The sequence below is a fragment of the Bufo bufo genome, chromosome 1 (genome assembly GCF_905171765.1).
Source record: "Bufo bufo chromosome 1, aBufBuf1.1, whole genome shotgun sequence".
Lineage (NCBI taxonomy): Eukaryota > Metazoa > Chordata > Amphibia > Anura > Bufonidae > Bufo > Bufo bufo.
Genome location: NC_053389.1, coordinates 198,824,693 through 198,896,781, shown reverse-complemented (window position 1 = coordinate 198,896,781; position 72,089 = coordinate 198,824,693). Strand labels below are relative to the sequence as shown.

The window sequence follows — 72,089 nt, the reverse complement described above, 5'->3', positions numbered from 1 at the left end:
CAGGTATAGGTTTAATCACAGAATCAGACTTCTATCTGCACGGTAGCGTGTGTCTTAGTTTTTTCTGAATGACACTATCAGCACCTTCAATGTAAGATATCCTTTTTGGGATAGATTTCAAGTAGGCCTCATATACCAGAAACTAGTCATTTTGAGAATGGCAAATTTGGGAATAGTTTTTCAACTCAGAACAAAAAGTGTGCTTTTATGGTCACTACAAATAACTTGACCAGCTAAAACAGTACAGATTTGGTTGAATAGAAATGTCAGGCCTGGTTTTTTTTTTGCGCTATGTGACAGGTATAGGTTTAATCACAGAATTAGACTTCTATCTGCACGGTAGCGTGTGTCTTAGGTTTTTCTGAATGACACTATCAGCACCTTCAATGTAAGATATCCTTTTTGGGATAGATTTCAAGTAGGCCTCATATACCAGAAACTAGTTATTTTGAGAATGGCAAATTTGGGAATAGTTTTTCAACCCAGAACAAAAAGTGTGCTTTTACGGTCACTACAAATAACTTGTCAGGTCTATTTTTTAGGCGCTGGGTGACAGGCTCAACTTGCCCCTGATGTAGTATATGGCCAAAAAATAACCACACTGTTGATGGTTAAATGCACTTGGGTGACACAGGCTCAGCCTGCACCAGATGTAGTATATGGCCAAAAAATAACCAGACTGTTGATGGTTAAACACACTTCGGTGACACAGGCTCAGCCTGCGGCTGATGTAGGATATCGCACAAAATAACCACACTATTGATGGTTAAATACACTTGGTGATAGCTTGTGCTGGCGCACCACAAGTCACAAAATGGCCGCCGATCACCCCAGAAAAAAAGTGATCTAAAAACGCTCTGGGCAGCCTCAAAAAAGTGAGCAAGTTAATATTAGCACTTCAATGATCCACAGCTGCAGATCGATCACAGAATGAAGTCTTTTGGAGGAGTTAATCTGCCTAATCTCGCCCTAACGTCGCAGCTGCAACCTCTCCCTATGCTTGAATAGGCAGAGTGACGTGCAGCGCAACGTGACCCAAGCTTATATAGAGGCTGGGTCACATGCTGCACTGGCCAATCACAGCCATGCCAATAGTAGGCAAGGCAGTGATGGCCTCTTGGGGCAAGTAGTATGACGCTTGTTGATTGGCTGCTTTGCAGCCTTTCAAAAAGCGCCAAGAAAGCGCCGAACACCGAACCCGAACCCGGACTTTTACGAAAATGTTCGGGTTTGGGTCCGTGTCACGGACACCCCAAAATTCGGTACGAACCCGAACTATACAGTTCGGGTTCGCTCATCCCTAGATAGGTATCTTCACCGGAAATTGGGTGGGGTGAACATGCACCATTTTGCAGCAAAACTACGCCACAATTATGGTGTCAAACTCTGTCTCAAAGTAAGCCAACAAATAGTTGGTATAGAGTAAGATAAAAGTTTCTATTCGCGCAACCCTCTCTTGTTTTTTCTTTTACATTTTTCAGTGTAAAAAGTAAGATGCTGAGTAAAAAATTACAAATATTTTAAAGTCTGTAAATTTTCTCCCCGTAGCTCAAACCCTCAACTTTTGCTATAATCTTTGGCTAGGTGTGAGCAGTGTTCCTTTCAGAATGGTATGCAGCCTATTCTCTCATGGCAAAGGTAGAAGTTTTTAAACCTTTCCAATGCTCAATCTTCATCATTTTCGTACTTTAGATAGAAAGCTCACATATGAAGAGTTTTGTATCCTGGTAAGGCCTCATGCACACGGCCGTTGTTTAGGTCCGCATCCGAGCTTCCGTTTTGGCGGCTCGAATGCGGACCCATTCACTCCAATGGGGCCGCAAAAGATGCGGACAGCACTTTGTGTACTGTCCGCATCCCTTGCTCCGTTCCGTGCCCCCCGCTAAAAAAATATAACATGTCCTATTCTTGTCCGTGCTTTGCGGACAAGAATAGGCATTTATATTGAAGGCTGTCCGGTCCATTCTGCAAATTGCGGAACGCGCAGGGAGGCCATCCATGTTTAGTGGATCCGCTATTTGCGGACCGCTAAACACACAACGGCTGTGTGCATTAAGGCCTAACGATGCAGAATATCACTTATGTTCTTATGCTTTTCAGAGACTGACTCAGAAACTTGAAATTGCAAGTTTAGATTTATGCGGACGTATGGTTCAGCAGCATTTTTTAGAGTCCTGGTGACAGTTTAAAATTGAGCAACCCAGGTGGGAATTAAACCCACAATCCCCAGCTCCGGATGTTGATGCATTAGGCCACTGGGCCTACACGGTATGGGACAGAAAGAGCATTCTTAATGCTGGCTATTTAAGTTGTGTGTTTTTAACTCATGTTTGCAAATTGAAGGTAAAGTTTCTTGTTTTGTCATTTTTATTTTTCAGTGTAAAAAAAAAGAAGACTCTCGGACATATTTCACTATTCATACGTTAAAGTCTGCCAGTTTTCACACCTGAGCTTAAACTCTTAACTTAACCTTTAGCTACATGAGAGTGGCGTGTTCCTTTTGGAATGATGCACAGCCTTACTTATACCATCCTACTTTTCAGAAGGAATTGAATTTATAGAGAAATGTTCACAAAGGGCATGCTGGGACTAATGAGGTTTGCTTATATTTGACTTGGATCAAAATCTCTTGTCAATGAAACAGAATTTCTGGAATCAAGATCATAACAATTACGCAAAGACTTTTAACCATCCAGTAGACACCTTTTGAAGTTCAGAGGGATTGGAACCCACAAGCCATAGCCCAAGGTCGTACCCAATAAGGCATCACAAACGAGGTTTCCAAAATGGGACACCGCATTCATATTCTTGTCAGTCTAAAGCAATTGTGTATGCAAGGGCTTTTAAAAATCCTGCAGATAGTTTAAAAATGAGTTACAAAGGGTTGACTGTAACACTCCGTCTCGTGCTCAAATGGTTGAAACCTTCTCTATTTGGCCTAACTCAAATGTATATGTCAGGTCTTTGTAAATACGGTTTATGTTTTATTCATGACGCTTTCTATGAAACTTATGTTTTTTGGTCCGTGGATCTGAAGTTTTCAAACTGTACAGCATCTGTGGTACATGGACCTGTCAAGACACAGAATTGTATCTGATCTTTTAAAATCATATTCATAAAAGGTATGTGAGAACTTTTAAAAATCTCCCAGATAACTTAAAATTAAGCAACACAAATTGCTTATAGAGGTTTTAAAAACATATGAAGATATTTTCCTCCACAGCATACAGTAAAGTCCTGTCTACATTCTCGAGGTTTTGGAACTTGATGCTCCAGCTAGAGTTTACTTTTAAAAATCATATTTATAAAAAGTATGCAAGGTCTTTTTAAGCATGAAGCAGATGATTTAAAATAGAGCAAGACAGGCAAGACCATAATACACTGGCCCAGATCTACTAATGTACCTACACCAAAAATATGCTAGAAAAGGGGAGGGACTCAATGGGATAGGGGTCTTCACAGGAAATTGGGTGGGATGAACATGCACCATTTTGCAGCAAATCTACGCCACAATTATGGCATCAAACTTAAGCCAACCAAGCAACAGAAATGGCTTATAGAGATTTTAAAAACATATGAAGATATTTTCCTCCACAACATACAGTAAAGTCCTGTCTACATTCTCATGATTTTGGAACTTGATGCTCCAGCTGGAGTTTACTTTTAAAAATCATATTTATAAAAAGTATGCGAGGTCTTTTTAAGCATGAAGCAGATGATTTAAACACTGGCCCAGATCTACTAATGTACCTACACCAAAAACATGCTAGAAAAGGGGAGTGACTCAATGGGATAGGTGTCTTCACAGGAAATTGCGTGGGGTGAACATGCACCATTTTGTAGCAAAACGACGCCACAATTATGGCGTCAAACTTAAGCCAACCAATAGTTGGTATAGAGTCAGAGAAAAGTGTCTATCCGAGCAACCCTCTTTTGTTTTGTTTTTTATACTTCTTAGTGTAAAAAGTAAGATGCTGAGGAAAAAATTCTAACCATTCATATTCCAAATATTTAAAAGTTTGTCAATTTTCTCCCCGAAGCTCAAACTCGACTTTTGCCATAATCTTTGGCTAGGTGTGAGCAGTGTTTTCCTTTCAGAATGGTATGCAGCCTATTCTCTCATGGCAAAAGTAGAAGTTTTTACACTTTTTCATTGGTCAATCCTCCATCATTCTCATACGTCAGTAATAGAAATCTCACTTGACAAACATTCTATGGATACATATGAAGAGCTTTCTTTGCTGGTAACAATGCACAATGAACTTGATCTTCTTATTCTTTTCAGAAACTTGAAATTGCGAGTTTAGATGTATGTGGACGAATGGTGCAGCAACATTTTTCAGAGTCCCACTGACGTTTAAAATTGAACAACCCAGATGGGACTTGAACACACAATCCCCAGCTCTGGAGGCTGATGCCTTATCCATTAGGCCACTGGGCCTACACACCATGGAACAGACAGAACATTCTTAATGCCGGCTATGTAAGTCGTGTGTTTTTAACTCATGTATGCAAATTGAAGGTAAAGTTTCTTGTTTTGTAATTTATATTTTTCAGTGTAAAAAAAATGAAGAAACTCGGGACATATTTTACTATTCATACGTTAAAGTCAGCCAGTTTTCACACCGGAACTTAAACTCTTAGCTTAACCTTTAGCTACATGAGTGCAGCGTGTTCCTTTTGGAATGATGCACAGCCTTGCCTATACCCTCCTACTTTTCAGAAGGAATTTAATTTTTAGAGAAATCTTCACAAAGGGCATGCTGGGACTCATGAGATTTGCTTATATTCGACTTGGATCGAAATCTCTTGTCAATGAAAAGGAATTTCTGGAATCAAGATCATAACAATTACGCAAACACTTTTAACCATATAGTAGACACCTTTAAAGTTCAGAAAAACTGGTGGGATTGGAACCCACAAGTCACAGCCCAAGGTCTTGCCCACTAAGCATCACAAACGAGGTTTCCAAAATGGGACACCGCATTCATATTCTTGTCAGTCCAAGGCAATTGTGTATGCAAGGGCTTTTAAAAATCCTGCAGATAGTTTAAAAAGGAGTTACAAAGGGTTGACTGGAACATGCCGTCTTGTGCTCAAATGGTTGAAATCTTCTCCATTAGGCCAAACTCAGATTTATATGTCAGGTCTGTGGAAATACGGTTCATGTTTTATTCATGACTAGAGTTGAGCAGACACCTGGATGTTCGGGTTCGGCAGGTTCGGCCAAACTTGAAAAAAAAGTTCGGGTTCGGGACCCGAACTTGAACCCGAACCCCATTGAAGTCAATGGGGACCCGAACTTTTGGCCACTAAAATGGCTCTAAAATAGCCCTGGAAAGAGCTAGAGGTCTACAAAAGGCATCAAAATGTGCTTAAGAGCATGTCAAATGCTCTGCAAACAAATGTGGATAGGGAAATGAATTTAAAAAAATAAAAGACCTTAAAAAAAAAATTTTGAATTATGTAGGAGGAAGAGGTTGAGGAGGCGGTGAATGGGTGGATTGTGGCCGTGTAGGCTGACGTGGCAGTCTAGGTGGAAGCGGCAGCGAAGGAGGAATAGGTAGCCAACACAGATGTGTGTTATTTTTAAATTTTTACATAGGGGTATCCCCCAAAATATTGGGACATATAAAAATAAATAAAAGGAATAAGTGCACTTGAGTACAAGGATGGATGGTTGAGGCTGTTAGAACTGTCTATTCTGCACAAGGTACAGACAAGTCTTGTGGGATCCAGGCCTGGTTCATTTTAATGGACAGACAGCTGCGTCTGTCTGTAATGACGCCTCCTGCCGTGCTAAATACACGTTCAGAGAGTACACTGGCTGCAGGGCAGGCCAGCACCTCCAAGGCATACAGGGCAAGCTCTGGCTATGTGGACAATTTGGAGACCCAGAAGTTGAATGGGGCAGAACCATCAGTCAGTACATGTAGGCGTGTGCACAGGTACTGTTCCACCATGTTGTTCAAATGCTGCCTCCTGCTAACACGCTCCATATCAGCAGTTGGGGCCGGTTGTTGCGGCGAGGTGACAAAGCTTTTCCAAATGTTTGCCATGCTAACCCTGTCTTCTGAGGTGCTGGCGCTGACACAGCTGCGTTGGTGACCTCTTCCTCCTCCCCTGCCTTCGCCTTGTGCTTCCACTTGTCCCCCGGCGTCAGTCAGGAGCGTGTCTACCAGCGTGCACCTGTAGTCGCTCAACTTCCGATCACGCTCCAGTGAGGGAATTAAGGACAGCACATTGTCTTTGTAACGGGGATCCAGCAGGGTGGCCACCCAGTAGTCAGCACAGGTTAAAATGTGGGCAACTCTGCAGTCGATGCGCAGGCACTGCAGCATGTAGTCGCTCATGTGTGCTAGGCTGCCCAGAGGTAAGGACAAGCTGTCCTCTGTGGGAGGCGTATCGTCTGCGTCCTCCGTATCCCCCCGAGCCACGCACCAGTGATGGACCCGAGCTGCGTTGGGGGCACCCCGCTGTGAACATGCTTCATCCCCATCCTCCTCCTCCTCATCCTCCTCATCCTCCTCGTCCTCCAGTAGTTGTCCCTGGCTGGCCAAATTTGTACATGGCCTCTGCTGTTGCAAAAAACCTCCCTCTGAGCCACTTCTAAAAATCTGTCCTGATAGTGTTAGAGATGACCCCTCTTCCTCCTCCTCGGCCTGGGCCAAATCCTCTTCCATCATCGCCCTAAGTGTTTTCTCAAGGAGACATAGAAGTGGTATTGTAACGCTGATAACGGCGTCATCGCCACTGGCCATGTTGGTGGAGTACTCGAAACAGCGCAACAGGGCACACAGGTCTCGCATGGAGGCCCAGTCATTTGTGGTGAAGTGGTGCTGTTCCGCAGTGCGATTCACCCGTGCGTGCTGCAGCTGAAACTCCACTATGGCCTGATGCTGCTCGCACAGTCTCGCATGTGCAAGGTGGAGTTCCACCTGTTGGCCACGTCGCATATGAGATGGTGATCGGGAAGGCCGAAGTTACGCTGTAGAGCAGACAGCCGAGCGGCGGCAGGATGAGAACGCCGGAAGCGCGCACAGACGGCCCGCACTTTATGCAGCAGCTCTGACATGTCGGGGTAGTTGTGAATGAATTTCTGCACCACCAAATTCAGCACATGCGCCAGGCAAGGGATGTGCGTCAAACCGGCTAGTCCCAGAACTGCAACGAGATTTCACCCATTATCGCACACCACCAGGCCATCCTGCGCAGTGTGGGGCCTGTCCCCCAAACACATCAGTTTCAGAACGGCCTGCTGACGTTTACCCCTGGCTGTGCTGAAGTTGGTGGTGAAGGTCTGTCACTGACCGGATGAGGAGGTGGTAGAAGAGGAGGAGGAAGCCGAGTAGGAAGAGGAGGCAACAGGAGGCAAAGAATGATGCCCTGCGATCCTTGGCGGCGGAAGGACGTGTGCCACTACATTTACCCAGTGTGCAGTTAGGGAGATATAGCGTCCCTTGCCGTGCTTACTGGTCCACGTATCTGTGGTTAGGTGGACCTTGCCACAGATGGTGTTGCGCAGTGCACACTTGATTTTATCCGATACTTGGTTGTGCAGGGAGGGCACGGATATCCTGGAGAAGTAGTGGCGGCTGGGAACGACGTACTGTGGGACAGCAAGCGACATGAGCTGTTTGAAGCTGTCCGTCTCCACCAGTCTGAATGACAGCATTTCAAAGGCCAGTAGTTTAGAAATGCTGGCAATTAGGGCCAGGGATTGAGGGTGCCTAGGTGGGAATTTATGCTTTCTCTGCAAGGTTTGTGAGATGGAGAGCTGAACGTTTCCGTGTGGCATGGTTGAGATGCTTGCTGACGGAGGTGGTGGTGTTGGAGGCACATCCTCTGTTTGCTGGGCGGCAGGTGCCAACGTTCCTCCAGAGGTGGAGGAAGAGGCCGAGGCAGCAGCAGAAGAGGGAGCAGAAATTCTTGGTTTTGAAGGTGCTTACTCCACTGCAGCCCATGTCTCGCATGTAGATGCCTGGTCATGCAGGTTGTGCTAAGGTTCAGAATGTTAATGCCTCACTTCAGGCTCTGATGGCACAGCGTGCAAACCACTCGGGTCTTGTTGTCAGCACATTGTGTGAAGAAGTGCCATGCCAGGGAACTCCTTGAAGCTGCCTTTGGTGTGCTCGGTCCCTGGTGACGGTGGCTAGTAGCAGGCGAACTGTTTTGGCGATGGCTGCTCTGCTTTTGCACTCTGCTCCCTCTTTTGCTACGCTGTTGGCTCGGTCTCACCACTTCCTGTTCCTCCGAACTCTGAAAGTCAGTGGCACGACCTTCATTCCATGTGGGGTCTAGGACCTCATCGTCCCCTGCATCGTCTTCCACACAGTCTTCCTCCCTGACCTCCTTTTCAGTCTGCACACTGCAGAAAGATGCAGCAGTTGGCACCTGTTTCGTCATCATCAGACGAGCTGAGGTGGTATTCCCATGTCCTCATCAGGAAACATAAGTGGTTGTGCGTCAGTGGATTCTATGTCTTCCACCCCTGGGGAAGGGCTAGGTGGATGCCCTTGGGAAACCCTGCCAGCAGAGTCTTCAAACAGCATAAGAGACTGCTGCATGACTTGAGGCTCAGACAGGTTCCCCAATATGCACGGGCATGGGTTTCAGGCCTCACCTGTGCGCTTTCTGCAGAAGACTGGGTGGGAGATAATGTGAACCTGCTGGATCCACGGTCGGCCACTCATTCGACTAGCGCCTGTACTTGCTCAGGCCTTACCATCCTTAGAACGGCATTAGGCCCGACCAAATATCGCTGTAGATTCTGGCGGCTACTGGGACCTGTGGTAGTAGGTTCAGTAGGACGTGTAGCTGTGGCAGAACGGCCACGTCCTCTCCCTGCACCAGAGGCTCCACCAACACCACCACCACGACCATGACCGCGTCCCTTATTAGATGTTTGCCTCATTAGCGTTCACCAAGCAAAGTAAAAATTGGTTAAGACTGTTAAAAATAATTAACCGTCAATAAATCCCTGATGTAGGGTATTGCACAAATTTTTTTTTTATTTAACTCTATGACAGCGGTATTTGTGGCCTAAATTTCACAGTAACTTATGCACCTCTAATCCCAGATATGCAGTATATCAGAGTTTGTTTTTTAACCCCAGTAAGCAAAAGTTGTATTTGTCCCCTAAATTTCACAGGCACTTATGCACCTCTAATCCCAGATGTGCAGTATATCAGAGGGTTTTTTAACCCCAGTAAGCAAAAGCCATATTTCTGGCCTAAATTTCACAGTAACTTATGCACCTCTAATCCCAAATGTGCAGTATATCAGAGGTTTTTTTAACCCCAGTAAGCAAAAGCCGTATTTGTGGCCTACATTTCACAGTAACTTAGGCACCTCTTGTGACGGTAACGTACACTACACACAGGATAGTGTGGATAGTGACCAGTGCGCTCCACCCTCAGCCCTGGCCCTGCCTACTTGCCTCGCAAGTCCTAATGACAGGGGACAACTAGATGGCAGTCCCTAACTTAGGATACGTGCTGGGAAGACAGACAAGACAAATAACGGAACGTGAACGGACCGGGTCAATACCTAGAGAGCTACACAGTACTAAGGAATGAGCAGAGAATAGTCAGGAAAAGCCGAGGTCAAATACCAGGAGAGAAACGAAGTACAACAGGAGTCCGCAAAGAATTGTCAGGTGGAAGCCGGGGTCAGGATACCAGGAGAGATGCGCAGTACAGGAGGAGCAGGCAGAGAATCGTCAGGGAACACAGGATCATGTAAGTATGCAGGAACAAAACAATCACCGGATACCTAAAATTAACAGGCAACCTGTGGCCAGCAGGCTGCCTGTATTTATAGTGGGGCGTGAGGGTCATGTGACGTGGCCAGCATCACATGACCGACAGACCGACCAGTCGAGCACCGAGTGATCAGCTCGGTGCTCAAGGCAGACCTACGAGCAGGGAGCCTCCCAGCTAGCAAAGCTGCCCTGGGAACTAGGTCAAACACAGATCCTCGCTCCCGAAGCTAAGCAGCAGGTCTGCGGCAGATGGGAGACCGAGTGCGCCTTCGGCACCCCGTTACACCTCTAATCCCAGATGTGCAGTATATCAGAGTTTTTTTAATCCCAGTAAGCAAAAGCCGTATTTTTGGCCTAAAATGAACAGTCCCTTATGCACCTATAATCCTTGATGTGCACTATATGATACAGAGGGGTTGGTTTCACCCAGTATGCCCCAGTATGCCAAAGCCGTATTTCTGGCCTAACTGTGACACTCACTTATGCACCTCTAATCCCAGATGTGCAGTATATCAGTGTTTTTTTTTTAACCCCAGTAAGCAAAAGCCGTATTTGTGGTCTAAATTTGACAGTAATTTATGCACCTCTAATCCCAGATATGCAGTATATCAGAGGGGTTTTTTTTAACCCCAGTAAGCAAAAGCTGAATTTGTGGCCTAAATTTCACATTAATTTATGCACCTCTAATCCCAGATATGCAGTATTTTAGAGGGTTTTTTTTTAACCCCAGTAAGCAAAAGTTGTATTTGTGGCCTAAATTTCACAGTAATTCATGCACCTCTAATCCCAGATATGCAGTATATCACAGTTTTTTTTTAACCTCAGTAAGCAAAAGCTGTATTTGTGGCCTAAATTTCACAGTAATTTATGCACCTCTAATCCCAGATGTGCAGTATATCAGAGGGTTTTTTAACCCCAGTAAGCAAAAGCCGTATTTCTGGCCTAAAATGAAGTCCCTTATGCACCTATAATCCTAGATGTGCACCATATGAAACAGATGGTTTTTTTTCACCCCAGTATGCCCCAGTATTACGAAAGCCGTATTTGTGGCCTAAATTTCACAGGAATTTATGCACCTCTAATCCCAGATGTGCAGTATATCAGAGTTTTTTTTAACCCCAGTAAGCAAAAGCCGTATTTGTGGCCTAAATTTCACAGTAATTTATACACCTATAATCCCAGATGTGCAGTATATCAGAGGTTTTTTTTTAACCCCAGTAAGCAAAAGCTGTATTTGTGGCCTAAATTTCACAGTAATTTATAAACCTCTAATCCCAGATATGCAGTATATCAAAGTTTTTTTTTTTTTAACCCCAGTAAGCAAAAGCTGTATTTGTGGCCTGAATTGCACAGTAATTTATACACCTCTAATCCCAGATGTGCAGTATATCAGAGTTTTTTTTTTAACCCCAGTAAGCAAAAACTGTATTTGTGGCCTAAATTTCACAGTAATTTATGCACCTCTAATCCCAGATGTGCAGTATATCAGAGGATTTTTTAACCCCAGTAAGCAAAAGCCGTATTTGTGGCCTAAATTTCACAGTAACTTATGCACCTCAAATCTCAGATGTGCAGTATATCACAGTTTTTTTTTAACCCCAGTAAGAAAAAGCTGTATTTGTGGCCTAAATTTCACAGTTATTTATGCACCTCTAATCCCAGATGTGCACTATATCAGAGGGGTTTTTAACCCTAGTCAGCAAAAGCTGTATTTCTGGCCTAAAATGAAGTCCCTTATGCACCTATAATCCTAGATGTGCACTATATGAAACAGAGGGGTTTGTTTCACCCAGTATGCCCCAATATGCCAAAGCCGTATTTGTGGCCTAAATGTGACATTCACTTACGCACCTATAATCCTAGATGTGCACTATATGAAACAGATGGTTTTTTTTCACCCCAGTATGCCCCAGTATGAGAAAGCAGTATTTGTGGCCTAAATTTCACAGAAATTTATGCACCTCTAATCCCAGAGGTGTAGTATATCAGAGGTTTTTTTAACCCCAGTGTTAAAGGGGATATTAATTATTGGTGTTTATGCAAATCCCAGTAATTAATATTCATAAATAGGCGTGAGTCGTCTTATGATAGCTCCGCCTATTTATGCCTTACTTAACAACAAATCGCTACTGATTGCCCTACGCTACTCACTAAACTAGCTGCATGCGCCTTACTAACTCGCTACTGCTAACAAGTACACGCTACACAAAAGGGTATAAATAATACCGTATTTATTAATCCTTACAGAACATAACACATGTAATACACTGATAATACAGTACAACAATACACTACAATTATTGCTGAGGCAACTTCCATAAACAAGGAATCTAAAGGTTTATATAACTATATATTTCTATATCAAGGGTATAGACTTATATAGTTACAGCGGCCCACAGCAATATGAATACACACACTATTACAACACACTAATACGGTTCTGACTACACTAACGCGGCCCCAAGTCCTCCCCAAAATCTAACTACAACTGCACTAATACACATACATACACTTTATCAGCAACCCACCCAATTCTGACAATATACTATATTATTACGGACAAGGAGGGATGTCCTAGGGGAACACAGGGGATAGAAAGGGGGGGACCCAGGGCAGGAGAAGGTAAGGGTGACCAAGGGATCAGGGGGTGTATCAAGGGTATAGAGGTGGGTATGTTGTAAGGGTAGACAGGAAGGGTTCGTTGGTGGTAGAGGGAATATTGTATGGGGGGAAATAGGGAGTAACAGGGGGGTATATATAGTAGGGGGGTATTAGAGGGGTATATAGCAAGGATGTATATACCAAGAGAGTAGGGGGGTATCAGGGGGGTATATAGCAGTGGGGTAACAGGGGGATATAGTGTAGGGGGTATATAGATGGAGTGCAAGGGGGGTATATAGCAGTGGGGTAACAGGGGGATATATATATAGTGCAGGGGGTATATAGATGGAGTGCAGGGGGGTTATATAGGATACTTAGGGTTAAATGCGCGTTGTCCAGGGGTTGCTCGTTCGTCTAGGGATGATCCTCTCTGGCTGGGGCTCCGTTCAGCAGTGCCTCAGCGTAGCGCCGCCTGACTATTTAAGTTTGGCGGCGCTCGCTCCCGAGGCAGCACGTCCGGACGTGCACGTGCGCGCCGCCGGCCAGAACACGTGGGCCGGCGCGGTGATATGACGTCACCGCGCCGGCCCGCGCATCCCGGAGCGCGCTTCCAGGCGGAGGGTTCCTTTGATCCTCCGCCTGTAGCGCATCTGCATACCATGCGGTGCGATAATTATCGCGCCGGAGGTGTGCAGATAACAGAGGGAGGGACGTTTGTTCCTCTCTCTGTTATGTTAACTATCCCCAACAGTTGGGGATAGTTAAATACCAAAAGGCATCGGATCTCTATTGATCCCATGCCTTTTGAGGTCACCAGAGGCTGAACATAATTGTCCAGCCATCTGGAGACCTTCTCATCCCCTGCAGGGATGCATGAGGGGGGGGGGGCGGCACGTCTTGTTCCTATACTATATGTGTATGGATGCTTGGGGCACATCCATACACATATATATACATATATATATATGCACAGTTATATTATAAGTATATGCCCATTCATGGATGTTTGGGGCACATCCACAAATATGCATACACCCACACGGGACAATAAGCCCATCCATACATATTATACATATACACTGCGTGCAGAATTATTAGGCAAATGAGTATTTTGACCACATCATCCTCTTTATGCATGTTGTCTTACTCCAAGCTGTATAGGCTCGAAAGCCTACTACCAATTAAGCATATTAAGTGATGTGCATCTCTGTAATGAGAAGGGGTGTGGTCTAATGACATCAACACCCTATATTAGGTGTGCATAATTATTAGGCAACTTCCTTTCCTTTGGCAAAATGGGTCAAAAGAAGGACTTGACAGGCTCAGAAAAGTCAAAAATAGTGAGATATCTTGCAGAGGGATGCAGCACTCTTAAAATTGCAAAGCTTCTGAAGCGTGATCATCGAACAATCAAGCGTTTCATTCAAAATAGTCAACAGGGTCGCAAGAAGCGTGTGGAAAAACCATGGCGCAAAATAACTGCCCATGAACTGAGAAAAGTCAAGCGTGCAGCTGCCAAGATGCCACTTGCCACCAGTTTGGCCATATTTCAGAGCTGCAACATCACTGGAGTGTCCAAAAGCACAAGGTGTGCAATACTCAGAGACATGGCCAAGGTAAGAAAGGCTGAAAGACGACCACCACTGAACAAGACACACAAGCTGAAACGTCAAGACTGGGCCAAGAAATATCTCAAGACTGATTTTTCTAAGGTTTTATGGACTGATGAAATGAGAGTGAGTCTTGATGGGCCAGATGGATGGGCCCGTGGCTGGATTGGTAAAGGGCAGAGAGCTCCAGTCCGACTCAGACGCCAGCAAGGTGGAGGTGGAGTACTGGTTTGGGCTGGTATCATCAAAGCTTTTTGGGGCCTTTTCGGGTTGAGGATGGAGTCAAGCTCAACTCCCAGTCCTACTGCCAGTTTCTGGAAGACACCTTCTTCAAGCAGTGGTACAGGAAGAAGTCTGCATCCTTCAAGAAAAACATGATTTTCATGCAGGACAATGCTCCATCACACGCGTCCAAGTACTCCACAGCGTGGCTGGCAAGAAAGGGTATAAAAGAAGAAAATCTAATGACATGGCCTCCTTGTTCACCTGATCTGAACCCCATTGAGAACCTGTGGTCCATCATCAAATGTGAGATTTACAAGGAGGGAAAACAGTACACCTCTCTGAACAGTGTCTGGGAGGCTGTGGTTGCTGCTGCACGCAATGTTGACGGTGAACAGATCAAAACACTGACAGAATCCATGGATGGCAGGCTTTTGAGTGTCCTTGCAAAGAAAGGTGGCTATATTGGTGACTGATTTGTTTTTGTTTTGTTTTTGAATGTCAGAAATGTATATTTGTGAATGTTGAGATGTTATATTGGTTTCACTGGTAAAAATAAATAATTGAAATGGGTATATATTTGTTTTTTGTTAAGTTGCCTAATAATTATGCACAGTAATAGTCACCTGCACACACAGATATCCCCCTAAAATAGCTAAAACTAAAAACAAACTAAAAACTACTTCCAAAAATATTCAGCTTTGATATTAATGAGTTTTTTGGGCTCATTGAGAACATGGTTGTTGTTCAATAATAAAATTAATCCTCAAAAATACAACTTGCCTAATAATTCTGCACTCCCTGTATATATATATATATACATAGAGATGTATGCCTGTCAAGGAGGCCTACATACATCTCCATGTATATCCCCTGGTCCCACCTGGACAGGCCCACAGTCAAGGGCCAATATACATGTATATATGTCAGGGCATATATACATATATATTTAAATATAACACTTCCCTCAACAATCCCCCTGTTGTCGGGAATACGACAATAAACAATTTGGGGGAAGGGTTGGGAGGTATTTACCCCCTCTCAATCGCACTCTAGGTGACAATTCAGGAAGGACTGAAGTAGTATGACCCTTAGGTACCTAGACATCACCTATCATGACTAACATCTCCGACCTGCCCTTCACCAACGCCTCCGTCCACCGAATACACCGTCTTCTCTTTGGATAACTTCCTCGGCATCTTACATTATGTTCCTCAGGTGTCAGCCACTCCCTATGTAGTCTATTTCTGACTCCGGAATGGCTTCACCCTTGCCGTATTTAGGTCACTCCACTCGGTGACCGTGTTCTCTCTCTTGGCCAGTGTTGTTCTTCTGGCGTCCGTTACCCCCAATGTTAGTGCCGGTAATTCATGTAGCACCTCCTTATGGGGTATGGACGGCCGTACCTTTTAACACCAGTATGATTTTCATCTTAATCGAAGACTCAGTTGTTAGAGAGGTTCTCCCATGGACAGATACATAGGTTTTTACAAGGCAGGTCAGATTTTCTGGGGGGGAGGTGATGTCATAGTACCTAAATTCTACCTGCGGGAAAGAACCCCGCACTACCATCATTCAATCCAACCCTTACAAAAAGTCACCCTTGTCGATATTGAAGCGGCAAATACTTTAGTAGATGAGGGGCCTGACCCTAGGGAATCTACTCTACTCCACTCACACAAACATGTCATATCCCTCCCAATACAGCCCAATTCAATTCAGTGTGTACCCATAGAGACTCATGCCACCTGGCCTACTCTCTATACCTCCCAAGACATTGGTCCTTGGGGAAATGACTATAGGATGTAAGTGTGCGTCCAGCCATATTGTAGTATGGCTGTCGCACATATACACCTAGAGTGTCCATGGGTACAGGAGGACACATATATACAAATAATCAATGTAAATCTATACACAATATGATGAGGTCACAGGGTGGCCTATGATTATACTCCTAACCTTCTTACGAAAATCTACTACAATACGTGATATACATGTACATAATTCTATGAGGTCACAGGATGGCTTTGGATGTTCACCCTGAACCCTCATAGAAAAAAACCTACTACAACACAATATTTATATACACCCACCCCCACACACAATACTATGAGGTCACAGGATGGCTTTTGGATTTTCATCCCGACCCTCATAGGAAGCAGTATGTCCATGCGATCTCTGGCTCCCGGACTTTGTTGGCGCTAAGTCCTGAGCCTCCTACGATTAACTTCGTGAAGTTCTGTCTGGTTCTGGTTTAGTTGGTCCGCAAGTCTCTTGACCCTCCTGTAGATTAGACACAGTCCCGTGTACATGATGATTACCAGAACCAGAAGAACTATCACCGGATGAATCAATAGGTTGAAGAAGGATGTTGCCTTTGGACTGTAGCCGAACAGACTTTCCCACCAGGAGATCTTGGAGTCTTTGTCCAACGCAGTTGTGATTGCCGTTATTTTATTCTTGTCGTGCATCAGTTGGATGGTGGCCTGTTTCTCTGTTTCTCGAAGATTCTTAATTATTTCGTCTTCTTGGCTGAAGTCTAGCAGGAGATGTTTGAGTTCTATCCCAAAGCCAAGAGGGATCTTCTGGAGTCTCACGGGTACGTCAGGGCGGATGTCGAGTCTCTTCTCCGGGGTGATTGGTGTCCTTCCTTGTAACTCTGCGACATCTAAACCTAGGACGGGACTAAGGGTGCAATACGCTCCAGGGAGGAGTTCTCCTCTCTCAGTGCAGTTAGTTCCATAGATTGTATAAGACATGTTTTGCCTTTGGTACCAGCACCAATACCCCTGTCCCAAGTATTTAAGGGAGGAGGGTATTGGGCTGGCCTTCATCTCACAGGACCCCTCGGTGCTCCAACATTGGTGTCTTAACACCCGATCCTGACTACCTTGACAGAGGATAGCATCCTCTTTCTTCCAACATCCCTCTGTGTCTAACAGATAAGGATGGCCTCTCTCATAGGTCAGAACGCCCGGGGGGAGCTGTGGATGAAGCACCGTCTGGTTATTTATGACAATCCCTAAGTTAATTGCACTGTAACCCTGTCTAAGATGGCCAGATACAGGAGCCAATGACGAAGCAGTGCAAGTGAGATTCCTACAGCCGTGCCACTGGACTACCCACCAGTTGGTGTGATTGGCTGCAAAAGGAGATATAAGAGGACTTACACGTTGGCGGAGGTTAAATGGGAAGTGGCCGCCGTACAATGATGATACAATATGTTTAAGGTTGCCTGAGAGTTCACTCTGGACTTGCGTACACGCCAGAGCGAGCTGAGCTCTATCCTGTTCTTCCAAGAGACCCACAACTAACCTTCTAAACTTCTCTCGTAAAGCAGACGATAGAGAGGTAGTGGCATCTATGTGCGAATGCTGCAAACCCTCTAAGACGTGGTTTACATCAAGCTGGGTCTCGAATCCTTCTCCGGCGTGTCGCGCAACATCCCCAAGTTTACCTCTCAGGACTTCCATATCCATAGTGTTCAGGGCGCCCACTCCCAATGCACCTCCGCCTAGTCCCATGGCTATCAGATCTCTTCTTCCCCTGTGATTTCTATGTATGAGATCGTCCTTTCTTACCTCTTGCCCTGCCTCTATCCAACCTCTTATCATGTCAATTTGGTTCCTCACAAACTCCCCACATCTGTGATCCCACTGGTCGACTCGGAAGTCATCTATGCAAATTCTCCAAGTAAATAGGACGAATTTTGTCCCCGTGATGATCTTCCATGGGGATGACAGTTGAGGAGCTATAGGATCTGCCAATTAATGGATAGGGGCATTGCAAGAGTCTAAATGCATTTTTACAGGTTGGAGACCTGTCGCTTCATAGGGGATCCTCACCACCGTTACACAAACTTGCCCTCTACCTCTGAACGGATACCATTGGTCACTTTCTCCAACCTGTAGCACTAGTTTTCCTACGGGTTTGGATTTAGACAGATAGGCCCATTGTGTAAATGTCCAGCACCCTTCATCTACTGCCTCGCAAAAAGGCCATCTAAACGAACCATCTATATTGATGTCAAAGTTAATATCCCTGCCACTGGGGTCTTTCCAATCGGAAGACACATACCTACCCCGGTATTCCTCATTCATAGGGGTACCGTCCATCCATACATCCACTGTAGGGGTATCCACCCCATTGCACACTAAATCCCAACTCCAGGGATTAGTGTCCAAGGTTACCATCTGGGTATCTTGTTCCCAGTGGGCATAGGTGACGAAATAATATCCAGTCACCTCCTGAACACAATTGTCTCTCATGATGGTGATCATAAAGGACCGTATGGATGGAGATCCCTTTAACTGAGCATACCTGGGATCCTTGGCATCTGTCCGTACTTTTAAAACGGTGGCTCGGTAAAAGCCTTCCAGTTTTACCGGACCACTCTGGTCATTCCATAGGGCCTGGCCAGAGTTACTGCAATTTAACTTTAGCATCACTATACTGGTTCGTATGTAATCTGTGGACACATGTCCCTGAACATAACTGGATTCCCTAGTGATAATCATCTGGGAATCTCTTAACATACAATAAGCTTTTAGGGTGCCCTTTACCGGAATGGGTCTGTCAAAATATGTCCTTACCCTCAGCCCATCTTGGCTATCCCTCCTTATGAAGGTAGCTTTAAGGATATACCAGCCACTATACTCTGCACCCGTGACATCCTCGGGACTCAGAACCCCCTCCTTGGTACACAACACTGTGGTAGTGTTGGCTTCCACTTGTTTGTAAGGATGTAAGTGAGGGTCCTTAGACACCCATCTTAAGGATCTCATAGGAGTAGGGTCAGAGTCCCGAAAATGTCTGAATTCTTTGAGGCAGAGTGCATGTAAATCATGTTGTATGGCAGACACATTCTCCACAGGGGTATAATGTTGAATTACACCTTGGGCAAAACTCTCCCTCTGGAAACCATACAGATACCACTGTCCTGGTGTGAAGGAAAAGTTCTCGTATGGTTTCAGGATTTTGCCCTCCAAACATTCCACCATTAAAAGGCCGGGTTTATTCATAGATATGTCAGCCATATCATTATTAACTCCCAGGCCCTCCCCCGAAGAGGTTGAGCCTGCCATCATCATGCTTACCACCAGTACCACAAGTTCAGGATATGCCATGTTCAGAGGATTTCTATATCTTTTCAGGCTAGTCGTAACCTTGGTGAGTCTCCCTCCCGTGATCTGTTAATTCAATGTGAATGTAATTAGCTTCATGGATCCACCCTCGACCCCACCAAAACACCCCCCCTCCCCCCGATCACCCAACTCTGTGAGGGTTCATGTTATTGAGTTGGGGAGGCTCGGGTGGCCTTGGCCTGGTCGATATGGATCCATAAAACTCCCTGTCGCCTACGTGACTTTTTCTTGGTCGTCATCGGCCTTTGCACCCTTAGCATGGTGTCACCCATTACTTCAAGGACCTGATAGGGTCCTTCCCAGTTTGCATCCCAGGGGACGGCCCGACGGAAGATTTTCACCATCACTAGCTCTCCTACAGAGGGCATTGGCGTTTCCCCCTGTAGATACGGTCTGTGTAGCCGTATCGCTGCATGAGGCAATAACTCCTTCAGGTTTAGTTGTACCTGTTGGAGAAACAGGTCTCTGGCGATGGCGTTCTTCACTGGTCCTGACACTAGGGGTTCATTGGGTAGGCATAGGGGCATTTTGCGTCCGGTCATTAGTTCAAATGGGGTGATACCGGTACTAGTAGCCTCGGTAGCTCGGATTCCCATTAGCACGGCTGGCAGAGAGGTTACCCATGAGGAACCTTTCTCCAGTAGTGCTTTAGAAAGTCGTGTTTTTATGGTCCGGTTCATCCACTCCACGATGCCCGCAGACTGAGGGTGGTAAGGCACATGAAACCTTTGCTTTATATCTAAAAGACCACAAAGTGCTTTCATTACCTTACCCGTGAAATGGGTCCCTCTGTCCGACTCTATCAATCTGGGGATACCCCATCGTGACAGGACCTGTTCCCAGAGAACACGGGCAGTGGTTGTAGCCGAATCATTAACCGTGGGGATGGCTTCTACCCACTTAGAGAAGACATCCACTACCACCAGTGCGTAACGATAGTTACGACTTCCTGTTGGTAAAGGTCCTATAAAATCTATTTGTAGTGCGGACCATGGACCATCTGCAGGAGGAACTCGCTGCAACACCGGCTTCAGGGCTGACGCCCTTGGGTTAACCTGAGCACAAACCAGGCACTATTGTGTTACTTCCTCTACTGTGTTGGACATTCCCTGCCAGTATAATTTGTCTCTCAGGAGAGACAAGAGTTTATCCCGGCCCAGGTGTCCAAACAGTTGGTGGTTCAATCTGGTTAGCTCTGCTTGCAGATGCTGTGGAACCACGGGAAGAGGAAGTTGCTGTGTACCGGTATCGTAACACAGGATCCCCTGCTGTATTGACCAGGGATGCTGTGGAGATGTGAGGTGTGTCATTAGAAGAGGATCTTTTGCTTGTTCCTCCTCAAATGACACCGGGCCTTTACTCAGGTTGGTACGAACTGCAATCTGGTAAGCCGGTAACGGCTCAGTGTCTGTTTCCTGAAGGATCCCAGACACTGCCGCTAGTTTGGCCAATTCATCCGCCTTGTTGTTACCTAACGTCAAAGGCTCATCCTCTTTCTGATGCGCAGGGATTTTTATGATGGCTGCTTCCGCCGTGTGTGCCATGCCCCATTCCCAAAGTTCTTTCAGGACCGACAAATGAGCCAGAGGTTTGTTTTGGCTATCCACAAATCCTCGTCTTTTCCATGTGTCCAGGTGCAGGGTGAGAGAACGAACTACATATGAACTGTCGCTATATATAGTTTGTTTCCCTGGGGGTTGAAGAAGCAAGGCTTCCTTGACCGCCTCCAGTTCTGCCCACTGTGCCGACATGTGACCTGGTAACTTGACAAGATTCTGGGTACCTGTGGTCTCATCAAAACCTGTGACATAGGTCCCATCCATGAAAAATCGAGAGCCATCCACAAAGATGACTCTGTCTTCTGGATGTTTATCGGTCCTGAAAATTTGTGGCGCGTTGATATGCGCTGGTTGGCCACAGTCATGTTCGGTGCCAGTTAGGTTCAATAACTGGGACAGAACATACTTGGCTTTGTGGTTCACCTGCAGACTCCGGCCACTGAGATCCATAATCCACCTCCCGAATCTCTGTTGGGAGACTCCAGGGAGTGTATCACGGAGCAAGAGGGCCAATGGAGAGTGTGGAGTCTGTAAAGTGAGGGGCCTGAAGCCTACAATATGCTCAGTGGTTTTGACGGCATAGTGTATGGCTGCCAGTTGTTTGGCACACTCATCGAACCCTCGTTCAACAGGCGAAAGTAACCTGGAGAAGTATCCCAGCGGTCTAGTGTCATACCCTATCTGCTGTAGGAGGACCGCTGAGATAGACTCCGTCCCTGCATGCGCCTGTATGGCTATTTCCCCTTCAGGATGGGGAGTGGCCAATACAGGGGCAGAGGAGAGGTCCCTTTTCAAAGTAGAAAAGGCCTCTTCCTGTGCATCAGACCAACCTTTGATTGAGGGGTCTTCTCTTCTGAGGAGTTCATAGAGGGGTTTTGCTTTGGCAGCAAAATCCTCTATGAACTCCCTCATAAAATTAGCAACTCCCAGGAATTTTCTCAAATCCTGTAGAGTGCCCGGTCTAGGTAACTTTACCATGGCTTCCACTCTGGCTGCCACGATTCCTTTGGCTCCAAAAGAAATTTGGACTCCAAGGAAAGTCACCTCTGTTCTGGCCAAATTTGCCTTGTGGGGACTCAGCTTGAGTCCTGACTTGGCCAGGAGTCCCAATAGCTCTTTTAACAGAACCAAGTGTTCTTCTATGGTTTCTGTGTGTAAGAGCAGGTCATCCACGTATTGCAGAAGGCATTCCGGCCGTGAGAATACACTCAGAACGGCTGCCAATGCCTGGTGAAAATACGTGGGACTATTGTGGAACCCCTGGGGGAGTACACCGAACATGTACTGTTTGTCCCCTACTGTAAAGGCAAATTTGTACCTACAGTTTTCAGTGAGTTCAATTGAGAAGAACCCATTGGCAACATCTATGGTTGAGAATATGCGACTTTTGCCGCTTATTCTGGCCATGATGTCAGGAGTCTGTGCCACCACTGGAGCGGACATTGGGGTGTATTTGTTGAGGACCCGGAGGTCTATGGTGAGCCTCCATGCATTGGTGTCCTTTTTCTTTACTGGCCAGAGGGCATTGTTGCATTTAGAATTGCCCTCTATGACCACCCCCCTAGTTTTTAATTCTTGGACGGTGTCCAAAATTGAATGGGTGGCTTCTGGCGGAAAGCGGTATTGGCGTTGAGGTGGAGGGTCGGGACCCTGTATGTCCACTTGAACACCAATCAGTCTGCCACAATCGTTTTTTCCCTGGGCCCACAGATCGGGTACTCATACACAATAGGCTCAAGGTCTGGATTATGCGAGATCTCAGGCCATTTGTGTTCAAGTACTTCAGTAGAGTCATCTATTGTTGGCAATGGTGGTCCCAGAAACTGGCGTTGGATGACAAACACCTTGGATTGTCTGGGACCCTTCCATACAATACTATTTGCCAGATCTAAGATCCACCCATTTTGTGTCATTACGTCGGTTCCAATAATGTTGTCAGAACCGGGGTAATACCACATGGGGATCCTAAGGGTCGTGTGACTGGTAATCTGGACAATTACTTCTTCTATTCTGTGGGCCCTCACCCCCCCTTGTTGGTGATCAAATCCGATCACCACACACTGAGGGCTGTTGGGATGTAAATCATGTTTGACATTGGTAATGGAAATTTCCGCACCAGTGTCAAGCATGATTTCGGCGTCCTGATTTTTGATTTTGGCCTTTATGTGGGGTCTACCTGAAGAATCCAGTATGATGGGACATACTGGCGCCAGATCTTTAGGGATCCCTGATCTTCAATCAATTTCTACCAGACTCCCAGTAGGTACCTGTGAGGTACATACTGCCACTTGTGGGTTCTTGCTATGAACCCTTCGTGTGGATTCCAGGGATTCCACACTCATTACCGAACGCGCTGGGTCATTCACAACAGCCACACGTTTTGGTGTCTGGACCTGTGAATGTCCCAGATATTCCCCCACTGGTTTGGCATAATTAGGTTTCATCTTGAAACCGTTATTATTGCCTGTTCTCTCAGGATTTGTCCGGTTGTTACGTGACCATTGTGGACAATTCCTCTTTATGTGCCCGTATTGTAAACATAGGAAGCATCGAATGCCTCCCATCCTTTCCAATGGCGGGGCTGTGGGGCGAATAGCCGAGTTACCTTTTGTGTGCTGTACCCGTTCATCTTGAGATGTATCGTGTACAGGCGCACGCTCCGTCACTTTGACGGATTTCTTATTGAGCAGTGTATCCTGTCTGCACTGCTCAATAATCATAGCAGCATCCGTGAGGGATGGCTCCCTAGCTGCACTCAACCGGATTGCAGTGTCAAGGTATGGGAATTTTTCCACAAACATACGTATCATACCCTGTGGAATTCCAATACCGTGATCTTTCGTAACCCTTCTGTACATTGCTTCAAACCGACTACACATAGACAGAGGTTCGTCATGTATAGTGGGTTTGAACTTGGACAGGATATCCGGAGTGACGTCCCAATGGCCCGTTGCCAGTCTCATGAGTATGGAGAGACGTTCCTCCTTGTCATAAAACTGTCCATTCATGGGTTGCGTCCTCCCTGTTACCTCTGGTTTAGGTGTGTAGGTAACCATAACTTGAATAACTCCATGCGATATTCGTGAGCCACTGAATACTTGTTACAGTGACCCTCGAAGATATCACATGAAGTAAACGGATCTACACTGGGATCATACTGTATTTTGGGATCTCCTTGCAGATCCGTAACAGGAAGTTTATCCTTTCCATACTGGAATGGTTAGGATAAAAATCTTCCTGTCTTTCCGGACGCGTTGGCGGATTGGAAGTGGTAAATGGCCAACCACTTTCCTCTCTCCAATCGTTGCCCTGTTCCTGGGATCGGTTGCTACCATTCTCCCTGGGTGTGTGGGTGAATTGTAGCGTCCGTTCCACCTGTCCCCTAGTGTCTACTGTATCGGATGTTTGATCCGAGGAAGATCTTGGCGCTGTCGCCACTATCTCCCCCTGTGCCGTTTCCGAAAAACAAACCTGTTTCGTGGGCACCATACTGTTAGCACCAGGCCGTGACAGATTTGAGATGACCTGCTGCAAATCCGCAATGGTTTGTGTTTTTGCAGCCAGGTCCTCTCGACGTTGAACAATCATGTTATCCATAGATACCGTATTGTTCCTGAACTGGTTTATCTCAGTGTACAGTCTGAGCAGTTCCTTATCCATGTCAGAGTAGAAACTCTCCTTGTCCGAGAGTCTAGACTCTAACACGCAAATTTCCCTGCCCCTCTCGACCGTACACTGGGATTTCTCTTGTAGTTGTGTTTGTAATGTGTGTAACTGTTTAATGTTCTTAACACAACAATTGCAGTGGAAGCTTGCAGTGTTGGAAACTTCCTCTGCCTTTGCCGTGCTGTTAAGTGTTTCCAGATGTTCCAGCTTCCAAATGATATCCTCAAAGGTGTGAACCAATTTGGCTAACATTTGGAGCCGTTTTTTGGTTTTTTTAAACATGCTGCGATTAATGCAGAGTTTGTCATGAGCGTATGCCTGGTCCAATAAAGTGGACCATAGCAGCTCAGTGGATTTGTAGGTGGTGGGAATGATGGGGTTGTATGTGCTATGTTTGCTGAGGTGTTGCAGTGTGGCGAAGTTCATACTTACTTTTTGACGAGAGGCCATCTTCATTGGTGTCGTTTGTTGTGCTGTGTTGCTGCGTGGAGGAGGTCCTTCAATATTCGGAACGCCTTCTCCCGACCAGCCAGACGACTTATGTTCGACTTCAATGACGACGGTTCTCTCTTCAGTGGTGTAGGTGATGACTTCTCTCCAGTGGGCGTGTAAGGGAATCAGAAAATATTAATACAGAAAAATCAGAAAAGATTTTAGATTCTCTGCTGTAGAGATTGCTCTGTGTCTGGTTCTGATTGAACAAACCGCTTTACCTATACGAACTATCAGGCAATGGACGCTCAGAATCCACTGACCGCGTCCCTCCCGCCTGACTAGTTCACAGCGTAAGTGATTCTTTTCACCAAAACCAAACACAGAAAGCAAATTCTTAGCAGTGGGCCTGGCTCGCCAATGTTAAAGGGGATATTAATTATTGGTGTTTATGCAAATCCCAGTAATTAATATTCATAAATAGGCGTGAGTCGTCTTATGATAGCTCCGCCTATTTATGCCTTACTTAACAACAAATCGCTACTGATTGCCCTACGCTACTCACTAAACTAGCTGCATGCGCCTTACTAACTCGCTACTGCTAACAAGTACACGCTACACAAAAGGGTATAAATAATACCGTATTTATTAATCCTTACAGAACATAACACATGTAATACACTGATAATACAGTACAACAATACACTACAATTATTGCTGAGGCAACTTCCATAAACAAGGAATCTAAAGGTTTATATAACTATATATTTCTATATCAAGGGTATAGACTTATATAGTTACAGCGGCCCACAGCAATATGAATACACACACTATTACAACACACTAATACGGTTCTGACTACACTAACGCGGCCCCAAGTCCTCCCCAAAATCTAACTACAACTGCACTAATACACATACAGTACATACACTTTATCAGCAACCCACCCAATTCTGACAATTAACTATATTATTACGGACAAGGAGGGATGTCCTAGGGGAACACAGGGGATAGAAAGGGGGGGGACCCAGGGCAGGAGAAGGTAAGGGTGACCAAGGGATCAGGGGGTGTATCAAGGGTATAGAGGTGGGTATGTTGTAAGGGTAGACAGGAAGGGTTCGTTGGTGGTAGAGGGAATATTGTATGGGGGGAAATAGGGAGTAACAGGGGGGTATATATAGTAGGGGGGTATTAGAGGGGTATATAGCAAGGATGTATATACCAAGAGAGTAGGGGGGTATCAGGGGGGTATATAGCAGTGGGGTAACAGAGGGATATAGTGTAGGGGGTATATGGATGGAGTGCAAGGGGGGTATATAGCAGTGGGGTAACAGGGGGATATATATATATATAGTGCAGGGGGTATATAGATGGAGTGCAGGGGGGTTATATAGGATACTTAGGGTTAAATGCGCGTTGTCCAGGGGTTGCTCGTTCGTCTAGGGATGATCCTCTCTGGCTGGGGCTCCGTTCAGCAGTGCCTCAGTGTAGCGCCGCCTGACTATTTAAGTTTGGCGGCGCTCGCTCCCGAGGCAGCACGTCCGGACGTGCACGTGCGCGCCGCCGGCCAGAACACGTGGGCCGGCGCGGTGATATGACGTCACCGCACCGGCCCGCGCATCCCGGAGCGCGCTTCCAGGCGGAGGGTTCCTTTGATCCTCCGCCTGTAGCGCATCTGCATACCATGCGGTGCGATAATTATCGCGCCGGAGGTGTGCAGATAACAGAGGGAGGGACGTTTGTTCCTCTCTCTGTTATGTTAACTATCCCCAACGGTTGGGGATAGTTAAATACCAAAAGGCATCGGATCTCTATTGATCCCATGCCTTTTGAGGTCACCAGAGGCTGAACATAATTGTCCAGCCATCTGGAGACCTTCTCATCCCCTGCAGGGATGCATGAGGGGGGGGGGGCGGCACGTCTTGTTCCTATACTATATGTGTATGGATGCTTGGGGCACATCCATACACATATATATACATATATATATATACACAGTTATATTATAAGTATATGCCCATTCATGGATGTTTGGGGCACATCCACAAATATGCATACACCCACACGGGACAATAAGCCCATCCATACATATTATACATATATATATATATATATATACATAGAGATGTATGCCTGTCAAGGAGGCCTACATACATCTCCATGTATATCCCCTGGTCCCACCTGGACAGGCCCACAGTCAAGGGCCAATATACATGTATATATGTCAGGGCATATATACATATATATTTAAATATAACACTTCCCTCAACACCCAGTAAGCAAAAGCTGTATTTCTGGCCTTAAATGAACAGTCCCTTATGCACCTATAATCCTAGATGTGCACTATATGAAACAGAGGGGTTTGTTTCACCCAGTATGCCCCAGTATGCCAAAGCCGTATTTCTGACCTAAATGTGACATTCACTTATGCACCTATAATCCTAGATGTGCACTATATGAAATAGATGGGGGGTTTTTTCACCCCAGTATGCCCCAGTATGAGAAAGCGGTATTTCCCAGATGTGCAGTATATCAGAGGTTTTTTTTTTAACCCCAGTAAGCAAAAGCTGTATTTGTGGCCTAAATTTCACAGTAACTTATGCACCTCTTATCCCAGATGTGCAGTATATCAGAGGGCTTTCTAACCCTAGTCAGCAAAAGCTGTATTTCTGGCCTAAAATGATGTCCCTTATGCACCTATAATCCATGATGTGCGCTATATGAATCAGAGGGGTTTGTTTCACCCAGTATACCCCAGTATGCCAAAGCCTCATTTCTGGCCTAAATGTGACATTCACTTATGCACCTATAATCCTACATGTGCACTATATGAAATAGATGGGGGGTTTTTTCACCCCAGTATGACCCAGTATGAGAAAGCGGTATTTGTGGCCTAAATTTCACAGAAATTTATGCACCTCTAATACCAGATGTGCAGTATATCACAGTTTTTTTTAACCCCAGTAAGCAAAAGCCGTATTTGTGGCCTAAATTTCACAGTAAATTATGCACCTATAATCCCAGATATGCAGTATATCAGAGTTTTTTTTAACCCCAATAAGCAAAAGCCGTATTTGTGGCCTAAATTTCACAGTAATTTATGCACCTCTAATCCCAGATGTGCAGAATATCAGAGTTTTTTTTAACTCCAGTAAGCAAAAGCCGTATTTGTGGCCTAAATTTCACAGTAAATTATGCACCTCTAATCCCAGATGTGCAGTATATCAGAGGTTTTTTAAACCCCAGTAAGCAAAAGCCGTATTTGTGGATTAAATTTCACAGTAATTTATGCATCTCTAATCCCAGATGTGCAGTATATCTGTTTTTTTTTAACCCCAGTAAGTAAAAGCTGTATTTGTGGCCTAAATTTCACAGTGACTTATGCACCTCTAATCCCAGATATGCAGTATATCAGAGTTTTTTTTAACCCCAGTAAGCAAAAGCTGTATTTGTGGCCTAAATTTCACAGTAATTTATGCACCTCTAATCCCAGATATGCATTATATCAGAGGTTTTTTTTTAACCCCAGTAAGCAAAAGCTGTATTTGTGGGCTAAATTTCACAGTAATTTATGCACCTCAAATCCCAATTGTGCAGTATATCAGAGGTTTTTTTTTAACCCCAGTAAGCAAAAGCTGTATTTGTGGCCTAATTTTCACAGTAACTTTTGCACTTCTAATCCCAGATGAACAGTATATCAGAGGGTTTTTTAACCCCAGTAAGCAAAAGCCGAATTTCTGGCCTAAAATGACCAGTCCCTTATGCACCTATAATCCTAGATGTGCACTATATGAAACAGAGGGGTTTGTTTTACCCAGTATGCTCCAGTATGCCAAAGCCGTATTTCTGGCCTAAATGTGACACTCACTTATGCACATATAATCCTAGATGTGCACTATATGAAACAGATGTGTTTTTTTTTCACCCCAGTATGCCCCAGTATGAGAAAGCCGTATTTCTGGCCAAAATTTCACAGTCACTTAGGCCTCATGCACACGACCGTTGTGTGCATCCGCGTCCGTTCCGTAATTTTTCACAGTTTAGCGGAGGTCCCATTCATTTCTATGGAGCTGTGATAAAAAACCTGATGGTCCTCCGTTTTTTCTCCGCGTCCGTGATCCGTGATTCCAGTCCGTCAAAAAAATATAACCTGTCCTATTCTTGTCAGTATAAAAAACGTAGGACGTACCCATTCAAGTCAATGGGTCAGTCAAAAAAAACGGATGCACAACTGGTATGTCATCCGTGTCTATGTCCGTGTCCGTTTTTTTCTACAAGACCTTAGTGCAATAAAATTACACTTTTTATTAACCTTCCTTTTTTTTCCCCTGTCAGACAAAAAAAAAAGAAGACACAAGGAAACACAACTGTAGCAAAATCGGACACGGACCACTGAAACCAAATCACTGACAGTGAAAAAACACTGTCGTGTGCATGAAGCCTTATGCAGCGATAATCCTAGATGTGCACTATATGAAACAAAGTTTTTTTTTTAACCCCAGTGTCTCAAAGCAGTATTTCTGGACTTGCAGACATGCAAATATCCTGTGCTGGTGCACTATCATTGCATAAAATGGCTGCCGATTATGTATTGATATTGACTAACTGAAGGAGAAAAAATTTGTTTTCAGAAGTAGTAGGCTCAGGGCAGGCTTAAAACAATTGTGCACTGCATCCACAAAACACATTTGCTGTAGATCGCTGAGTAAAGAAGCAGTTCTTCATAAGATTCCTCCCTGATCTCTCCCTCACAGCAGCTGCAGCCTATCCCTACACTAAACCGAGCAGAGTGACGGGCGGAGCTACATGACTCCAGCTTAAATAGAGGCTGGGTCACATGCTGTAGCTGGGCAATCACAGCCATGCCAATAGTAGGCATGGCTGTGATGGCCTTTTGGGGCAAGTAGTATGACGCTTGTTGATTGGCTGCTGTGCATCCTTTCGAAAAGCGCCAAGAAAGCGCCGAACACCGAACCCGAACCCAAACTTTTACGGAAATGTTCTGGTTCGGGTCCGGGGTCCCAAAATCCAAAAGTTTGGTACGAACCCGTTTGGTACGAACCCTAACGTTTTTTGGTCCGTGGATCTGAGGTTTTCACACTGTACAGCATCTGTGGTACACAGCCCTGTCAAAACACAAAATTGTATCTGATCTTTAAAAATCATATTCATAAAAAGTATGTGAGAACTTTTAAAAATATCCCAGATAACTTAAAATTAAGCAACAGAAATGGCTTATAGAGATTTTAAAAACATTCGAAGATATTTTTCTCCACAACATACAGTAAAGTCCTGTCTACAGTCTCATGATTTTGGAACTTGATGCTCCAGCTGGAGTTTACTTTTAAAAATCATATTTATAAAAAGTATGCAAGGTCTTTTTAAGCATGAAGCAGATGATTTAAACACTGGCCCAGATCTACTAATGTACCTACACCAAAAACATGCTTGAAAAGGGGGGTGACTCAATGGGATAGGTGTCTTCACAGGAAATTGGGTGGGAAGAACATGCACCATTTTGTAGCAAAACTAAGCCACAATTATGGCGTCAAACTTAAGCCAACCAATAGTTGGTATAGAGTCAGAGAAAAGTATTTATCCGGGCAACCATCTTTTATATTTCTCAGTGTAAAAAGTAAGATGCTGAGGAAAAAATTCTAGCCATTCATATTTCAAATATTTTAAAGTCTGTCAATTTTCTCCCCAAATCTCAAACTCTCGACTTTTGCCATAATCTTTGGCTAGGTGTGAGCAGTGTTTTCCTTTGAGAATGGTATGCAGCCTATTTTCTCATGGCAAAAGTAGAAGTTTTTACACCTTTCCATTGGACAATCCTCCATCATTCTCATACGTCAGATAGAAATCTCACTGGACAAACATTCTATGGATACATATGAAGAGCTTTCTTTGCTGGTAACAATGCAGAGTAAGTATGTCTTATTTTTTTCAGAAACTGATTAAGAAACTTGAAATTGCGAGTTCAGAATTATGTGGATGAATGGTTCAGCAGCATTTTTCAAAATCCCACTGATGTTTAAAATTGAGCGACCCAGGTGGGACTTGAACCCACAATCCCCAGCTCCGGAGGCTGATGCCTTATCCATTAGGCCACTGGGCCTACACGCTATAGATCAGACGGAACATTCTTAATGCCGTCTATGCAAGTCGTGTGTTTTTAACTCATGTATGCAAATTGAAGTTAAAGTTTCTTGTTTTGTCATTTATATTTTTCAGTGTAAAAAAAATTAAGAGACTCGGGACATATTTTACTATACGTACGTTAAAGTCTGCAAGTTTTCAAACCGGAGCTTAAACTATTAGCTTAATCTTTAGCTTCATGAGAGTTGCGTGTTCCTTTTGGAATGATGCACAGCCTTGCCTATACCCTCCTACTTTTCAGAAGGAATTGAATTTTTAGAGAAATCTTCACAAAGGGGATGCTGGGACTCATGATATTTTCTTATTTTCGACGTGGATCAAAATCTCTTGTCAATGAAACGGAATTTCTGGAATCAAGATCATAACAATTACGCAAAGACTTTAAACCATCCAGTAGACACCTTTAAAGTTCAGAAAAACAGGTGGGATTGGAACCCACAAGCCACAGCCCAAGGTCTTACCCACTAAGGCATCACAAACAAGGTTTCCAAAATGGGACACCGCATTCATATTCTTGTCAGTCCAAAGCAATTGTGTATGCAAGGGCTTTTAAAAATCCTGCAGATAGTTAAAAAATGAGTTACAAAGAGTTGACTTGTGCTCAAATGGTTGAAACATTCTCCATTAGGCCTAACTCAGATTTATATGTCAGGTCTGTGGAAATACGGTTCATGTTTTATTCATGACGCTTTCCATGAAACTTACGTTTTTTGGTCCGTGGATCTGAGGTTTTCACACTGTACAGCATCTGTGGTACACGGCCCTGTCAAGACACAGAATTGCATCTGATCTTTAAAAATCATATTCATAAAAAGTATGTGAGAACTTTTAAAAATCTCCCAGATAACTTAAAATTAAGCAACAGAAATGGCTTATAGAGATTTTAAAAACATATGAAGATATTTTCCTCCACAACATACAGTAAAGTCCTGTCTACATTCTCATGATTTTGGAACTTGATGCTCCAGCTGGAGTTTACTTTTAAAAATCATATTTATAAAAAGTATGCGAGGTCTTTTTAAGCATGAAGCAGATGATTTAAACACTGGCCCAGATCTACTAATGTACCTACACCAAAAACATGCTAGAAAAGGGGAGTGACTCAATGGGATAGGTGTCTTCACAGGAAATTGCGTGGGGTGAACATGCACCATTTTGTAGCAAAACGACGCCATAATTGTGGCGTCAAACTTAAGCCAACCAATAGTTGGTATAGAGTCAGAGAAAAGTATCTATCCGCGCAACCCTCTTTTATATTTCTCAGTGTAAAAAGTAAGATGCTGAGGAAAAAATTCTAACCATTCATATTCCAAATATTTTAAAGTCTGTCAATTTTCTCCCCAAAGCTCAAACTCTCGACTTTTGCCATAATCTTTGGCTAGGTGTGAGCAGTGTTTTCCTTTCAGAATGGTATGCAGCCTATTTTCTCATGGCAAAAGTAGAAGTTTTTACACCTTTTCATTGGTCAATCCTCCATCATTCTCATACGTCAGATAGAAATCTCACTGGACAAACATTCTATGGATACATATGAAGAGCTTTCTTTGCTGGTAACAATGCAGAGTAAGTATGTCTTATTTTTTTCAGAAACTGATTAAGAAACTTGAAATTGCGAGTTCAGAATTATGTGGATGAATGGTTCAGCAGCATTTTTCAAAATCCCACTGATGTTTAAAATTGAGCGACCCAGGTGGGACTTGAACCCACAATCCCCAGCTCCGGAGGCTGATGCCTTATCCATTAGGCCACTGGGCCTACACGCTATAGATCAGACGGAACATTCTTAATGCCGTCTATGCAAGTCGTGTGTTTTTAACTCATGTATGCAAATTGAAGTTAAAGTTTCTTGTTTTGTCATTTATATTTTTCAGTGTAAAAAAAATTAAGAGACTCAGGACATATTTTACTATACGTACGTTAAAGTCTGCAAGTTTTCAAACCGGAGCTTAAACTATTAGCTTAATCTTTAGCTTCATGAGAGTTGCGTGTTCCTTTTGGAATGATGCACAGCCTTGCCTATACCCTCCTACTTTTCAGAAGGAATTGAATTTTTAGAGAAATCTTCACAAAGGGGATGCTGGGACTCATGATATTTTCTTATTTTCGACGTGGATCAAAATCTCTTGTCAATGAAACGGAATTTCTGGAATCAAGATCATAACAATTACGCAAAGACTTTAAACCATCCAGTAGACACCTTTAAAGTTCAGAAAAACAGGTGGGATTGGAACCCACAAGCCACAGCCCAAGGTCTTACCCACTAAGGCATCACAAACAAGGTTTCCAAAATGGGACACCGCATTCATATTCTTGTCAGTCCAAAGCAATTGTGTATGCAAGGGCTTTTAAAAATCCTGCAGATAGTTAAAAAATGAGTTACAAAGAGTTGACTTGTGCTCAAATGGTTGAAACATTCTCCATTAGGCCTAACTCAGATTTATATGTCAGGTCTGTGGAAATACGGTTCATGTTTTATTCATGACGCTTTCCATGAAACTTACGTTTTTTGGTCCGTGGATCTGAGGTTTTCACACTGTACAGCATCTGTGGTACACGGCCCTGTCAAGACACAGAATTGCATCTGATCTTTAAAAATCATATTCATAAAAAGTATGTGAGAACTTTTAAAAATCTCCCAGATAACTTAAAATTAAGCAACAGAAATGGCTTATAGAGATTTTAAAAACATATGAAGATATTTTCCTCCACAACATACAGTAAAGTCCTGTCTACATTCTCATGATTTTGGAACTTGATGCTCCAGCTGGAGTTTACTTTTAAAAATCATATTTATAAAAAGTATGCGAGGTCTTTTTAAGCATGAAGCAGATGATTTAAACACTGGCCCAGATCTACTAATGTACCTACACCAAAAACATGCTAGAAAAGGGGAGTGACTCAATGGGATAGGTGTCTTCACAGGAAATTGCGTGGGGTGAACATGCACCATTTTGTAGCAAAATGACGCCATAATTGTGGCGTCAAACTTAAGCCAACCAATAGTTGGTATAGAGTCAGAGAAAAGTATCTATCCGCGCAACCCTCTTTTATATTTCTCAGTGTAAAAAGTAAGATGCTGAGGAAAAAATTCTAACCATTCATATTCCAAATATTTTAAAGTCTGTCAATTTTCTCCCCAAAGCTCAAACTCTCGACTTTTGCCATAATCTTTGGCTAGGTGTGAGCAGTGTTTTCCTTTCAGAATGGTATGCAGCCTATTTTCTCATGGCAAAAGTAGAAGTTTTTACACCTTTTCATTTATCAATCCTCCATCATTCTCATACGTCAGATAGAAATCTCACTTGACAAACATTCTATGGATACATATGAAGAACTTTCTTTGCTGGTAACAATGCAGAGTAAGTATGTTCTTATTTTTTTCAGAAACTGACTCAGAAACTTGAAATTGCGAGTTCAGAATTATGTGGATGAATAGTTCAGCAGCATTTTTCAAAATCCCACTGATGTTTAAAATTAAGCGACCCAGGTGGGACTTTAACCCACAATCCCCAGCTCCGGAGGATGATGCCTTATCCATTAGGCCACTGGGCCTACACGCTATGGATCAGACAGAACATTCTTAATGCCGGCTATGCAAGTCGTGTGTTTTTAACTCATGTATGCAAATTGAAGTTAAAGTTTCTTGTTTTGTCATTTATATTTTTCAGTGTAAAAAAAATTAAGAGACTCGGGACATATTTTACTATTCGTACGTTAAAGTCTGCAAGTTTTCACACCGGAGCTTAAACTATTAGCTTAATCTTTAGCTTCATGAGAGTGGCGTGTTCCTTTTGGAATGATGCACAGCCTTTCCTATACCCTCCTACTTTTCAGAAGGAATTGAATTTTTAGAGAAATCTTCACAAAGGGGATGCTGGGACTCATGAGATTTTCTTATTTTTGACTTGGATCAAAATCTCTTGTCAATGAAATGGAATTTCTGGAATCAAGATCATAACAATTACGCAAAGACTTTAAACCATCCAGTAGACACCTTTAAAGTTCAGAAAAACAGGTAGGATTGGAACCCACAAGCCACAGCCCAAGGTCTTACCCACTAAGGCATCACAAACGAGGTTTCCAAAATGGGACACCGCATTCATATTCTTGTCAGTCCAAAGCAATTGTGTATGCAAGGGCTTTTAAAAATCCTGCAGATAGTTAAAAAATGAGTTACAAAGAGTTGACTTGTGCTCAAATGGTTGGAACATTCTCCATTAGGCCTAACTCAGATTTATATGTCAGGTCTGTGGAAATACGGTTCATGTTTTATTCATGACGCTTTCCATGAAACTTACGTTTTTTGGTCCGTGGATCTGAGGTTTTCACACTGTACAGCATCTGTGGTACACGGCCCTGTCAAGACACAGAATTGCATCTGATCTTTAAAAATCATATTCATAAAAAGTATGTGAGAACTTTTAAAAATCTCCCAGATAACTTAAAATTAAGCAACAGAAATGGCTTATAGAGATTTTAAAAACATATGAAGATATTTTCCTCCACAACATACAGTAAAGTCCTGTCTACATTCTCATGATTTTGGAACTTGATGCTCCAGCTGGAGTTTACTTTTAAAAATGATATTTATAAAAAGTATGCGAGGTCTTTTTAAGCATGAAGCAGATGATTTAAACACTGGCCCAGATCTACTAATGTACCTACACCAAAAACATGCTAGAAAAGGGGAGTGACTCAATGGGATAGGTGTCTTCACAGGAATTTGCGTGGGGTGAACATGCACCATTTTGTAGCAAAACGACGCCACAATTATGGCGTCAAACTTAAGCCAACCAATAGTTGGTATAGAGTCAGAGAAAAGTATCTATCCGCGCAACCCTCTTTTATATTTCTCAGTGTAAAAAGTAAGATGCTGAGGAAAAAATTCTAACCATTCATATTCCAAATATTTTAAAGTCTGTCAATTTTCTCCCCAAAGCTCAAACTCTCGACTTTTGCCATAATCTTTGGCTAGGTGTGAGCAGTGTTTTCCTTTCAGAATGGTATGCAGCCTATTTTCTCATGGCAAAAGTAGAAGTTTTTACACCTTTTCATTGGTCAATCCTCCATCATTCTCATACGTCAGATAGAAATCTCACTGGACAAACATTCTATGGATACATATGAAGAGCTTTCTTTGCTGGTAACAATGCAGAGTAAGTATGTCTTATTTTTTTCAGAAACTGATTAAGAAACTTGAAATTGCGAGTTCAGAATTATGTGGATGAATGGTTCAGCAGCATTTTTCAAAATCCCACTGATGTTTAAAATTGAGCGACCCAGGTGGGACTTGAACCCACAATCCCCAGCTCCGGAGGCTGATGCCTTATCCATTAGGCCACTGGGCCTACACGCTATAGATCAGACGGAACATTCTTAATGCCGTCTATGCAAGTCGTGTGTTTTTAACTCATGTATGCAAATTGAAGTTAAAGTTTCTTGTTTTGTCATTTATATTTTTCAGTGTAAAAAAAATTAAGAGACTCGGGACATATTTTACTATACGTACGTTAAAGTCTGCAAGTTTTCAAACCGGAGCTTAAACTATTAGCTTAATCTTTAGCTTCATGAGAGTTGCGTGTTCCTTTTGAATGATGCACAGCCTTGCCTATACCCTCCTACTTTTCAGAAGGAATTGAATTTTTAGAGAAATCTTCACAAAGGGGATGCTGGGACTCATGATATTTTCTTATTTTCGACGTGGATCAAAATCTCTTGTCAATGAAACGGAATTTCTGGAATCAAGATCATAACAATTACGCAAAGACTTTAAACCATCCAGTAGACACCTTTAAAGTTCAGAAAAACAGGTGGGATTGGAACCCACAAGCCACAGCCCAAGGTCTTACCCACTAAGGCATCACAAACAAGGTTTCCAAAATGGGACACCGCATTCATATTCTTGTCAGTCCAAAGCAATTGTGTATGCAAGGGCTTTTAAAAATCCTGCAGATAGTTAAAAAATGAGTTACAAAGAGTTGACTTGTGCTCAAATGGTTGAAACATTCTCCATTAGGCCTAACTCAGATTTATATGTCAGGTCTGTGGAAATACGGTTCATGTTTTATTCATGACGCTTTCCATGAAACTTACGTTTTTTGGTCCGTGGATCTGAGGTTTTCACACTGTACAGCATCTGTGGTACACGGCCCTGTCAAGACACAGAATTGCATCTGATCTTTAAAAATCATATTCATAAAAAGTATGTGAGAACTTTTAAAAATCTCCCAGATAACTTAAAATTAAGCAACAGAAATGGCTTATAGAGATTTTAAAAACATATGAAGATATTTTCCTCCACAACATACAGTAAAGTCCTGTCTACATTCTCATGATTTTGGAACTTGATGCTCCAGCTGGAGTTTACTTTTAAAAATCATATTTATAAAAAGTATGCGAGGTCTTTTTAAGCATGAAGCAGATGATTTAAACACTGGCCCAGATCTACTAATGTACCTACACCAAAAACATGCTAGAAAAGGGGAGTGACTCAATGGGATAGGTGTCTTCACAGGAAATTGCGTGGGGTGAACATGCACCATTTTGTAGCAAAACGACGCCACAATTATGGCGTCAAACTTAAGCCAACCAATAGTTGGTATAGAGTCAGAGAAAAGTATCTATCCGCGCAACCCTCTTTTATATTTCTCAGTGTAAAAAGTAAGATGCTGAGGAAAAAATTCTAACCATTCATATTCCAAATATTTTAAAGTCTGTCAATTTTCTCCCCAAAGCTCAAACTCTCGACTTTTGCCATAATCTTTGGCTAGGTGTGAGCAGTGTTTTCCTTTCAGAATGGTATGCAGCCTATTTTCTCATGGCAAAAGTAGAAGTTTTTACACCTTTTCATTTATCAATCCTCCATCATTCTCATACGTCAGATAGAAATCTCACTTGACAAACATTCTATGGATACATATGAAGAACTTTCTTTGCTGGTAACAATGCAGAGTAAGTATGTTCTTATTTTTTTCAGAAACTGACTCAGAAACTTGAAATTGCGAGTTCAGAATTATGTGGATGAATAGTTCAGCAGCATTTTTCAAAATCCCACTGATGTTTAAAATTAAGCGACCCAGGTGGGACTTTAACCCACAATCCCCAGCTCCGGAGGATGATGCCTTATCCATTAGGCCACTGGGCCTACACGCTATGGATCAGACAGAACATTCTTAATGCCGGCTATGCAAGTCGTGTGTTTTTAACTCATGTATGCAAATTGAAGTTAAAGTTTCTTGTTTTGTCATTTATATTTTTCAGTGTAAAAAAAATGAAGAGACTCGGGACATATTTTACTATTCGTACGTTAAAGTCTGCAAGTTTTCACACCGGAGCTTAAACTATTAGCTTAATCTTTAGCTTCATGAGAGTGGCGTGTTCCTTTTGGAATGATGCACAGCCTTTCCTATACCCTCCTACTTTTCAGAAGGAATTGAATTTTTAGAGAAATCTTCACAAAGGGGATGCTGGGACTCATGAGATTTTCTTATTTTTGACTTGGATCAAAATCTCTTGTCAATGAAATGGAATTTCTGGAATCAAGATCATAACAATTACGCAAAGACTTTAAACCATCCAGTAGACACCTTTAAAGTTCAGAAAAACAGGTAGGATTGGAACCCACAAGCCACAGCCCAAGGTCTTACCCACTAAGGCATCACAAACGAGGTTTCCAAAATGGGACACCGCATTCATATTCTTGTCAGTACAAAGCAATTGTGTATACAAGGGTTTTTAAAAATCCTGCAGATAGTTAAAAAATGAGTTACAAAGAGTTGACTTGTGCTCAAATGGTTGAAACATTCTCCATTAGGCCTAACTCAGATTTATATGTCAGGTCTGTGGAAATACGGTTCATGTTTTATTCATGACGCTTTCCATGAAACTTACGTTTTTTTGTCCGTGGATCTGAGGTTTTCACACTGTACAGCATCTGTGGTACACGGCCCTGTCAAGACACAGAATTGCATCTGATCTTTAAAAATCATATTCATAAAAAGTATGTGAGAACTTTTAAAAATCTCCCAGATAACTTAAAATTAAGCAACAGAAATGGCTTATAGAGATTTTAAAAACATATGAAGATATTTTCCTCCACAACATACAGTAAAGTCCTGTCTACATTCTCATGATTTTGGAACTTGATGCTCCATCTGGAGTTTACTTTTAAAAATCATATTTATAAAAAGTATGCGCGGTCTTTTTAAGCATGAAGCAGATGATTTAAACACTGGCCCAGATCTACTAATGTACCTACACCAAAAACATGCTAGAAAAGGGGAGTGACTCAATGGGATAGGTGTCTTCACAGGAAATTGCGTGGGGTGAACATGCACCATTTTGTAGCAAAACGACGCCACAATTATGGCGTCAAACTTAAGCAAACCAATAGTTGGTATAGAGTCAGAGAAAAGTATCTATCCGCGCAACCCTCTTTTATATTTCTCAGTGTAAAAAGTAAGATGCTGAGGAAAAAATTCTAACCATCCATATTCCAAATATTTTAAAGTCTGTCAATTTTCTCCCCAAAGCTCAAACTCTAGACTTTTGCCATAATCTTTGGCTAGGTGTGAGCAGTGTTTTCCTTTCAGAATGGTATGCAGCCTATTTTCTCATGGCAAAAGTTGAAGTTTTTACACCTTTTCATTGGTCAATCCTCCATCATTCTCATACGTCAGATAGAAATCTCACTTGACAAACATTCTATGGATACATATGAAGAGCTTTCTTTGCTGGTAACAATGCAGAGTAAGTATGTTCTTATTTTTTTCAGAAACTGACTCAGAAACTTGAAATTGCGAGTTCAGAATTATGTGGATGAATGGTTCAGCAGCATTTTTCAGAGTCCCACTGATGTTTAAAATTGAGCGACCCAGGTGGGACTTGAACCCACAAACCCCAGCTCCGGAGGCTGATGCCTTATCCATTAGGCCACTGGGCCTACACGCTATGGATCAGACGGAACATTCTTAATGCCGGCTATGCAAGTCGTGTGTTTTTAACTCATGTATGCAAATTGAAGTTAAAGTTTCTTGTTTTGTCATTTATATTTTTCAGTGTAAAAAAAATTAAGAGACTCGGGACATATTTTACTATTCGTACGTTAAAGTCTGCAAGTTTTCACACCGTAGCTTAAACTATTAGCTTAATCTTTAGCTTCATGAGAGTGGCGTGTTCCTTTTGGAATGATGCACAGCCTTGCCTATACCCTCCTACTTTTCAGAAGGAATTGAATTTTTAGAGAAATCTTCACAAAGGGGATGCTGGGAATCATGAGATTTTCTTATTTTTGACTTGGATCAAAATCTCTCTTCAATGAAATGGAATTTCTGGAATCAAGATCATAACAATTACGCAAAGACTTTAAACCATCCAGTAGACACCTTTAAAGTTCAGAAAAACAGGTAGGATTGGAACCCACAAGCCACAGCCCAAGGTCTTACCCACTAAGGCATCACAAACGAGGTTTCCAAAATGGGACACCGCATTCATATTCTTGTCAGTCCAAAGCAATTGTGTATACAAGGGTTTTTAAAAATCCTGCAGATAGTTAAAAAATGAGTTACAAAGAGTCGACTTGTGCTCAAATGGTTGAAACATTCTCCATTAGGCCTAACTCAGATTTATATGTCAGGTCTGTGGAAATACGGTTCATGTTTTATTCATGACGCTTTCCATGAAACTTACGTTTTTTGGTCCGTGGATCTGAGGTTTTCACACTGTACAGCATCTCTGGTACACGGCCCTGTCAAGACACAGAATTGCATCTGATCTTTAAAAATCATATTCATAAAAAGTATGTGAGAACTTTTAAAAATCTCCCAGATAACTTAAAATTAAGCAACAGAAATGGCTTATAGAGATTTTAAAAACATATGAAGATATTTTCCTCCACAACATACAGTAAAGTCCTGTCTATATTCTCATGATTTTGGAACTTGATGCTCCAGCTGGAGTTTACTTTTAAAAATCATATTTATAAAAAGTATGCGAGGTCTTTTTAAGCATGAAGCAGATGATTTAAACACTGGCCCAGATCTACTAATGTACCTACACCAAAAACATGCTAGAAAAGGGGAGTGACTCAATGGGATAGGTGTCTTCACAGGAAATTGCGTGGGGTGAACATGCACCATTTTGTAGCAAAACGACGCCACAATTATGGCGTCAAACTTAAGCCAACCAATAGTTGGTATAGAGTCAGAGAAAAGTATCTATCCGCGCAACCCTCTTTTATATTTCTGAGTGTAAAAAGTAAGATGCTGAGGAAAAAATTCTAACCATTCATATTCCAAATATTTTAAAGTCTGTCAATTTTCTCCCCAAAGCTCAAACTCTCGACTTTTGCCATAATCTTTGGCTAGGTGTGAGCAGTGTTTTCCTTTCAGAATGGTATGCAGCCTATTTTCTCATGGCAAAAGTAGTAGTTTTTACACCTTTTCATTGGTCAATCCTCCATCATTCTCATACGTCAGATAGAAATCTCACTTGACAAACATTCTATGGATACATATGAAGAGCTTTCTTTGCTGGTAACAATGCAGAGTAAGTATGTTCTTATTTTTTTCAGAAACTGACTCAGAAACTTGAAATTGCGAGTTTAGAATTATGTGGATGAATGGTTCAGCAGCATTTTTCAGAGTCCCACTGACGTTTAAAATTGAGCGACCCAGGTGGGACTTGAACCCACAATCCCCAGCTCCGGAGGCTGATGCCTTATCCATTAGGCCACTGGGCCTACACGCTATGGATCAGACAGAACATTCTTAATGCCGGCTATGCAAGTCGTGTGTTTTTAACTCATGTATGCAAATTGAAGTTAAAGTTTCTTGTTTTGTCATTTATATTTTTCAGTGTAAAAAAAATGAAGAGACTCGGGACATATTTTACTATTCGTACGTTAAAGTCTGCAAGTTTTCACACCGGAGCTTAAACTATTAGCTTAATCTTTAGCTTCATGAGAGTGGCGTGTTCCTTTTGGAATGATGCACAGCCTAGCCTATACCCTCCTACTTTTCAGAAGGAATTGAATTTTTAGAGAAATCTTCACAAAGGGGATGCTGGGACTCATGAGATTTTCTTATTTTCGACTTGGATCAAAATCTCTTGTCAATGAAAAGGAATTTCTGGAATCAAGATCATAACAATTACGCAAAGACTTTAACCTCTTAAGGACACATGACGTACCGGTACGTCATGATGTCCTGGTACTTAAGGACACATGACGTACCGGTACGTCATGAATGGTTCCGATCACTGCCGCTCGGCCGGCGGTGATCGGAACCCGGTGCCTGCTCAAATCATCGAGCAGGCACCTGGGGCAAATGCGTCGGGGGGTCCTGTGACCCCCCCATGTCGGCGATCGCAGAAAACCGCAGGTCAATTCAGACCTGCGGTTTTCTGCGTTTCCGGGATATTCGGGTCTCTGAAGACCGGATAACCCGGAACAGGATGGTGATGGTGGTGTGATTTCACTCCACCAATCACCATCCAGTGATCCTGAGTGGTGATGGTGACATCACCACTCAGGATCGCTTTCTGATTGGTCTGTGGGCGGTCCGGCGGCAAATTCAAAAGAGGCAGGCGCTCCTCTCCTCCTCCTTTTGTGTTCCGGAGCCGGAGGAGAGAGGAGCTGCCTGCACGTGTCTCTGCCAGCACCCCAGGACCCGATCTGTGCCCCCAGGACCCGATCTGTGCCCCAGCACCCCCGATCAGGTACATAGGGACAGCACAGGGAAAGTTTGGTTTAGGCAGGGAAAAAAAAGGGAAAGTTAGTTTGTGAACTTTTATTGCATCACCCTAGTTAGGGTGTCTGGGGTCCACAGCACAGCTGTGTGACCCTAGACCCCCCAGGGGTGCTGCCACTTCCCCCCCCCCACTCCCTGCCCCCCCCCCCCCACCTTTTTTGGGGTGCATTTTTTTCTTTTTTTTTTTCTTTTTTGGTGTACGCTGACTGTGGCCGGCACTTAGTGTCCGGCCGCTGTTAGCGCATCGCACACCTCACCGCTGATCAACTTCGGACGGTTGATCAGCGGTTTTGAATTTTTTTTTCCACATTTTTTGGCCTTTTTTTAGTTAGTTGTTTTTTTTTTTTTTTCTGTTAGTTTTAGGGTTAAGTCCGCGAACACCCGTGCCCCCACACACACGCACACAAACCAAAGAGTTACACACACGCACATATACACGCAGACACACACTCCCCTATGGCCCGCCGGACGTTCTCGGCCGAGGAGGCATACGCCCAGCTTGCCTCTGACTCCGAGAGTCCCAGTGAGGATGAGGATGACCCCACATTCCTGTTGTCATCCGCGTCCTCCTCATCATCTAGCGATGATGATGAGCCCCCAAGGCGGCGGAGACGCCGCCAGGCGGAGCAAGGGGACCGCCATGTTAGGGACCCTGTGGCCCAGCCTGGTACGAGCAGCTCTGGGGCTCGTACTGGTTTCCCGGCCCACCAGTTAAATCCACCGGAGCCCCCTGCCGGTGAACTTGTCTGGTGTAGCCCAGAGCGATACGAGCCTGTGATTCCTGATTTTGTAGGCCAATCAGGAATCCAGATTTCCACAGTGGGCTACACTGAATATGACTTTTTTTGTCATTTTTTCAGTGACCCACTGGTAAATCTGATGGTGGAGCAGACGAATCTGTACGCCCAACAGTTCGTCGCTCAACACCCGGGCTCCTTTTTGGCCAGGCCCGGTGGCTGGACGCCGGTCAGTGCAGCCGAAATGAGGACATTTTGGGGCCTCGTGCTGCATATGGGCCTGGTCAAGAAACCCAGTGTCAGGCTGTACTGGAGTGGGGACGTCCTATACCAGACCCCACTTTACAGTACAGCCATGACACGCTCCCGGTTTGAGGCCATCCGGAAATGTCTGCATTATTCCGATAATGCAGCATGTCCACCCCGAGGTGATCCTGCCCATGACCGTCTGTATAAGATACGGCCGGTCATCGATCACTTTGGGGCCAAATTCATGGAGGCCTATGTACCTGGAAGGGAGGTCGCAGTTGATGAGTCTCTCATTGCGTTCAAGGGGAGACTCATTTTCCGCCAGTATGTGCCCTCCAAGCGGGCGAGGTATGGCGTAAAGCTATACAAAATTTGTGAGAGTACCTCAGGGTACACTTACAAATTTCGTATATACGAGGGGCGAGATTCCCGGATTCAACCACCAGAATGTCCCCCCACTCTGGGTGTTACCGGGAAACTTGTGTGGGACCTTATGTACCCACTGCTGGATAAGGGTTACCACCTGTACGTGGATAACTTTTATACCAGTATCCCCTTGTTCCAGTCCCTTGCCGCCAGATCCACGTTCGCTTGTGGGACCGTGCGGAAAAATCAACGCGGCCTCCCTGCCCTCCCCCTCCAGGTACCTATCCCCAGGGGTGAGACCCGTGCCCTTACCACTGGAAACCTGTTGCTGGTCAGGTATAGGGACAAGAGGGATGTCCTTATGCTGTCCACAATTCATGGTAACGGCATCACCCCTGTCCCTGTGCGAGGTACCGCGGCAACGGTCCTCAAGCCCGATTGTATCGTCGCCTACAATCGGTATATGGGAGGAGTTGATCTCTCGGATCAAGTCCTCAAGCCATATAACGCCATGCGCAAAACCCGGACATGGTACAAAAAAGTTGCGGTCTACTTGGTGCAGGTTGCCATGTACAACTCTTTTGTACTATCCCGAAGCGCTGGCAGCACAGGGACATTCCTGCAGTTCTATGAGGCAGTCCTCATGGCCCTGATCTTTTCGGACCGGGAAAGAGCAGGCCGGAGTACCTCGGGAACTGTAGGTGCCCGGATCGTCCCTGGCCAACACTTTCCAGGTGTGGTCCCCCATACTGGAAAGAAGGGACGAACCCAAAAAAGGTGCAGAGTGTGTCACAGGAGGGGGATACGGAAGGACACCACTACTCAATGTGACACGTGCCCCGATCATCCGGGCCTCTGCATTATTGGTTGCTTCAGGGAGTATCACACTTCCATGGAGTACTAAATTTATATCCCAATTTAGCACTGACATCGGAAAAAAAAACTGGTTCTCAGACTTGAGACACCCAAAAAAATGAAAATAATTTATTAAAAGTAGACATGTTAGGTATTGCCGCGTCGGTAATAATCTCCTCTATAAAAATACCCCATGACCTAACCCCCCAGATTAACACGGTCAAGAAAAAAAAAAAATAAAGGTGCAAAAAAAGATTTTTTTTTGTCACCTTACATAACAAAAAGTTTAATAGCAAGCGATCATAAAGTCATATAGCCCCCAAAATAGTGCCAATAAAACCGTCCGCTCGTCCCGCAAAAAATGAGCCCCCACATAAGATAATCAGATAAAAAAAAAAAAAAAAAAATGACACCTAGACTTTAGAGATACAAAAATTTTTTTTTTGTATCAATAAGGATAATATAGTCTAAAACCTAAATAAATGTAAAAAAAGTTGACTTATTAGGTATCGCCGCGTTCGTAAGAATCTCCTCGATAAAAATACCCCATGATCCAACCCCCCAGATTAACACCGTCAAAAAAAAAAAAGTGCAAAAAACGATTATTTTTTGTCACCAAACATAACAAAAAATTTAATAGCAAGCGATAAAAAAGTCATATAGCCCCCAAAATAGTGCCAATAAAACCGTCCGCTCGTCCCGCAAAAAATGAGCCCCCACATAAGATAATCAGATAAAAAAAAAAAAAAAAAATGACACCTAGACTTTAGAGATACAAAAATTTTTTTTTTGTATCAATAAGGATAATATAGTCTAAAACCTAAATAAATGTAAAAAAAGTTGACTTATTAGGTATCGCCGCGTTCGTAAGAATCTCCTCGATAAAAATACCCCATGATCCAACCCCCCAGATTAACACCGTCAAAAAAAAAAAAGTGCAAAAAACGATTATTTTTTGTCACCAAACATAACAAAAAATTTAATAGCAAGCGATAAAAAAGTCATATAGCCCCCAAAATAGTGCCAATAAAACCGTCCGCTCGTCCTGCAAAAAATGAGCCCCCACATAAGATAATCGGATAAAAAATAAATAAAAAAATGACACCTAGACTTTAGAGATCCAAAAATTTTCTTTTTGTATCAAAAAGGATAATATAGTCAAAAACCTAAATAATTGTAAAAAAAAAGTAGACTTATTAGGTATCGCCGCGTCCGTAAGAATCTCCTCTATAAAAATATCCCATGACCTAACCCCCCAGATTAACACGGTTAAAAAAAATAAAAAAAACGGTGCCAAAAACGCAATTTTTGGCACTTTTCCATTTCAATCCGTTTTTTCCGGTAACAAAACGAGGGTTAACAACCAAACAAAAGTTAAAATTTATTACCCTGATACTGCAGTTTACAGAAATGCCACATTTGTGGTCGTAAACTGCTGTATCAGTAAAAGGGAGGCCGCAAAAGGAAAGGACCGACATGGTTTCTGGAAGGCCGATTTTGATGGCCTTTTTTATTGACACCATGTCCCTTTTGAAGACCCCCTGATGCCCCCCTAGAGTAAAAACTCCCTAAAAGTGACCCCATCTAAGAAACTATACCCCTCAAGGTATTCAAAACTGATTATACAAACTTTATTAACCCTTTAGGTGTTTCTCAACAGTTAATGGCAAATGGAGATGAAATTTCAGAATTTCAATTTTTGGTAACCTTGCCTCACAAAAATGTAATATAGAGCAACCAAAAATCATATGTACCCTAAAAATAGTCCCCCAAAAAATGCCACCTTATCCCCTAGTTTCCAAAATGGGGTCACTTTTAGGGAGTTTCTACTCCAGGGGGGCATCAGGGGGGTTGAAACAGGACACGGTGTAAATAAACCGGTCCATAAAAATCAGCCCTCCAAAAACCAAACGGCGCACCTTTCACTCTACGCCCCGCTGTGTGGCCGTACAGTAGTTTACGGCCACATATTGGGTGTTTCTGTAAACGGCAGAGTCAGGGCAATAAAGATACAGTCTTGTTTGGCTGTTAACCCTTGCTTTGTTAGTGGAAAAAATGGGTTAAAATGGAAAATTAGACAAAAAAATGAAATTCTCAAATTTCATCCCCATTTGCCAATAACTCTTGTGCAACACCTAAAGGGTTAACGACGTATGTAAAATCAGTTTTGAATACCTTGAGGGGTGTACTTTCTTAGATGGGGTCACTTTTAGGGAGTTTTTACTCCAGGGGGGCATCAGGGGGTTGAAACAGGACACGGTGTAAATAAACCGGTCCATAAAAATCAGCCCTCCAAAAACCAAACGGCGCACCTTTCACTCTACGCCCCGCTGTGTGGCCGTACAGTAGTTTACGGCCACATATTGGGTGTTTCTGTAAACGGCAGAGTCAGGGCAATAAAGATACAGTCTTGTTTGGCTGTTAACCCTTGCTTTGTTAGTGGAAAAAATGGGTTAAAATAGAAAATTAGACAAAAAAATGAAATTCTCAAATTTCATCCCCATTTGCCAATAACTCTTGTGCAACACCTAAAGGGTTAACGACGTATGTAAAATCAGTTTGGAATACCTTAAAGGGGTGTACTTTCTTAGATGGGGTTACTTTTAGGAAGTTTCTACTCCAGGGGGGCATCAGGGGGGTTGAAACAGGACACGGTGTAAATAAACCGGTCCATAAAAATCAGCCCTCCAAAAACCAAACGGCGCACCTTTCACTCTACGCCCTGCTGTGTGGCCGTACAGTAGTTTACGGCCACATATTGGGTGTTTCTGTAAACGGCAGAGTCAGGGCAATAAAGATACAGTCTTGTTTGGCTGTTAACCCTTGCTTTGTTAGTGGAAAAAATGGGTTAAAATGGAAAATTAGACAAAAAAATGAAATTCTCAAATTTCATCCCCATTTGCCAATAACTCTTGTGCAACACCTAAAGGGTTAACGACGTATGTAAAATCAGTTTTGAATACCTTGAGGGGTGTACTTTCTTAGATGGGGTCACTTTTAGGGAGTTTTTACTCTAGGGGTGCATCAGGGGGCTTCAAATGGGACATGGTGTAAATAAACCAGTCCATAAAAATCAGCCCTCCAAAAACCAAACGGCGCACCTTTCACTCTACGCCCCGCTGTGTGGCCGTACAGTAGTTTACGGCCACATATTGGGTGTTTCTGTAAACGGCAGAGTCAGGGCAATAAAGATACAGTCTTGTTTGGCTGTTAACCCTTGCTTTGTTAGTGGAAAAAATGGGTTAAAATGGAAATTTAGACAAAAAAATGAAATTCTCAAATTTCATCCCCATTTGCCAATAACTCTTGTGCAACACCTAAAGGGTTAACGACGTATGTAAAATCAGTTTTGAATACCTTGAGGGGTGTAGTTTCTTAGATGGGGTCACTTTTAGGGAGTTTCTACTCTAGGGGTGCATCAGGGGGCTTCAAATGGGACATGGTGTAAATAAACCAGTCCATAAAAATCAGCCCTCCAAAAACCAAACGGCGCACCTTTCACTCTACGCCCCGCTGTGTGGCCGTACAGTAGTTTACGGCCACATATTGGGTGTTTCTGTAAACGGCAGAGTAAGGGCAATAAAGATACAGTCTTGTTTGGCTGTTAACCCTTGCTTTGTTAGTGGAAAAAATGGGTTAAAATGGAAAATTAGACAAAAAAATGAAATTCACAAATTTCATCCCCATTTGCCAATAACTCTTGTGCAACACCTAAAGGGTTAACGACGTATGTAAAATCAGTTTTGAATACCTTGAGGGGTGTAGTTTCTTAGATGGGGTCATTTTTGGGTGGTTTCTATTATGTAAGCCTCGCAAAGTGACTTCAGACCTGAACTGGTCCCTAAAAATTTAGTTTTTGTAAATTTCTGAAAAATTTCAAGATTTGCTTCTAAACTTCTAAGCCTTATAACATCCCCAAAAAATAAAATATCATTCCCAAAACAATTCACACATGAAGTAGACATATGGGGAATGTAAAGTCATCACAATTTTTGGGGGTATTACTATGTATTACAGAAGTAGAGAAACTGAAACTTTGAAATTTGCTAAATTTTTCAAAATTTTTGTTAAATTAGGTATTTTTTGGTGCAAAAAAAAATAATTTTTTGACTTCATTTTACCAGTGTCATGAAGTACAATATGTGACGAAAAAACAATCTCAGAACGGCCTGGATAAGTCAAAGCGTTTTAAAGTTATCAGCACTTAAAGGGACTCTGGTCAGATTTGCAAAAAATGGCCTGGTCCTAAGGTGTAAAAAGGCTGTGTCCTTAAGGGGTTAAACCATCCAGTAGACACCTTTAAAGTTCAGAAAAACAGGTGGGATTGGAACCCACAAGCCACAGCCCAAGGTCTTACCAACTAAGGCATCACAAACGAGGTTTCCAAAATGGGACACCGCATTCATATTCTTGTCAGTCCAAAGCAATTGTGTATGCAAGGGCTTTTAAAAATCCTGCAGATAGTTAAAAAATGAGTTACAAAGAGTTGACTTGTGCTCAAATGGTTGAAACATTCTCCATTAGGCCTAACTCAGATTTATATGTCAGGTCTGTGGAAATACGGTTCATGTTTTATTCATGACGCTTTCCATGAAACTTACGTTTTTTGGTCCGTGGATCTGAGGTTTTCACACTGTACAGCATCTCTGGTACACGGCCCTGTCAAGACACAGAATTGCATCTGATCTTTAAAAATCATATTCATAAAAAGTATGTGAGAACTTTTAAAAATCTCCCAGATAACTTAAAATTAAGCAACAGAAATGGCTTATAGAGATTTTAAAAACATATGAAGATATTTTCCTCCACAACATACAGTAAAGTCCTGTCTACATTCTCATGATTTTGGAACTTGATGCTCCAGCTGGAGTTTACTTTTAAAAATCATATTTATAAAAAGTATGCAAGGTCTTTTTAAGCATGAAGCAGATGATTTAAACACTGGCCCAGATCTACTAATGTACCTACACCAAAAACATGCTAGAAAAGGGGAGTGATTCAATGGGATAGGTGTCTTCACAGGAAATTGCGTGGAGTGAACATGCACCATTTTGTAGCAAAACGACGCCACAATTATGGCGTCAAACTTAAGCCAACCAATAGTTGGTGTAGAGTCAGAGAAAAGTATCTATCCGCGCAACCCTCTTTTATATTTCTCAGTGTAAAAAGTAAGATGCTGAGGAAAAAATTCTAACCATTCATATTCCAAATATTTTAAAGTCTGTCAATTTTCTCCCCAAAGCTCAAACTCTCGACTTTTGCCATAATCTTTGGCTAGGTGTGAGCAGTGTTTTCCTTTCAGAATGGTATGCAGCCTATTTTCTCATGGCAAAAGTAGAAGTTTTTACACCTTTTCATTGGTCAATCCTCCATTATTCAGATAGAAATCTCACTTGACAAACATTCTATGGATACATATGAAGAGCTTTCTTTGCTAGTAACAATGCAGAGTAAGTATGTTCTTATTTTTTTCAGAAACTGACTCAGAAACTTGAAATTGCGAGTTTAGAATTATGTGGATGAATGGTTCAGCAGCATTTTTCAGAGTCCCACTGACGTTTAAAATTGAGCGACCCAGGTGGGACTTGAACCCACAATCCCCAGCTCCGGAGGCTGATGCCTTATCCATTAGGCCACTGGGCCTACACACTATGGATCAGACAGAACATTCTTAATGCCGGCTATGCAAGTCGTGTGTTTTTAACTCATGTATGCAAATTGAAGTTAAAGTTTCTTGTTTTGTCATTTATATTTTTCAGTGTAAAAAAAATGAAGAGACTCGGGACATATTTTACTATTCGTACGTTAAAGTCTGCAAGTTTTCACACCGGAGCTTAAACTATTAGCTTAATCTTTAGCTTCATGAGAGTGGCGTGTTCCTTTTGGAATGATGCACAGCCTAGCCTATACCCTCCTACTTTTCAGAAGGAATTGAATTTTTAGAGAAATCTTCACAAAGGGGATGCTGGGACTCATGAGATTTTCTTATTTTCGACTTGGATCAAAATCTCTTGTCAATGAAAAGGAATTTCTGGAATCAAGATCATAACAATTACGCAAAGACTTTAAACCATCCAGTAGACACCTTTAAAGTTCAGAAAAACAGGTGGGATTGGAACCCACAAGCCACAGCCCAAGGTCTTACCAACTAAGGCATCACAAACGAGGTTTCCAAAATGGGACACCGCATTCATATTCTTGTCAGTCCAAAGCAATTGTGTATGCAAGGGCTTTTAAAAATATTTTCCTCCACAACATACAGTAAAGTCCTGTCTACATTCTCATGATTTTGGAACTTGATGCTCCAGCTGGAGTTTACTTTTAAAAATCATATTTATAAAAAGTATGCAAGGTCTTTTTAAGCATGAAGCAGATGATTTAAACACTGGCCCAGATCTACTAATGTACCTACACCAAAAACATGCTAGAAAAGGGGAGTGATTCAATGGGATAGGTGTCTTCACAGGAAATTGCGTGGAGTGAACATGCACCATTTTGTAGCAAAACGACGCCACAATTATGGCGTCAAACTTAAGCCAACCAATAGTTGGTATAGAGTCAGAGAAAAGTATCTATCCACGCAACCCTCTTTTATATTTCTCAGTGTAAAACGTAAGATGCTGAGGAAAAAATTCTAACCATTCATATTCCAAATATTTTAAAGCCTGTCAATTTTCTCCCCAAAGCTCAAACTCTCGACTTTTGCCATAATCTTTGGCTAGGTGTGAGCAGTGTTTTCCTTTCAGAATGGTATGCAGCCTATTTTCTCATGGCAAAAGTAGAAGTTTTTACACCTTTTTATTGGTCAATCCTCCATCATTCAGATAGAAATCTCACTTGACAAACATTCTATGGATACATATGAAGAGCTTTCTTTGCTAGTAACAATGCAGAGTAAGTATGTTCTTATTTTTTTCAGAAACTGACTCAGAAACTTGAAATTGCGAGTTTAGAATTATGTGGATGAATGGTTCAGCAGCATTTTTCAGAGTCCCACTGACGTTTAAAATTGAGCGACCCAGGTGGGACTTGAATCCACAATCCCCAGCTCCGGAGGCTGATGCCTTATCCATTAGGCCACTGGGCCTACACGCTATGGATCAGACAGAACATTCTTAATGCCGGCTATGCAAGTCGTGTGTTTTTAACTCATGTATGCAAATTGAAGTTAAAGTTTCTTGTTTTGTCATTTATATTTTTCAGTGTAAAAAAAATGAAGAGACTCGGGACATATTTTACTATTCGTACGTTAAAGTCTGCAAGTTTTCACACCGGAGCTTAAACTATTAGCTTAATCTTTAGCTTCATGAGAGTGGCGTGTTCCTTTTGGAATGATGCACAGCCTAGCCTATACCCTCCTACTTTTCAGAAGGAATTGAATTTTTAGAGAAATCTTCACAAAGGGGATGCTGGGACTCATGAGATTTTCTTATTTTCGACTTGGATCAAAATCTCTTGTCAATGAAAAGGAATTTCTGGAATCAAGATCATAACAATTACGCAAAGACTTTAAACCATCCAGTAGACACCTTTAAAGTTCAGAAAAACAGGTAGGATTGGACCCCACAAGCCACAGCCCAAGGTCTTACCCACTAAGGCATCACAAACGAGGTTTCCAAAATGGGACACCGCATTCATATTCTTGTCAGTCCAAAGCAATTGTGTATGCAAGGGCTTTTAAAAATCCTGCAGATAGTTAAAAAATGAGTTACAAAGAGTTGACTTGTGCTCAAATGGTTGAAACATTCTCCATTAGGCCTAACTCAGATTTATATGTCAGGTCTGTGGAAATACGGTTCATGTTTTATTCATGACGCTTTCCATGAAACTTACGTTTTTTGGTCCGTGGATCTGAGGTTTTCACACTGTACAGCATCTCTGGTACACGGCCCTGTCAAGACACAGAATTGCATCTGATCTTTAAAAATCATATTCATAAAAAGTATGTGAGAACTTTTAAAAATCTCCCAGATAACTTAAAATTAAGCAACAGAAATGGCTTATAGAGATTTTAAAAACATATGAAGATATTTTCCTCCACAACATACAGTAAAGTCCTGTCTACATTCTCATGATTTTGGAACTTGATGCTCCAGCTGGAGTTTACTTTTAAAAATCATATTTATAAAAAGTATGCAAGGTCTTTTTAAGCATGAAGCAGATGATTTAAACACTGGCCCAGATCTACTAATGTACCTACACCAAAAACATGCTAGAAAAGGGGAGTGATTCAATGGGATAGGTGTCTTCACAGGAAATTGCGTGGAGTGAACATGCACCATTTTGTAGCAAAACGACGCCACAATTATGGCGTCAAACTTAAGCCAACCAATAGTTGGTATAGAGTCAGAGAAAAGTATCTATCCGCGCAACCCTCTTTTATATTTCTCAGTGTAAAAAGTAAGATGCTGAGGAAAAAATTCTAACCATTCATATTCCAAATATTTTAAAGCCTGTCAATTTTCTCCCCAAAGCTCAAACTCTCGACTTTTGCCATAATCTTTGGCTAGGTGTGAGCAGTGTTTTCCTTTCAGAATGGTATGCAGCCTATTTTCTCATGGCAAAAGTAGAAGTTTTTACACCTTTTCATTGGTCAATCCTCCATCATTCAGATAGAAATCTCACTTGACAAACATTCTATGGATACATATGAAGAGCTTTCTTTGCTAGTAACAATGCAGAGTAAGTATGTTCTTATTTTTTTCAGAAACTGACTCAGAAACTTGAAATTGCGAGTTTAGAATTATGTGGATAAATGGTTCAGCAGCATTTTTCAGAGTCCCACTGATGTTTAAAATTGAGCGACCCAGGTGGGACTTGAACCCACAATCCCCAGCTTCGGAGGCTGATGCCTTATCCATTAGGCCACTGGGCCTACACACTATGGATCAGACAGAACATTCTTAATGCCGGCTATGCAAGTCGTGTGTTTTTAACTCATGTATGCAAATTGAAGTTAAAGTTTCTTGTTTTGTCATTTATATTTTTCAGTGTAAAAAAAATGAAGAGACTCGGGACATATTTTACTATTCGTACGTTAAAGTCTGCAAGTTTTCACACCGGAGCTTAAACTATTAGCTTAATCTTTAGCTTCATGAGAGTGGCGTGTTCCTTTTGGAATGATGCACAGCCTAGCCTATACCCTCCTACTTTTCAGAAGGAATTGAATTTTTAGAGAAATCTTCACAAAGGGGATGCTGGGACTCATGAGATTTTCTTATTTTCGACTTGGATCAAAATCTCTTGTCAATGAAAAGGAATTTCTGGAATCAAGATCATAACAATTACGCAAAGACTTTAAACCATCCAGTAGACACCTTTAAAGTTCAGAAAAACAGGTAGGATTGGAACCCACAAGCCACAGCACAAGGTCTTACCCACTAAGGCATCACAAACGAGGTTTCCAAAATGGGACACCGCATTCATATTCTTGTCAGTCCAAAGCAATTGTGTATGCAAGGGCTTTTAAAAATCCTGCAGATAGTTAAAAAATGAGTTACAAAGAGTTGACTTGTGCTCAAATGGTTGAAACATTCTCCATTAGGCCTAACTCAGATTTATATGTCAGGTCTGTGGAAATACGGTTCATGTTTTATTCATGACGCTTTCCATGAAACTTACGTTTTTTGGTCCGTGGATCTGAGGTTTTCACACTGTACAGCATCTCTGGTACACGGCCCTGTCAAGACACAGAATTGCATCTGATCTTTAAAAATCATATTCATAAAAAGTATGTGAGAACTTTTAAAAATCTCCCAGATAACTTAAAATTAAGCAACAGAAATGGCTTATAGAGATTTTAAAAACATATGAAGATATTTTCCTCCACAACATACAGTAAAGTCCTGTCTACATTCTCATGATTTTGGAACTTGATGCTCCAGCTGGAGTTTACTTTTAAAAATCATATTTATAAAAAGTATGCGAGGTCTTTTTAAGCATGAAGCAGATGATTTAAACACTGGCCCAGATCTACTAATGTACCTACACCAAAAACATGCTAGAAAAGGGGAGTGACTCAATGGGATAGGTGTCTTCACAGGAAATTGCGTGGGGTGAACATGCACCATTTTGTAGCAAAACGACGCCACAATTATGGCGTCAAACTTAAGCCAACCAATAGTTGGTATAGAGTCAGAGAAAAGTATCTATCCGCGCAACCCTCTTTTATATTTCTCAGTGTAAAAAGTAAGATGCTGAGGAAAAAATTCTAACCATTCATATTCCAAATATTTTAAAGTCTGTCAATTTTCTCCCCAAAGCTCAAACTCTCGACTTTTGCCATAATCTTTGGCTAGGTGTGAGCAGTGTTTTCCTTTCAGAATGGTATGCAGCCTATTTTCTCATGGCAAAAGTAGAAGTTTTTACACCTTTTCATTGGTAAATCCTCCATCATTCTCATATGTCAGATAGAAATCTCACTTGACAAAAATTCTATGGATACATATGAAGAGCTTTCTTTGCTGCTAACAATGCAGAGTAAGTATCTTCTTATTTTATTCAGAAACTGACTAAGAAACTTGAAATTGCAAGTTTAGAATTATGTGGATGAATGGTTCAGCAGCATTTTTCAGAGTCAGGTGTGACTTGAACCCACAAGCCCCAGCTCCGGAGGCTGATGCCTTATCCATTAGGCCACTGGGCCTACATGCTATGGATCAGACAGAACATTCTTAATGCCGGCTATGCAAGTCGTGTGTTTTTAACTCATGTATGCAAATTGAAGTTAAAGTTTCTTGTTTTGTCATTTATATTTTTCAGTGTAAAAAAAATTAAGAGACTCGGGACATATTTTACTATTCGTACGTTAAAGTCTGCAAGTTTTCACACCGGAGCTTAAACTATTAGCTTAATCTTTAGCTTCATGAGAGTGGCGTGTTCCTTTTGGAATGATGCACAGCCTTGCCTATACCCTCCTACTTTTCAGAAGGAATTGAATTTTTAGAGAAATCTTCACAAAGGGGATGCTGGGACTCATGAGATTTTCTTATTTCGGACTTGGATCAAAATCTCTTGTAAATGAAACGGAATTTCTGGAATCAAGATCATAACAATTACGCAAAGACTTTAAACCATCCAGTAGACACCTTTAAAGTTCAGAAAAACAGGTAGGATTGGAACCCACAAGCCACAGCCCAAGGTCTTACCCACTAAGGCATCACAAACGAGGTTTCCAAAATGGGACACCACATTCATATTCTTGTCAGTCCAAAGAAATTGTGTATGCAAGGGCTTTTAAAAATCCTGCAGATAGTTAAAAAATGAGTTACAAAGAGTTGACTTGTGCTCAAATTGTTGAAACATTCTCCATTAGGCCTAACTCAGATTTATATGTCAGGTCTGTGGAAATACGGTTCATGTTTTATTCATGACGCTTTCCATGAAACTTACGTTTTTTGGTCCGTGGATCTGAGGTTTTCACACTGTACAGCATCTCTGGTACACGGCCCTGTCAAGACACAGAATTGCATCTGATCTTTAAAAATCATATTCATAAAAAGTATGTGAGAACTTTTAAAAATCTCCCAGATAACTTAAAATTAAGCAACAGAAATGGTTTATAGAGATTTTAAAAACATATGAAGATATTTTCCTCCACAACATACAGTAAAGTCCTGTCTACATTCTCATGATTTTGGAACTTGATTCTCCAGCTGGAGTTTACTTTTAAAAATCATATTTATAAAAAGTATGCGAGGTCTTTTTAAGCATGAAGCAGATGATTTAAACACTGGCCCAGATCTACTAATGTACCTACACCAAAAACATGCTAGAAAAGGGGAGTGACTCAATGGGATAGGTATCTTCACAGGAAATTGGGTGGGGTGAACATGCTCCATTTTGTAGCAAAACGATGCCACAATTATGGCGTCAAACTTAAGCCAACCAATAGTTGGTATAGAGTCAGAGAAAAGTATCTATCCGCGCAACCCTCTTTTATATTTCTCAGTGTAAAAAGTAAGATGCTGAGGAAAAAATTCTAACCATTCATATTCCAAATATTTTAAAGTCTGTCAATTTTCTCCCCAAAGCTCAAACTCTCGACTTTTGCCATAATCTTTGGCTAGGTGTGAGCAGTGTTTTCCTTTCAGAATGGTATGCAGCCTATTTTCTCATGGCAAAAGTAGAAGTTTTTACACCTTTTCATTGGTAAATCCTCCATCATTCTCATATGTCAGATAGAAATCTCACTTGACAAACATTCTATGGATACATATGAAGAGCTTTCTTTGCTGGTAACAATGCAGAGTAAGTATCTTCTTATTTTTTTCAGAAACTGACTAAGAAACTTGAAATTGCAAGTTTAGAATTATGTGGATGAATGGTTCAGCAACATTTTTCAGAGTCAGGTGTGACTTGAACCCACAAGCCCCAGCTCTGGAGGCTGATGCCTTATCCATTAGGCCACTGGGCCTACACGCTATGGATCAGACAGAACATTCTTAATGCCGGCTATGCAAGTCGTGTGTTTTTAACTCATGTATGCAAATTGAAGTTAAAGTTTCTTGTTTTGTCATTTATATTTTTCAGTGTAAAAAAAATGAAGAGACTCGGGACATATTTTACTATTCGTACGTTAAAGTCTGCAAGTTTTCACACCGGAGCTTAAACTATTAGCTTAATCTTTAGCTTCATGAGAGTGGCGTGTTCCTTTTGGAATGATGCACAGCCTAGCCTATACCCTCCTACTTTTCAGAAGGAATTGAATTTTTAGAGAAATCTTCACAAAGGGGATGCTGGGACTCATGAGATTTTCTTATTTTCGACTTGGATCAAAATCTCTTGTCAATGAAAAGGAATTTCTGGAATCAAGATCATAACAATTACGCAAAGACTTTAAACCATCCAGTAGACACCTTTAAAGTTCAGAAAAACAGGTGGGATTGGAACCCACAAGCCACAGCCCAAGGTCTTACCAACTAAGGCATCACAAACGAGGTTTCCAAAATGGGACACCGCATTCATATTCTTGTCAGTCCAAAGCAATTGTGTATGCAAGGGCTTTTAAAAATCCTGCAGATGGCTTATAGAGATTTTAAAACATATGAAGATATTTTCCTCCACAACATACAGTAAAGTCCTGTCTACATTCTCATGATTTTGGAACTTGATGCTCCAGCTGGAGTTTACTTTTAAAAATCATATTTATAAAAAGTATGCAAGGTCTTTTTAAGCATGAAGCAGATGATTTAAACACTGGCCCAGATCTACTAATGTACCTACACCAAAAACATGCTAGAAAAGGGGAGTGATTAAATGGGATAGGTGTCTTCACAGGAAATTGCGTGGAGTGAACATGCACCATTTTGTAGCAAAACGACGCCACAATTATGGCGTCAAACTTAAGCCAACCAATAGTTGGTATAGAGTCAGAGAAAAGTATCTATCCGCGCAACCCTCTTTTATATTTCTCAGTGTAAAAAGTAAGATGCTGAGGAAAAAATTCTAACCATTCATATTCCAAATATTTTAAAGTCTGTCAATTTTCTCCCCAAAGCTCAAACTCTCGACTTTTGCCATAATCTTTGGCTAGGTGTGAGCAGTGTTTTCCTTTCAGAATGGTAAGCAGCCTATTTTCTCATGGCAAAAGTAGAAGTTTTTACACCTTTTCATTGGTCAATCCTCCATCATTCAGATAGAAATCTCACTTGACAAACATTCTATGGATACATATGAAGAGCTTTCTTTGCTAGTAACAATGCAGAGTAAGTATGTTCTTATTTTTTTCAGAAACTGACTCAGAAACTTGAAATTGCGAGTTTAGAATTATGTGGATGAATGGTTCAGCAGCATTTTTCAGAGTCCCACTGACGTTTAAAATTGAGCGACCCAGGTGGGACTTGAACCCACAATCCCCAGCTCCGGAGGCTGATGCCTTATCCATTAGGCCACTGAGCCTACACGCTATGAATCAGACAGAACATTCTTAATGCCGGCTATGCAAGTCGTGTGTTTTTAACTCATGTATGCAAATTGAAGTTAAAGTTTCTTGTTTTGTCATTTATATTTTTCAGTGTAAAAAAAATGAAGAGACTCGGGACATATTTTACTATTCGTACGTTAAAGTCTGCAAGTTTTCACACCGGAGCTTAAACTATTAGCTTAATCTTTAGCTTCATGAGAGTGGCGTGTTCCTTTTGGAATGATGCACAGCCTAGCCTATACCCTCCTACTTTTCAGAAGGAATTGAATTTTTAGAGAAATCTTCACAAAGGGGATGCTGGGACTCATGAGATTTTCTTATTTTCGACTTGGATCAAAATCTCTTGTCAATGAAAAGGAATTTCTGGAATCAAGATCATAACAATTACTCAAAGACTTTAAACCATCCAGTAGACACCTTTAAAGTTCAGAAAAACAGGTGGGATTGGAACCCACAAGCCACAGCCCAAGGTCTTACCAACTAAGGCATCACAAACGAGGTTTCCAAAATGGGACACCGCATTCATATTCTTGTCAGTCCAAAGCAATTGTGTATGCAAGGGCTTTTAAAAATCCTGCAGATAGTTAAAAAATGAGTTACAAAGAGTTGACTTGTGCTCAAATGGTTGAAACATTCTCCATTAGGCCTAACTCAGATTTATATGTCAGGTCTGTGGAAATACGGTTCATGTTTTATTCATGACGCTTTCCATGAAACTTACGTTTTTTGGTCCGTGGATCTGAGGTTTTCACACTGTACAGCATCTCTGGTACACGGCCCTGTCAAGACACAGAATTGCATCTGATCTTTAAAAATCATATTCATAAAAAGTATGTGAGAACTTTTAAAAATCTCCCAGATAACTTAAAATTAAGCAACAGAAATGGCTTATAGAGATTTTAAAAACATATGAAGATATTTTCCTCCACAACATACAGTAAAGTCCTGTCTACATTCTCATGATTTTGGAACTTGATGCTCCAGCTGGAGTTTACTTTTAAAAATCATATTTATAAAAAGTATGCAAGGTCTTTTTAAGCATGAAGCAGATGATTTAAACACTGGCCCAGATCTACTAATGTACCTACACCAAAAACATGCTAGAAAAGGGGAGTGATTCAATGGGATAGGTGTCTTCACAGGAAATTGCGTGGAGTGAACATGCACCATTTTGTAGCAAAACGACGCCACAATTATGGCGTCAAACTTAAGCCAACCAATAGTTGGTATAGAGTCAGAGAAAAGTATCTATCCGCGCAACCCTCTTTTATATTTCTCAGTGTAAAAAGTAAGATGCTGAGGAAAAAATTCTAACCATTCATATTCCAAATATTTTAAAGTCTGTCAATTTTCTCCCCAAAGCTCAAACTCTCGACTTTTGCCATAATCTTTGGCTAGGTGTGAGCAGTGTTTTCCTTTCAGAATGGTATGCAGCCTATTTTCTCATGGCAAAAGTAGAAGTTTTTACACCTTTTCATTGGTCAATCCTCCATCATTCAGATAGAAATCTCACTTGACAAACATTCTATGGATACATATGAAGAGCTTTCTTTGCTAGTAACAATGCAGAGTAAGTATGTTCTTATTATTTTCAGAAACTGACTCAGAAACTTGAAATTGCGAGTTTAGAATTATGTGGATGAATGGTTCAGCAGCATTTTTCAGAGTCCCACTGACGTTTAAAATTGAGCGACCCAGGTGGGACTTGAACCCACAATCCCCAGCTTCGGAGGCTGATGCCTTATCCATTAGGCCACTGGGCCTACACACTATGGATCAGACAGAACATTCTTAATGCCGGCTATGCAAGTCGTGTGTTTTTAACTCATGTATGCAAATTGAAGTTAAAGTTTCTTGTTTTGTCATTTATATTTTTCAGTGTAAAAAAAATGAAGAGACTCGGGACATATTTTACTATTCGTACGTTAAAGTCTGCAAGTTTTCACACCGGAGCTTAAACTATTAGCTTAATCTTTAGCTTCATGAGAGTGGCGTGTTCCTTTTGGAATGATGCACAGCCTAGCCTATACCCTCCTACTTTTCAGAAGGAATTGAATTTTTAGAGAAATCTTCACAAAGGGGATGCTGGGACTCATGAGATTTTCTTATTTTCGACTTGGATCAAAATCTCTTGTCAATGAAAAGGAATTTCTGGAATCAAGATCATAACAATTACGCAAAGACTTTAAACCATCCAGTAGACACCTTTAAAGTTCAGAAAAACAGGTGGGATTGGAACCCACAAGCCACAGCCCAAGGTCTTACCAACTAAGGCATCACAAACGAGGTTTCCAAAATGGGACACCGCATTCATATTCTTGTCAGTCCAAAGCAATTGTGTATGCAAGGGCTTTTAAAAATATTTTCCTCCACAACATACAGTAAAGTCCTGTCTACATTCTCATGATTTTGGAACTTGATGCTCCAGCTGGAGTTTACTTTTAAAAATCATATTTATAAAAAGTATGCGAGGTCTTTTTAAGCATGAAGCAGATGATTTAAACACTGGCCCAGATCTACTAATGTACCTACACCAAAAACATGCTAGAAAAGGGGAGTGATTCAATGGGATAGGTGTCTTCACAGGAAATTGCGTGGAGTGAACATGCACCATTTTGTAGCAAAACGACGCCACAATTATGGCGTCAAACTTAAGCCAACCAATAGTTGGTATAGAGTCAGAGAAAAGTATCTATCCGCGCAACCCTCTTTTATATTTCTCAGTGTAAAAAGTAAGATGCTGAGGAAAAAATTCTAACCATTCATATTCCAAATATTTTAAAGTCTGTCAATTTTCTCCCCAAAGCTCAAACTCTCGACTTTTGCCATAATCTTTGGCTAGGTGTGAGCAGTGTTTTCCTTTCAGAATGGTATGCAGCCTATTTTCTCATGGCAAAAGTAGAAGTTTTTACACCTTTTCATTGGTCAATCCTCCATCATTCTATGGATACATATGAAGAGCTTTCTTTGCTAGTAACAATGCAGAGTAAGTATGTTCTTTTTTTTTTCAGAAACTGACTCAGAAACTTGAAATTGCGAGTTTAGAATTATGTGGATGAATGGTTCAGCAGCATTTTTCAGAGTCCCACTGACGTTTAAAATTGAGCGACCCAGGTGGGACTTGAACCCACAATCCCCAGCTTCGGAGGCTGATGCCTTATCCATTAGGCCACTGGGCCTACACACTATGGATCAGACAGAACATTCTTAATGCCGGCTATGCAAGTCGTGTGTTTTTAACTCATGTATGCAAATTGAAGTTAAAGTTTCTTGTTTTGTCATTTATATTTTTCAGTGTAAAAAAAATGAAGAGACTCGGGACATATTTTACTATTCGTACGTTAAAGTCTGCAAGTTTTCACACCGGAGCTTAAACTATTAGCTTAATCTTTAGCTTCATGAGAGTGGCGTGTTCCTTTTGGAATGATGCACAGCCTAGCCTATACCCTCCTACTTTTCAGAAGGAATTGAATTTTTAGAGAAATCTTCACAAAGGGGATGCTGGGACTCATGAGATTTTCTTATTTTCGACTTGGATCAAAATCTCTTGTCAATGAAAAGGAATTTCTGGAATCAAGATCATAACAATTACGCAAAGACTTTAAACCATCCAGTAGACACCTTTAAAGTTCAGAAAAACAGGTGGGATTGGAACCCACAAGCCACAGCCCAAGGTCTTACCAACTAAGGCATCACAAACGAGGTTTCCAAAATGGGACACCGCATTCATATTCTTGTCAGTCCAAAGCAATTGTGTATGCAAGGGCTTTTAAAAATATTTTCCTCCACAACATACAGTAAAGTCCTGTCTACATTCTCATGATTTTGGAACTTGATGCTCCAGCTGGAGTTTACTTTTAAAAATCATATTTATAAAAAGTATGCAAGGTCTTTTTAAGCATGAAGCAGATGATTTAAACACTGGCCCAGATCTACTAATGTACCTACACCAAAAACATGCTAGAAAAGGGGAGTGATTCAATGGGATAGGTGTCTTCACAGGAAATTGCGTGGAGTGAACATGCACCATTTTGTAGCAAAACGACGCCACAATTATGGCGTCAAACTTAAGCCAACCAATAGTTGGTATAGAGTCAGAGAAAAGTATCTATCCGCGCAACCCTCTTTTATATTTCTCAGTGTAAAAAGTAAGATGCTGAGGAAAAAATTCTAACCATTCATATTCCAAATATTTTAAAGCCTGTCAATTTTCTCCCCAAAGCTCAAACTCTCGACTTTTGCCATAATCTTTGGCTAGGTGTGAGCAGTGTTTTCCTTTCAGAATGGTATGCAGCCTATTTTCTCATGGCAAAAGTAGAAGTTTTTACACCTTTTCATTGGTCAATCCTCCATCATTCAGATAGAAATCTCACTTGACAAACATTCTATGGATACATATGAAGAGCTTTCTTTGCTAGTAACAATGCAGAGTAAGTATGTTCTTTTTTTTTTCAGAAACTGACTCAGAAACTTGAAATTGCGAGTTTAGAATTATGTGGATGAATGGTTCAGCAGCATTTTTCAGAGTCCCACTGACGTTTAAAATTGAGCGACCCAGGTGGGACTTGAACCCACAATCCCCAGCTCCGGAGGCTGATGCCTTATCCATTAGGCCACTGGGCCTACACGCTATGGATCAGACAGAACATTCTTAATGCCGGCTATGCAAGTCGTGTGTTTTTAACTCATGTATGCAAATTGAAGTTAAAGTTTCTTGTTTTGTCATTTATATTTTTCAGTGTAAAAAAAATGAAGAGACTCGGGACATATTTTACTATTCGTACGTTAAAGTCTGCAAGTTTTCACACCGGAGCTTAAACTATTAGCTTAATCTTTAGCTTCATGAGAGTGGCGTGTTCCTTTTGGAATGATGCACAGCCTAGCCTATACCCTCCTACTTTTCAGAAGGAATTGAATTTTTAGAGAAATCTTCACAAAGGGGATGCTGGGACTCATGAGATTTTCTTATTTTCGACTTGGATCAAAATCTCTTGTCAATGAAAAGGAATTTCTGGAATCAAGATCATAACAATTACGCAAAGACTTTAAACCATCCAGTAGACACCTTTAAAGTTCAGAAAAACAGGTGGGATTGGAACCCACAAGCCACAGCCCAAGGTCTTACCAACTAAGGCATCACAAACGAGGTTTCCAAAATGGGACACCGCATTCATATTCTTGTCAGTCCAAAGCAATTGTGTATGCAAGGGCTTTTAAAAATATTTTCCTCCACAACATACAGTAAAGTCCTGTCTACATTCTCATGATTTTGGAACTTGATGCTCCAGCTGGAGTTTACTTTTAAAAATCATATTTATAAAAAGTATGCAAGGTCTTTTTAAGCATGAAGCAGATGATTTAAACACTGGCCCAGATCTACTAATGTACCTACACCAAAAACATGCTAGAAAAGGGGAGTGATTCAATGGGATAGGTGTCTTCACAGGAAATTGCGTGGAGTGAACATGCACCATTTTGTAGCAAAACGACGCCACAATTATGGCGTCAAACTTAAGCCAACCAATAGTTGGTATAGAGTCAGAGAAAAGTATCTATCCGCGCAACCCTCTTTTATATTTCTCAGTGTAAAAAGTAAGATGCTGAGGAAAAAATTCTAACCATCCATATTCCAAATATTTTAAAGTCTGTCAATTTTCTCCCCAAAGCTCAAACTCTCGACTTTTGCCATAATCTTTGGCTAGGTGTGAGCAGTGTTTTCCTTTCAGAATGGTATGCAGCCTATTTTCTCATGGCAAAAGTAGAAGTTTTTACACCTTTTCATTGGTCAATCCTCCATCATTCAGATAGAAATCTCACTTGACAAACATTCTATGGATACATATGAAGAGCTTTCTTTGCTAGTAACAATGCAGAGTAAGTATGTTCTTATTTTTTTCAGAAACTGACTCAGAAACTTGAAATTGCGAGTTTAGAATTATGTGGATGAATGGTTCAGCAGCATTTTTCAGAGTCCCACTGACGTTTAAAATTGAGCGACCCAGGTGGGACTTGAACCCACAATCCCCAGCTTCGGAGGCTGATGCCTTATCCATTAGGCCACTGGGCCTACACACTATGGATCAGACAGAACATTCTTAATGCCGGCTATGCAAGTCGTGTGTTTTTAACTCATGTATGCAAATTGAAGTTAAAGTTTCTTGTTTTGTCATTTATATTTTTCAGTGTAAAAAAAATGAAGAGACTCGGGACATATTTTACTATTCGTACGTTAAAGTCTGCAAGTTTTCACACCGGAGCTTAAACTATTAGCTTAATCTTTAGCTTCATGAGAGTGGCGTGTTCCTTTTGGAATGATGCACAGCCTAGCCCAGTGGTGGGCAACCTTTTTTTTCAACTGAGCCAAATCTCGCCAAAACCACGATTGAAATTTATTTTGAGAGCCACATTTTTAAAACCGAAAATACATAGGATGGTACACTGTTTTTAGTTTCAATAAGTTTTTATTGAGAATATTGTGCATGCAAGTATCCACATAGGTCGGGTACTGTGGGACTCTTTGCACCGGCCCTGTCACGTGGACGTGACCAGAGCCTGTGCAAGGATTTTTTGGCAACACAAGCGAAGCTACATCTCGGTGACCCCCTTCTCCCACCGCCCCGCCCGCAGCTCACCTGGTCCTGGTTCTGTCTGCAGCAGCTGGCTTCTCCTCTGTGTGGTCCTGATATCTTCGATCTGGTTTGAGGACTGTACTTTTCGCCCTATAAGATGCACATAGGTTTTAGAGGAGTATAATCAGAAACAATATTTTCCATTATACCTCAGGTCAGACCACCAATCAGACCCCCAATGTTAATCATACCTCAGATCAGCCCCCTATATCAGCAGTCAGCACCCCATCCATCATGCCCATGTCAGCCCCCATCCATCATGCCCCCATGTCAGCCGTCATGCCCCTATGTCAGCCGTCAGCCCCCCATGTCAGCACCCCATCTATCATGCCCATGTCAGCCGTCAGCACCCCATCCATCATGCCCATGTCAGCCGTCAGCACCCCATCCATCATGCCCATGTCAGCCGTCAGCACCCCATCCATCATGCCCATGTCAGCCGTCAGCACCCCATCATGCCCATGTCAGCCCCCATCCATCATTACCCCCCATGTCAGCCATCAGCCCCCCATGTCAGCCATCATGCCCCCCATGTCAGCCGTCAGCACCCCATCCATCATGCCCATGTCAGCTGTCAGCCCCCATCCATCATGCCCCCCATGTCAGCCGTCATGCCCCTATGTCAGCCGTCAGCACCCCATGTCAGCCGTCAGCCATCAGCCCCCCATGTCAGCACTCCATCCATCATGTCCATGTCAGCCGTCAGCCCCCATCCATCATGCCCCCCATGTCAGCCATCATGACCTTATGTCAGCCGTCAGCACCCAATGTCAGCACCCCATCCATCATGCCCATGTCAGCCGTCAGCACCCCATCTATCATGCCCATGTCAGCCATCAGCACCCCATCATGCCCATGTCAGCCCCCATCCATCATTACCCCCCATGTCAGCCATCAGCCCCCCATGTCAGCCATCATGCCCCCCATGTCAGCCGTCAGCACCCCATCCATCATGCCCATGTCAGCTGTCAGCCCCCATCCATCATGCCCCCCATGTCAGCCGTCATGCCCCTATGTCAGCCGTCAGCACCCCATGTCAGCCGTCAGCCATCAGCCCCCCATGTCAGCACTCCATCCATCATGTCCATGTCAGCCGTCAGCCCCCATCCATCATGCCCCCCATGTCAGCCATCATGACCTTATGTCAGCCGTCAGCCCCCCATGTCAGCACCCCATCCATCATGCCCATGTCAGCCGTCAGCACCCCATCCATCATGCCCATGTCAGCCGTCAGCACCCATCCATCATTACTCCCATGTCAGCCATCATGCCCCCCATGACAGCCGTCAGCCCCCATCCATTATGCTCCCTAATGGGGGACAATGTTGGAGTCTGCACCATCGGGGGGGTGACATGATGAGGGACAATGTTGAAGTCGGTACCTGATATATCACTGGGGTCTGGCTGGAGTGGGGTCGGTCTGGTCCTGGCTCCAATCTCAGCTGGCTCTGCCTTAAGGTGTCTTCTCCAGAGTCCAGACTAGAGTCCAGCAGGGTCGGCCAAGTTCCAACAAGTCGTGCCTCAGTGTTACTCTGTGACTGTGTTCTTCTGCTGCCAGCCTGGAGGGGCAGCTTTTACAGGTCATAGCAGACAGAGCAGCTCCGCCTCCTCGCCTCCCTCCGCCGCGGCCCCACTGACAGTCAGTGACGCCTCCTTTGGCCTGAGCGCCGCACGGCACACATGTAGGCAGGACAGCCGCAGGCTGCCGCCCCCGAGAGGAGGGAGGGGAGCGGGCGCCGGGCACACAGAACAGTGCTCCAGACTAAAAAAAAATTCCAAGTAGCCATTGGCTCCTGAACTGAAAAATTTAGGAGCCAAATCAAATTTTTAGTTGCCAAATCGAAACTGAATCAAAATTTTGGTATCGTGACAACGCTACGCCGATCAGATCGGCGTAGGGTTGTTTTGAAACCAAAATTTTGATTCGCTTTCGTCACCATAAAAAAGTATTGTGATACTCAATACCGTGCAAAAAAAAAAAAACAACAAAAAAAGCTGTGTGCATTTCGCATTTTATGAAACATTCGGCCCATAATAGAACAGTCCTATGCTATTTTTTGGGGTGACAAGGTGACTAAAAAGGCTATGTAATATGTTTATTTATTTATTGTTTATATATTTTATATGTAAAATTGGGAAAGGGGGGATTTAAACTTAATATTTTAAAGTACTTTCACATTAGCGTTTTTCATTTCCGGCACTGAGTTCCGTCACAGGGGCTCTATACCGGAAAATAACTGATCAGTTTTATCCCCATGCATTCTGAATGGAGAGTAATCCGTTCAGGATGCATCAGGATGTCTTCAGTTCAGTCATTTTGACTGATCAGGCAAAAGATAAAACCGTAGCATGCTACGGTTTTATCTCCGGCGAAAAAAAATGAAGATTTGCCTGAATGCCGGCTCCGGCATTTTTCCCCATAGGAATGTATTAGTGCTGGATCCGGCATTCAAAATACCGGAATGCACCCGCACTAAATCCGGACCCATTCACTTCTATGGGGCTGTGCACATGAGCGGTGATTTTCACACATCACTTGTGCGTTGCGTGAAAATCGCAGCATGCTCTGTTGTGCGTTTTTCGCGCAACGCAGGCCCCATAGAAGTTAATGGGGCTGTGTGAAAATCGCAAGCAAGTGCGATTTTCACGCATGGTTCCTAGGATGAAAGTCTATTCACTGTATTATTTTCCCTTATAACATGGTTATAAGGGAAAATAATAGCATTCTGAATACAGAATGCTTAGTACAAGGTCAATATAATAAACATTGGTGGCGCAGTGCGCCCCCCCATCACCCCAATATAATAAACATTGGTGGTGCAGTGCGCCCCCCTCAATATAATAAACATTGGTGGCGCAGTGCGCCCCCCCCCATCACCCCAATATAATAAACATTGGTGGCGCAGTGCGCCCCCCCTCAATATAATAAACATTGGTGGCGCAGTGCGCCCCCCCATCACCCCAATATAATAAACATTGGTGGCGCAGTGCGCCCCCCCTCAATATAATAAACATTGGTGGCGCAGTGCGCCCCCCCCATCACCCCAGTATAATAAACATTGGTGGCGCAGTGCGCCCCCCCCATCACCCCAATATAATAAACATTGGTGGCGCAGTGCGCCCCCCCAACACCCCAGTATAATAAACATTGGTGGCGCAGTGCGCCCCCCCCATCACCCCAATATAATAAACATTGGTGGCGCAGTGCGCCCCCCCTCAATATAATAAACATTGGTGGCGCAGTGGGCAGTGCCAATGAGGGTTAAAAAATAAAAAAATAATTAACTCACCTCCTCCAATTGATCGTCTCCTGTTCTTACTTCTTTCTAGTTTCTTCAGGACGCAGGACCTGTGGTGACATCACTGTGCTCATCACATGATCCATCACCATGGTAATGGGCCATGTGATGAGCTCAGTGACGTCACCACAGGTCCTGAAGAAACTAGAAAGAAGTAAGAACAGGAGACCGGCAGCTACCTGATCAACTGGAGGAGGTGAGTTAATTTTCTTTTATTATTTTTAACCCTCATTGGCACTTCCCACTGTGCCACCAACGTTTATTATACTGGGGGAGGGGGGGCGCACTGTGCCACCAACGTTTATTATACTGGGGGGGGGGGGGGCGCACTGTGCCACCAACGTTTATTATACTGGGGGGGGGGGGGGTGGCGCACTGTGCCACCAACGTTTATTATACTGGGGGGGGGGGCACTGTGCCACCAACGTTTATTATACTGGGGGGGGGGGGCACTGTGCCACCAACGTTTCTTATACAAATACAGGAGGCGGGTGCCGGAATCAAATAGCCGACACCCGACCTTTGTGACAGGGAGCTGCGATCAGCGGCAGTTAACCCCTCAGGTACCGCACCTGAAGGGTTAACTCAACTGCAGCGGATCGCAGCTCCCTGTCACAGAGGTCGGGTGCCGGCTATTTGATTCCGGCACCCGCCTCCTGTATTTGTATTAACAGGTCAGTTTTCTTCATTGGTGGCGCAGTGGCCACAGCCCCTCCCCTCCTCCTCCTGCCTCTTCTTATTGGCAGCGGCGGGGACAGCAGCAGCACAGGGGGGAGGGAGAGACTCCTCCTGCGCTGCTGAGAACGATCATCTCCTGTGCCCGCCGCTGTATTGAGCAGAGCTGCGGCGGCGGGTCTAGTCGCTAATGGCATCTGGAGCCCTGCAGAAGAGCCGCATTAAAGTGTGTAAAGAGCCGCATGTGGCTCGCGAGCCGCGGCTTGCCGACCACTGGCCTAGCCTATACCCTCCTACTTTTCAGAAGGAATTGAATTTTTAGAGAAATCTTCACAAAGGGGATGCTGGGACTCATGAGATTTTCTTATTTTCGACTTGGATCAAAATCTCTTGTCAATGAAAAGGAATTTCTGGAATCAAGATCATAACAATTACGCAAAGACTTTAAACCATCCAGTAGACACCTTTAAAGTTCAGAAAAACAGGTGGGATTGGAACCCACAAGCCACAGCCCAAGGTCTTACCAACTAAGGCATCACAAACGAGGTTTCCAAAATGGGACACCGCATTCATATTCTTGTCAGTCCAAAGCAATTGTGTATGCAAGGGCTTTTAAAAATATTTTCCTCCACAACATACAGTAAAGTCCTGTCTACATTCTCATGATTTTGGAACTTGATGCTCCAGCTGGAGTTTACTTTTAAAAATCATATTTATAAAAAGTATGCAAGGTCTTTTTAAGCATGAAGCAGATGATTTAAACACTGGCCCAGATCTACTAATGTACCTACACCAAAAACATGCTAGAAAAGGGGAGTGATTCAATGGGATAGGTGTCTTCACAGGAAATTGCGTGGAGTGAACATGCACCATTTTGTAGCAAAACGACGCCACAATTATGGCGTCAAACTTAAGCCAACCAATAGTTGGTATAGAGTCAGAGAAAAGTATCTATCCGCGCAACCCTCTTTTATATTTCTCAGTGTAAAAAGTAAGATGCTGAGGAAAAAATTCTAACCATTCATATTCCAAATATTTTAAAGCCTGTCAATTTTCTCCCCAAAGCTCAAACTCTCGACTTTTGCCATAATCTTTGGCTAGGTGTGAGCAGTGTTTTCCTTTCAGAATGGTATGAAGCCTATTTTCTCATGGCAAAAGTAGAAGTTTTTACACCTTTTCATTAGTCAATCCTCCATCATTCAGATAGAAATCTCACTTGACAAACATTCTATGGATACATATGAAGAGCTTTCTTTGCTAGTAACAATGCAGAGTAAGTATGTTCTTATTTTTTTCAGAAAATGACTCAGAAACTTGAAATTGCGAGTTTAGAATTATGTGAATGAATGGTTCAGCAGCATTTTTCAGAGTCCCACTGACGTTTAAAATTGAGCGACCCAGGTGGGACTTGAACCCACAATCCCCAGCTCCGGAGGCTGATGCCTTATCCATTAGGCCACTGGGCCTACACGCTATGGATCAGACAGAACATTCTTAATGCCGGCTATGCAAGTCGTGTGTTTTTAACTCATGTATGCAAATTGAAGTTAAAGTTTCTTGTTTTGTCATTTATATTTTTCAGTGTAAAAAAAATGAAGAGACTCGGGACATATTTTACTATTCGTACGTTAAAGTCTGCAAGTTTTCACACCGGAGCTTAAACTATTAGCTTAATCTTTAGCTTCATGAGAGTGGCGTGTTCCTTTTGGAATGATGCACAGCCTAGCCTATACCCTCCTACTTTTCAGAAGGAATTGAATTTTTAGAGAAATCTTCACAAAGGGGATGCTGGGACTCATGAGATTTTCTTATTTTCGACTTGGATCAAAATCTCTTGTCAATGAAAAGGAATTTCTGGAATCAAGATCATAACAATTACGCAAAGACTTTAAACCATCCAGTAGACACCTTTAAAGTTCAGAAAAACAGGTGGGATTGGAACCCACAAGCCACAGCCCAAGGTCTTACCAACTAAGGCATCACAAACGAGGTTTCCAAAATGGGACACCGCATTCATATTCTTGTCAGTCCAAAGCAATTGTGTATGCAAGGGCTTTTAAAAATCCTGCAGATAGTTAAAAAATGAGTTACAAAGAGTTGACTTGTGCTCAAATGGTTGAAACATTCTCCATTAGGCCTAACTCAGATTTATATGTCAGGTCTGTGGAAATACGGTTCATGTTTTATTCATGACGCTTTCCATGAAACTTACGTTTTTTGGTCCGTGGATCTGAGGTTTTCACACTGTACAGCATCTCTGGTACACGGCCCTGTCAAGACACAGAATTGCATCTGATCTTTAAAAATCATATTCATAAAAAGTATGTGAGAACTTTTAAAAATCTCCCAGATAACTTAAAATTAAGCAACAGAAATGGCTTATAGAGATTTTAAAAACATATGAAGATATTTTCCTCCACAACATACAGTAAAGTCCTGTCTACATTCTCAT

At 42.4% G+C, this 72,089-nt stretch overlaps 14 non-coding genes across 14 annotated transcripts; all 14 read right to left on the bottom strand.

Annotated features, from left to right (window-relative positions):
- Window positions 1-31,042: 31,042 nt before the first annotated feature.
- TRNAR-CCG lies at window positions 31,043-31,115 on the bottom strand. The gene has a single exon. It is a non-coding gene; the product is annotated as a tRNA-Arg (tRNA).
- Window positions 31,116-32,838: 1,723 nt separating this feature from the next.
- Window positions 32,839-32,911, bottom strand: TRNAR-CCG. The gene has a single exon. It is a non-coding gene; the product is annotated as a tRNA-Arg (tRNA).
- A 3,520-nt stretch (window positions 32,912-36,431) lies between these two features.
- TRNAR-CCG lies at window positions 36,432-36,504 on the bottom strand. The gene has a single exon. It is a non-coding gene; the product is annotated as a tRNA-Arg (tRNA).
- Window positions 36,505-40,024: 3,520 nt separating this feature from the next.
- Window positions 40,025-40,097, bottom strand: TRNAR-CCG. Its single transcript has one exon. It is a non-coding gene; the product is annotated as a tRNA-Arg (tRNA).
- Window positions 40,098-41,821: 1,724 nt separating this feature from the next.
- TRNAR-CCG lies at window positions 41,822-41,894 on the bottom strand. Its single transcript has one exon. It is a non-coding gene; the product is annotated as a tRNA-Arg (tRNA).
- Window positions 41,895-50,680: 8,786 nt separating this feature from the next.
- TRNAR-CCG lies at window positions 50,681-50,753 on the bottom strand. The gene has a single exon. It is a non-coding gene; the product is annotated as a tRNA-Arg (tRNA).
- Window positions 50,754-52,124: 1,371 nt separating this feature from the next.
- TRNAR-CCG lies at window positions 52,125-52,197 on the bottom strand. Its single transcript has one exon. It is a non-coding gene; the product is annotated as a tRNA-Arg (tRNA).
- A 1,715-nt stretch (window positions 52,198-53,912) lies between these two features.
- Window positions 53,913-53,985, bottom strand: TRNAR-CCG. The gene has a single exon. It is a non-coding gene; the product is annotated as a tRNA-Arg (tRNA).
- A 4,951-nt stretch (window positions 53,986-58,936) lies between these two features.
- Window positions 58,937-59,009, bottom strand: TRNAR-CCG. Its single transcript has one exon. It is a non-coding gene; the product is annotated as a tRNA-Arg (tRNA).
- Window positions 59,010-60,724: 1,715 nt separating this feature from the next.
- On the bottom strand, window positions 60,725-60,797 carry TRNAR-CCG. Its single transcript has one exon. It is a non-coding gene; the product is annotated as a tRNA-Arg (tRNA).
- Window positions 60,798-62,140: 1,343 nt separating this feature from the next.
- TRNAR-CCG lies at window positions 62,141-62,213 on the bottom strand. The gene has a single exon. It is a non-coding gene; the product is annotated as a tRNA-Arg (tRNA).
- A 1,371-nt stretch (window positions 62,214-63,584) lies between these two features.
- On the bottom strand, window positions 63,585-63,657 carry TRNAR-CCG. Its single transcript has one exon. It is a non-coding gene; the product is annotated as a tRNA-Arg (tRNA).
- A 1,371-nt stretch (window positions 63,658-65,028) lies between these two features.
- TRNAR-CCG lies at window positions 65,029-65,101 on the bottom strand. Its single transcript has one exon. It is a non-coding gene; the product is annotated as a tRNA-Arg (tRNA).
- Window positions 65,102-71,030: 5,929 nt separating this feature from the next.
- Window positions 71,031-71,103, bottom strand: TRNAR-CCG. The gene has a single exon. It is a non-coding gene; the product is annotated as a tRNA-Arg (tRNA).
- Window positions 71,104-72,089: the final 986 nt, after the last annotated feature.